The sequence below is a fragment of the Phaseolus vulgaris genome, chromosome 7, assembly GCF_051622355.1.
Source record: "Phaseolus vulgaris cultivar YP4 chromosome 7, ASM5162235v1, whole genome shotgun sequence".
Taxonomy (NCBI): domain Eukaryota; kingdom Viridiplantae; phylum Streptophyta; class Magnoliopsida; order Fabales; family Fabaceae; genus Phaseolus; species Phaseolus vulgaris.
The window spans coordinates 57411387-57481579 of NC_143504.1; the positions used below are offsets into that span (position 1 = coordinate 57411387).

The 70193-nt window shown below is 30.1% G+C and overlaps 8 protein-coding genes across 15 annotated transcripts; all 8 read right to left on the reverse strand.

Moving 5' to 3' along the window:
* Positions 1-731: 731 nt before the first annotated feature.
* LOC137830595 (chaperone protein dnaJ 6) lies at positions 732-3807 on the reverse strand. Its single transcript, XM_068638034.2, has 8 exons — positions 3515-3807; positions 2375-2473; positions 2190-2291; positions 1911-1970; positions 1729-1835; positions 1568-1650; positions 1233-1323; positions 732-1151 (listed from the first exon to the last, which is right to left on the reverse strand). The coding sequence occupies exons 1-8, from the start codon at positions 3734-3736 to the stop codon at positions 944-946; spliced, it is 972 nt and encodes a 323-aa protein (XP_068494135.1). The 5' UTR covers positions 3737-3807; the 3' UTR covers positions 732-943.
* A 2815-nt stretch (positions 3808-6622) lies between these two features.
* LOC137830597 (Tetratricopeptide repeat (TPR)-like superfamily protein) lies at positions 6623-10209 on the reverse strand. Of its 3 annotated transcripts, XM_068638036.1 has the most exons (3): positions 9625-10188; positions 7209-8482; positions 6623-7109 (listed from the first exon to the last, which is right to left on the reverse strand). In XM_068638036.1, the coding sequence occupies exons 1-3, from the start codon at positions 10098-10100 to the stop codon at positions 6814-6816; spliced, it is 2046 nt and encodes a 681-aa protein (XP_068494137.1). In that variant the 5' UTR covers positions 10101-10188; the 3' UTR covers positions 6623-6813. The 3 variants fall into 3 exon arrangements, with proteins under 3 accessions (XP_068494137.1, XP_090161563.1, XP_068494136.1); XM_090305437.1 differs by having other exon boundaries at positions 6623-8482; positions 9647-10209; XM_068638035.1 differs by having other exon boundaries at positions 6623-8482; positions 9625-10209.
* A 4099-nt stretch (positions 10210-14308) lies between these two features.
* On the reverse strand, positions 14309-17669 carry LOC150026018 (uncharacterized). The gene is made up of 8 exons (XM_090304858.1): positions 17432-17669; positions 17102-17218; positions 16922-16992; positions 16808-16816; positions 15893-15981; positions 15703-15776; positions 15088-15132; positions 14309-14854 (listed from the first exon to the last, which is right to left on the reverse strand). The coding sequence occupies exons 1-8, from the start codon at positions 17632-17634 to the stop codon at positions 14344-14346; spliced, it is 1119 nt and encodes a 372-aa protein (XP_090160984.1). The 5' UTR covers positions 17635-17669; the 3' UTR covers positions 14309-14343.
* Positions 17670-25039: 7370 nt separating this feature from the next.
* LOC137830599 (zinc finger A20 and AN1 domain-containing stress-associated protein 8) lies at positions 25040-26869 on the reverse strand. Of its 2 annotated transcripts, none has more exons than XM_068638040.2 (3): positions 26789-26869; positions 26558-26603; positions 25040-25858 (listed from the first exon to the last, which is right to left on the reverse strand). In XM_068638040.2, the coding sequence occupies exon 3, from the start codon at positions 25840-25842 to the stop codon at positions 25324-25326; it is 519 nt and encodes a 172-aa protein (XP_068494141.1). In that variant the 5' UTR covers positions 25843-25858; positions 26558-26603; positions 26789-26869; the 3' UTR covers positions 25040-25323. The 2 variants fall into 2 exon arrangements, with proteins under 2 accessions (XP_068494141.1, XP_068494142.1); XM_068638041.2 differs by having other exon boundaries at positions 26492-26603; positions 26789-26856.
* Positions 26870-28375: 1506 nt separating this feature from the next.
* Positions 28376-34933, reverse strand: LOC137830598 (amino acid transporter AVT1A). Its single transcript, XM_090304231.1, has 12 exons — positions 34426-34933; positions 33223-33473; positions 32613-32827; positions 32462-32485; positions 32189-32369; positions 31882-32101; positions 31657-31792; positions 31521-31544; positions 31274-31415; positions 30702-30745; positions 29787-29849; positions 28376-28603 (listed from the first exon to the last, which is right to left on the reverse strand). The coding sequence occupies exons 1-12, from the start codon at positions 34593-34595 to the stop codon at positions 28511-28513; spliced, it is 1563 nt and encodes a 520-aa protein (XP_090160357.1). The 5' UTR covers positions 34596-34933; the 3' UTR covers positions 28376-28510.
* A 5395-nt stretch (positions 34934-40328) lies between these two features.
* Positions 40329-41105, reverse strand: LOC137830600 (uncharacterized). Its single transcript, XM_068638042.2, has one exon. The coding sequence runs from the start codon at positions 40919-40921 to the stop codon at positions 40565-40567; it is 357 nt and encodes a 118-aa protein (XP_068494143.1). The 5' UTR covers positions 40922-41105; the 3' UTR covers positions 40329-40564.
* Positions 41106-43409: 2304 nt separating this feature from the next.
* Positions 43410-47044, reverse strand: LOC137830601 (Pentatricopeptide repeat (PPR) superfamily protein). 4 transcript variants are annotated; one of them, XM_090304229.1, is made up of 5 exons: positions 46527-46980; positions 44360-46180; positions 44218-44268; positions 44006-44132; positions 43410-43859 (listed from the first exon to the last, which is right to left on the reverse strand). In XM_090304229.1, exon 2 carries the CDS (start codon positions 46032-46034, stop codon positions 44736-44738), a length of 1299 nt encoding a protein of 432 aa, XP_090160355.1. In that variant the 5' UTR covers positions 46035-46180; positions 46527-46980; the 3' UTR covers positions 43410-43859; positions 44006-44132; positions 44218-44268; positions 44360-44735. The 4 variants fall into 4 exon arrangements, with proteins under 4 accessions (XP_090160355.1, XP_090160353.1, XP_090160354.1 ...); XM_090304227.1 differs by having other exon boundaries at positions 43466-43859; positions 44218-46180; positions 46527-47009; XM_090304228.1 differs by lacking the exon at positions 43410-43859 and having other exon boundaries at positions 43871-44132; positions 44218-46180; positions 46527-47044.
* A 4982-nt stretch (positions 47045-52026) lies between these two features.
* Positions 52027-59859, reverse strand: LOC137830602 (transcription factor bHLH48). Of its 2 annotated transcripts, XM_068638048.1 has the most exons (8): positions 58861-59859; positions 58642-58773; positions 58414-58479; positions 56349-56417; positions 55643-55714; positions 54597-54807; positions 52975-53060; positions 52027-52469 (listed from the first exon to the last, which is right to left on the reverse strand). In XM_068638048.1, the coding sequence occupies exons 1-7, from the start codon at positions 59305-59307 to the stop codon at positions 53023-53025; spliced, it is 1035 nt and encodes a 344-aa protein (XP_068494149.1). In that variant the 5' UTR covers positions 59308-59859; the 3' UTR covers positions 52027-52469; positions 52975-53022. The 2 variants fall into 2 exon arrangements, with proteins under 2 accessions (XP_068494149.1, XP_068494148.1); XM_068638047.1 differs by lacking the exon at positions 52975-53060.
* Positions 59860-70193: the final 10334 nt, after the last annotated feature.

Sequence of the window (70193 nt, forward strand, 5' to 3'; positions counted from 1 at the left end):
GCATGCATAAAAGGGTTTCATATTTATGATTTGGAATGAATCTATAACGGTCACTAAATAATTAATGCACACACGATATCAAACACATCACATGCAGGTTTCAAATAATAGCTTCCATCTTTTTTATCTACAAAGGAATTTGTTCATCCTGCACTTCAACTCTCTGTTTGTGCATGTGCTTCCACATTGAATCCGTGAATGAGTTAATCATAATGTATTCAGAGCAATGATCAAATAACACAAATTTGTGTCATTGGAATTTAAGTCTTCATAATTATTTTGAATATTTGAAGAATGTTTCACTACTCAATTATATTATCCTATTTGAACAAGATTATCTCCTGAAAAACATATTCATGAAAAGAAAAAACTGCATCACTGAATGGCAAAGTCATGTAAGCCCATAATCATTCCAAATTCCAACTTTGGCAGCATAAAAGAAACTTATGGAAGCAATTATTCTACTGATATTTTTTTGCATTTTCAAATATATGAAAGTAAAAATATCTATTAGAAGGTTATAAAAAAATTCTAGCATTTTTCTCTTTCCAACAAAACACAATTTATTTTAGATATGTCTAAGAGTATCATTCCAGTTATAATATTCCAGAAAATGCAATGTCATATCATGAAACAGTCACCATGTCATACCTCACCACATTATCCCGGGGTACCAAGTCAGAAACTAGCTTTTACACCCTCTTGTTTTAATGCATAAAATTTACTGAGAATGTTGAAGATGGCAATGGATTTAAGGCAAACTGTAATCAAAATAGGTATTGAAGCTTCAAAACAATAAAAAGGAACTGAGAAAATTGATAGACGATAAGCATAAAAGCCTGACACTTTTAGGAAGTCCCTGCTGTTTCAACATTGACAGTACCAGTCACAAAAATAACTATCCTTCAGCAGAAAAGAAGAATTTTCACTAACAATGAGTTGGTTATCTTTGCTTTGACTTTTTTGAGGATCTACGCTTTTCCAATTTTCTCTGTGCAGCTTCAAATTCCTCTTCAGAGGGTTCTGGCATTTGACCCCCACCATACTTTGAAACTAGAGATGAGAACATGGAATCAAAGCGGTCTTTCCTCTCATGTCTACGCTGTGATATGATAGCACACAGATCTGTTTCTGATTGTTTCTTTGATGATCTGTACAAGATTTAAACATCAGTATGCCTAAGTTACAGCGCAACAGAATAAGTTAAATCAAACCCTGCTGATAAAACTTACTTTGCCTGCCTTCTTAAGGGACTAGTAGGTGGCTTGGTTTCTGATATTTTCTTTGCCCATTTCTTGTAGGCTTTTGTTTCCTTTAGTTCTCCTACATAAACAAAGAGAGGAGAACACGCATCAAGGAAATTGAACAACCTAAGCAAAATATTTGTCTGTATTAATATGCTAAATCTCCCAGCTTTAAAGGTAACTGCATGGTCTCCCACTATCTCATCAACTTCAAGATCCATCCCAAATATTCAAATTCAATACAATTCTTTTTTCAGTGAAACCCACGTCTATATCAGACGTCTAGTATAAATTTTGGCAAAAATAAGTAATGATATTCTTACCAGCAGCTATAGTCTCATCAAGAATATCCTTGAATCGGTGTGAATCAAGTTTAGGATCAGAACAAAGCATTGAACAGAATAACCTGCAAAGGGAAGTTACCAGATATCAAGCTGAAATCCTTTACTCAACAAAACATTATTGCTTATCAAAATGTTTTTACCTGTTCATTTTTCCCTTGTACTTCGTGTAGAGGTCAATCAAATCCTTTTTCTCAGAGTCAGATCCCCTATAGTTTGCTTCAAAGTCCTCAATATCAGCTTCAGTGACCTATTGGCAAGTATTACAAAACTACAGATGAAAACATACATAAGGAAGAAAGGGATCATATAATAAAACATGTACCTTCTTGTACATTGCTCTGAAATATTCTTTGAGATTCTGAACAACATCCCCTGCAAGCTCCTGTTTTTCAGAAATAAGTAAGAAACTGAGTTGTAAATATCCAGAGCAATGCTTAAGTATCCTGAATTCCAGTCTTACATTTTGTTGTAGTGTTTTACAGTGGTATTGTTATAATGAGAACAATTTCCTCCAATGAGTTAGAAGTCATACATATCAACAACGTATCCAGACGTTGTAAATTACAAATCAATTATATTATAACTTTACTGAAACACTTACAGCATCATCAATACAACCAGTCTGATCATAAACAGCCCGCTTTTCTTCATCCCCAAGAATTGAGATAACATGTTGCAATTGCTGAAACTTAGATTTAGCTTCCTGCAAAAGATGAGCAATTACAGCAAAAATATCTATCATTTTAATAAATCAGTTAGGGCAGCAGGAAAGGCTAGACAAAACACCTCATCACCAGGGTTCTTATCAGGATGCAGCTTCAATGCCAACTTGTGATATGCCTTCTTTATTTCCTGTTGAGATGCTGTTCTCTCCACATTGAGAACCTAACAGAAAAATCAAGCAAAAGGTCACTAACCAAAACATCTTTGTTCATTGGCACCAAGAATATAACACTAATTAGAAGAATGCCCATACGCTTAAGTAGGTCAAATGCTTATTTCTCCTTTTGTAAAAATGATTAGATAGGAAACATCATTCACTCATCCCAAAGACATCAAACCAATTGTCTATACTAAAGGGAATGACAAAAAAGGAAGAGAAAAATGAACATGATTGTGTGGCTGTGATCCCTGAATTCCTATATCAAGGGACAGTCAGGTAATTATTTTTCAAAGATTGCTAGTAACATACTTTCTAAATCCTCTTACAATTGTATAAAAGTTATCAAAAAGTGCAGAATTCATGAGTGAACTTCATTCACACTCACCATTACTCTTTAAAATGTACTGATACTATGTAAATAGTGAGACTCTTTAAATACAAAATGAGACCCACAGAATTGTGATTTTCAATAAACTTCAGCCAATACCAGAGAGAATTTAAGAGTGTGTTGCTAGCATCTTTCCATGATTCCTGGTATATCCTCACAAAAAATGTAAGAGACTATTATCTGAAACTTAGTTCAGGACCACAACTACATGCCTAATAATCCCATGTTCTTCCACTCAGACCAACACAGACCAGTAAAATCAATATTGTTGTGTGGAAGTGGAACTCCATGGATAAATGAGTATGAAACTATTGAGAAAGAAATATGTTACAATGGTTTTTCAACTAACAACATTAAATTCAATCTTTATTCACTTCTAATACAAACAAGATTCACACCAGGACAATCTCTCATCAAAGATTCAATCCAAATACTCACAAAAAAATGTAAAATTTATAACACAAACCGCCATCAAACACTACCCAGACGGTTAAGAACTGCATCCAAACAAGACTATGCGACTAACTTTAAAAAAAAAAAAACTTATTGCTACTCATGTAAGATGAAAAAAAATAAGAAAAAATGGGTGTAATAATGCAAATTACTAAGGTACAAATTGAAATTGAAATTAAAATATTAAGATAATGTAAAGTACCTGATAGAGGGTGTTTTCGTTGTGATCAGAAGAGTGGGTTTCGAATTCATCATCATCTGAAACCCTACTTCTCTTCTTCTTTCCCATCTTCTTTTCTAATTTTATGATATTGATTCGGCTGTGATTTGAGTTTAAATGAATTTTATAGGTATTAATAAAGAAAAAAAAATAACTAAAAATTAAAGAAAATAATAAATATGGGGATTTAGTTGTTCCCGCCATTCTCTTATGGGTTCAGTGTTTTCCCGCCGTCAGATTCTTCTGGAAACCTATTTTATGTAATGTTCTATCCTATCTAAATAAACCCAATTGCAATTAATACATTTGTTTTAATAATTAAAAAAAATATGTATTATAATATTATAATGCAAAAGATTAAAAAATATATATAAATTATAAGATTTAATTTTTGAAATACATGTAAAAGTTTAAGTAAAATATATGTATAGTATTTAAACTAAAATTTTAATAATATACATCAGTGTTTAGTAATAATAATAAGTTTTAATTTTTTTTTAAGTTCAAATTATAATTTATTAACTTTTTAAAACTGATTTGAACCACGTTTATAATGGTTTTAATATTTTTTTACCCCAATCTCACCATTTTATTTAGTCAACAGGTTACTTTTTTTAAATTGTTAATAAATAACTGAAAAAGGAAAATTAGACTATGCACCTGCATGCACATAGGAGTAAGAGAAAAGAAGAAAACTATTACCACTTCCTAGTTTATTTAGTTGACTTTATTCTGAGTCTCTTTTACTAAATAGTTTCTAAAAGTATTTTACCTGTTTGGATAAGAGAGCATACCATATATTAATTTCTTTAAATTCACAACAAGAAAAATCCATTATCATCACACAAAAGTTTAAATTACAACATGTTTTTATTACATCCAACTTTAGCATAATCAACCCTGACGGAAACTAATTTGGTTGAAACTATATCATCAACCATTTAATGTTGATCTATGCCTATTTCAAAAATATTAATCTTAATGTCAATCAAAACAATGTTAACTTTGGGTTCATGAAATTAGCATCAGTTTAACTGTTGCTTACTATAATTTTGAAAAGTTTATTGTTCTTATATAACATGGACATATAAATTAAATTATACAAAATAACAATAAGAATGATATAGAGATCAATGAAAGTTTATTGTCACAATAATTCACTCATCCTCATCCAATTATTAATCTTCATGCAGACTAGATTACAAGTGTCAAATACACAAGAAACCAATATAAAAGGAGAGAGAAAAAAAGGACTTGGTCAAGCTTCATCATCTAAGGATTGATTGTCCATATGATCGTTGATAGTGTTGATGTCCACGCTTCCTGCTTTTAGTGCAGGAGCCTAACTAGTGCTCCAAAACTACCATGCCTTCCATCATAGTGCACATGTACTGCTTCAAGAAAGCAACTACATCCTTAGCAACCATAGTTATATTCTTGGCATCCTTAATCCTCTCCTCAACAGTCACAGCCTCAAGCTCGAGACTCTTGAGAGAGTGACATTGCATCATAACTGAGATTCACAAGTGTCTTAAACCTGACCTCGACTCTTTGCCACTCAGCAGCTGAAAGTTCTCCTGTTTAAAAGAAAACAAGCTGTATAAAAATGATGTATATGTCAAAATCTTACATACTATGAATGAACCCATTGTCAGACTTTCATTGTGACTGACTAAAAAAGCAGGGTCCATACCCAATTTGTCGGAGCTTCTGGATTGTCTCTGACCCTGATGGACAGAGTCATGGTACTCTTGCTTCTCCTACTGCCTCTCCTCTTTTTGTGTAGATAATTTAAACATTTGATGGACAGGGTCGTGGACATAGTCATGTTTCCAATTGCATATTCGATTATCTCTTTGAAAATTTAAACATTTAGTATTCCTAAATTAGGTGTAACTAAACCTTCAGATAAACTTACCCGTCTTCTTGAGGGACTAATTGGTGGCTTGGTTTCTGATATGTTCTGTGTGCCCATTTACTGTAGGCTCTTGTTTCATTTAGTTCTCCCACAAGCATTTAGAAAAAAAGAAAAATAGGTATCAAGATAACTCTTGAGCAATACAAGAAAAAAAATTGCCTATATTAATATGCAGAATCTTTATTCATAGATATAACTGAATGATCTCCAAATTATAACCTGGACTTAAACTCACACATTCAAAATTTTATTTCTCTTTTCTAACAGTGAAACCTACATCTAGATCAAGGATTGATTGATTGATTTGGAGTTACAAGAATATCCTTGTTTTGGTGCGAGTCAAGTTTAGGATCTAAACAAAGAATTGAACAGAATACTCTGCAAAGGGAAGTTACTCCGGACATCAAGCTGAAACCCTTTACCCTACAAAAGGTTCTTGTTCATCACAATGTTTTTACCAGATCGCATTACCCTTGTACAGATCAATCGGAACATTTTCCTAAGTTTGATCCCTTGTGGGTTTGCTTCCAACTCCTCAATATCACCCATTGACCTATTATTGTATATTACAAAACACAAATGAATACCACCAGACAGTCTATTAAAAATCACAATAACAATAGAATGAATGATTGTTGAAAATAACTTGTAATTGAGAAAAAGAAGTAGGCATATTTCCATCACAGTATGGTATTTTGTACAGTAATCACAATAATTCCATCTTTAGTGTTCATGTCTATTTCCCAATAAAGATATACCAAAAAGAAGACCAAAGAACACAGAAGAATAAATTCATAATCAATGACATGTACCTTTATTGTTGCCTGGAAGACATAGACAAACTCATCTTGCTTTCAGCTCCTCTAAGAACTGTCTTTAGGTAGAAAATACCCAAACTTTGGCCATTTTTTACCTTCATTTGGAGAATATAATTATTGGAAACTACATATAGTAAATTTTCTGCTAGAATAGAATTCCACTTATCTTGCATATCACATCATACTCTATGGCCAAGTTTATTAAAATATTGAAATCTGTGTAGGATCTCCATCTGATAGAGGAACACCGAGAACAGAGAGGGAGAAATCCAGTAAGAAAACAAAGATCGCAGAGAAAAAGAGTCGTGACAGAAATGGAGAAGAAGAAGGAGCCTAGGTGCATCACACGAAGACTTACAGAAAATGGGAACCCCACAAGCTAGGTTCCACAGGTATGCAATTAGAAGAGAGATTTACAATTTTACATGTGTCTAGTGTTTTTACAAAGAAGCAGTTCCTATTTATAGGGACTGGCAGTTAGATTTATAACACCATCACATTAAGTTCGTTCTTATACATTTACAAGTACATATAACCAGTAAGTCTTAGGTTCTGATCCAACTGCAGCCAGGCTGCTTTGTTGTTCCGAACTCTCTCATCATATCTCTAAGAATAGCTGCTTCTTCCCACTGACCTGCTGCTGCACAGATATTTGATAAAAGCACATGAACTGATGGGTTGTCATTGTCTCTTTCCAGAAGAAGTCTGGCAACTTTTCTTCCTAGCTTTAAATTACCATGAGCTGCACAAGCACTAAACATTGACCAGCACATATTAGAATGTGCTCCCAAGTATCCATTTTTAATAACTGTCTCTGCCTCATCAAGGTATCCACTGCGACCTAGCAGATCAACCAAGCAAGAAAAGTGATCCACACTTGGCAAAATTCCATAAACTTTCACCATTGTATAAAAAATAGAGGCTCCATCATCGACCAAACCTGCATGGCTGCAAGCAGAAAGAACTGAAGTAAAAGTAGCCTGGTCTGGTTTGATTCCAGGTGTGGTCTGCATTGCCTCAAAACAGGACACAGCTTCTTTCCCTCGTCCATGTTGTGCATATGCAGATATTATAGCATTCCAAGAGATTGTATCTCTTTCCACCATTGCATCAAATACCCTCAAAGCCCAATCTAAAGATCCACATTTGGCATACATTGTGACCAAGGCATTACCCAAAGAAACTTCTGAAGAAAATTCATGTCTTAGTATGTAACCATGAAGCTGTTTCCCACGACTCATGGCTGACATACTAGAATAAATGCTCAAAACAAGACTGAGGGAATAGGCATTTGGTTTGATTTGTGAACGAAGTAATGCAGAGAATTGTTCTAACCCTTGTAACGGATGTCCATTCATAAAAAACCCAGATATGATACTGTTCCAAGATATCAAATTTTTATAGGGAACACCAGAGAAGATTTGAAATGCACACTTTATTTTCCCATGTCTGCAGTATGCAGAAACTAACACATTCAAAACTTCAATTTTCACAAGCCCACTTTTGCATAGAAGGGAGTGGATCATCTCCACAACTTGCAAAGAATCTGTAGCAACCAGCAAACTTCCATAAGTAAACTCGTCTGGCTCAATTCCTTCCCTCCTCATTTTCAAATAGCTCAAAATTGCTTCTTCCTCGAGATTCTCTTGTAAAAGCATTGAAACCATTATGTTCCACGAAACAACATCCCTTTCTTCCATTCGCTCAAAAATATCTCGAACCTCATAAACCTCCCCAGACCCAGAATACATTGTCATCATTGCATTGTTCACAGCAACACAATCAACAAGGCCCATCTTGGTAGCTTGAGCCTGCGCTTGACAACCAGCTCTTAAACACGAACATGAACTCATGACACTCACAAAGGTAACCTCCGTTGGACCATAACAACCCTTTTGCATGTCTTTAAACATCAAAAATGCATCCTCACTTCTCTCCTCACTTGCAAAACCATCTATCATTGCATTATAAGTAACATAATCACACTTGCCACCTTCTTCTGCTTCCTCAAACACCTCACAAGCATCCACAACACACCCACACTTAAAATACATAGTGATCAAAGAATTAACCACAGAAGTCCAATCCAAAATCCCACTTTTGATAACCACCGAATGCACGTGCCTTCCATAATCCAAAAGCTCCAAAGAGCACAAACTCAACATGGTGGCAAAAGTGTACTTATCAGCCTTAATTCCCATCTTTTGCATGTCCCTGAAACAAAATATTTCCAGTCAAATAATATCACGGAATGCCACATACATTCACTTTTTCCAATTTAAACCTTTTTAAATAAAAATGAGAAAAAAACATTATTAAGGAGGAATATTTTTCTTTATATAAGGCAATAGAGATGTTCTATGAGCGAGGCCATCCTACCAAGTCAGTAGGACTGTTATGCGCAACTAAACTCTCCCTCCAAGTATTTAATATAGTTGCATACTTAGGGTTAAATTCAACTGACTACGCTGGAACAATTATGTGCAAGTTGATCCACACGTTTGGTGATAATTAAGAGGATAATGGTTGACAGAAAAAGCTAAACTGCAATGACACCTAAAGTGGGTAAGAAAAAAAGTAAATAATTGTAGCTGTTAATGAGAAAATGAATTGTTTATATTTCAACACATTCATGGTTTATTATGTATGTGCACGTAATATCTACTGGCAATTTTCTCATCAATAATTAATATTATTTACATTTTTGTTATTTGGAGGAGTTCAATCTAGCAAATAATGAATGTGATGAAATATCACTTGTTAATTTCATAGGAAGTTTAACTTGTATGCATTTTAAGTATAAAAAATTATAATTCAACCAATAAAAAAATAATTATAGCATGACTCTAATATTTGTTACAGTAAAAAAAGCTTATCAAACATGACAAGTAGAATGAGTGTAAAAATGTTATACTATCAAACTAAGTATATCATTGAGAAAAGGTGAGTAATACACTCTCCAACACACCTTTTTTAATACACCATCTACTATTTGCTGATTTATTTTTAAATAAAAAAATTGGTGGTTTGGCATCTTACTTAATGACTCTGTGTTCTAATTTCACTGTTTACAATACTTTCCAACAAGTCAAGTCTTAACAATAAAATAGATATCAATAATTACATTAAAATTTAAAATTGTAAAAGAATGAAATGTAAATAAATAAATAAAGTATAGAAGAGTAGCTTCATATGAAATCTTACAATTAGAGTAAAATCTGTAATTTTTTTAAAAAAATATGATCCAAGTAGAATAATAACCTCTGTTTTTATAAGCCCTCTAGCATATTATGATATTACTTATATATTTTCCAGCTAAAAGTATTGATATTACTTATTTTCCCGACTTTGATCACCTGAACAAGTTAAAAGCAAGACCTTCATGGCCCTTGTCCGCACACCCGGTAATGACAGCGTTCCAGACCGCCACGTGTCGCTTGGGAATTTCATCGAACAGTTGAAGGGCGTGCGTAACAGGGGCCAGTTTGGCGCAGGCGGAGAGCAGCGTGGTCCACGAATACACGTCGGGGCAACGGATTTCTGTGAACGCGCGTTCGACGGAGGCGAGGTCCTGGGCCTTGGCGTAGAGCGAGAGGAGGGAGTTGGCGACATGGGAGTGCGCCCAGAGCCCAGTTCGGACGGCGTGGGCGTGGAGCTGGGCGCCGAAGGTGACGTAGCGCGCGTTGGCGGCGGCGGTGAGAGCGGCGGAGAGGGTGTAGTGGTCGGGTGTGAAGGAGGAGTGGGCGAGGACGAAGAGGGTGAGGGATTGGGTGTGGTGGTTGGAGCGAGTGAGGTCTGTTAGCATCTGGTTCAGCTTCAGCAGACCTTTCATTTGTCATTTGTTTTGGAGAAGAAACACTGAAGAAGATCAAAACAAAGTGTAACAAAAACCAAACACTTTCTACATGCAAACTCTTCAGATTAATGTTTTTCAAAAATATGAAATTTTATATAATTTTTTTTGGATTAAATAATGTATTGGTGCAACCTGACAAAAGTCGGCGGATGCTCGGAACAACTAATTACCTAAACAACTAATTACCTAATCATTGTAGGAAGCAAAGTGATAATCCGACTCACTAATAAAAATTATTAAGGTAATATAAATAACACGTATTTTAAAGAAAAATATAAATTATTATCTACTGTACTCTAACATCTGAGTGTTAACTCTCAGACTGATTTGAGAGTTGGAGTGTCTTCTGCAAGTACCACCCCGACCGTGAAGTCAGACAGACGACCGAGAGGAGGAAAACGTGGTAGAGTTTTGAGTATCAATGATCGATCGAAAGTGGAAGCAGGAGCCATCGTTCTCTAGATTTCAAACCCGTTGAACAAATAATATTTAAGTGTCACAACATTATTTTTGCATTTAAAATAAAAAATTTAGGTGGATAATATAAATTTTTTCTTTAAGCTAATATTGTATGTATACACCTGCATTTAAAATTTTAAATAGTATTAATAATTTTAAAATATTTTAACAAAAGATTAAAGTGTTTTCTTTTCTAAATAGTAACTATCTCCATGGGTTCATTTTAAGCATTGATTTTTTTAACCACTTCATATGTCTTTTCTTAAATCGTGCATAAACTAGCTTATACCATATTAACTACATAAGCTCATATATGATAGATAAATCTTCGTAAAGAATGACATCTTTTCACATGCAAAAATAGTGTAATTCCTAATTGAAATGATTTGCCAAAGAAAAACAACTCAAATTGTATTCTTTTATATACAATCTCCCTTTATATTTTTCTATGGTCTCATTCACCTTATGTATCATTGGAAATATGCACCTATAACAATTTTGTCTATTGATCTACTAACAATCTCTCATATTGAACTTCTTTTTAATGCATTCATCCATTTTCTTATGACTTGAGTGTAATGTTTCATGAGTTCATGGACTAAGTTAGGAGCTTTTGTGACATTAATTTTTTTTATCACAAAAAAAAAAAAAAAAAAATTGAATTTTTCAGAAATTTCTTAATCTTTATACAAAAATCAAAAACCTCACCTCCTAACTTAAAATTCAGAAAAGCATTTTATGCTAAGTAAAACTAACATAAAGCTCATGAATGACAACAATATAGATTCAATGTTTATAAAAGAGATTGTCAATAAACATATTGAAAAATATGATTTTTTACACTCAATTTTTTGTTTCTCAATGCAATGAGTAAATTCTCAATAAGATTTATTTCTTTATTGGTATCTTTAGGAATTCTCATCTCCAAGTCAAACAAACACTAGCGCATAAATGCTAAATAAGTGCGGTTATTTTACATTTACAAATGCGGCTATAGAGTCACATTTGATCAATACACATTCGTAAATCAGAGAGATACACATACAACTATATAGTCACATTTGTAAATACTATTTATAAGTATATATAGTCACATTTGTAAATACTATTTATATGTGCGGCTATTTCACATAGCCGCATTTGTATATTCTTCTGAATGAGGGGTGAAGGTTTAGAGGTTTAGGAAATGCGGCTATTACCAAAGCCGCATTTATAAATAACATTTACGAATGTGGCTATATCGTAAATCCTAACGCCAAACATCGTCAACAATAATTCATTGAGAGGACCAACCTCATCCTAGTGTGATATGATATATTGAAAACAATGAATCTATGTTATACACATGAGTATCAATCGATTCCTTCAAAACTCACCAATATAACAATCCACAATCAATTTTTCCTGAAACTGGTATAGTTTGTGTCAGAAAAATGAGTGTAAAGGTTACCATGTATTTGATATATATCAGTGTGAGATGAAAGAGAACGTTAAAGGAACATTATGTGAATCTTGAAAATCCATGAGTATATATGGTTTGAAGCTTATCATTCAGTCTTTTCTTATCCATGTCTATCATTGAAAAGGAAGGAGAATAAGGCGCAGAAGAAAAGAGAAAACAAGTGGTGTGACCTTCCAAAATATGTCTAATGACACTTTGAGAAACAAATGTTTGATTTTGGATCACATCAAAAATGTCTTTTGTGAAAATATCTTTGGTGTGTATATATTTCATTAAAAATTTAGATGAAAAGATACTTTTTTTTAACATCATTATTATGTTGTATAAGAGTTGGATCATCTGAAGTAGACCCATTTAATTTCATTTGCTATTTGCTAAGTTGATCAAATTCATTTAATTTTTCTTACGATAAAGAAAAAAAAAGGCACACAATTGTGGAGAAGTAACAGAATAGGTGTTGATCTCCTTAATTGAAAATCAAGAACACAGAGAACACAAAAGCTTGAGAAGAGAAACCCTAGCAAGATTGATGCAGCAGTGAAAAGAAAAGAAGCGTAAGAGAACAAATGGAAAATATTATTGTGTATTATGTGTTACATGAGAAAAGGAAGGGTATAAAAAGAAGAAAAAAAAAAGAGGACGTGTAGGTCAGCCCAAAACATAGAAGGCCCAAAAGAGTCCAAATAAAATAAAAAGTGTATATATTTTATCGTGCTTCTATGTGATCTAAACTTAAATCCCACAAAAAAAAAGTTGCTATGGATCTTCCAACATGCAGTTGAAGCTTGGTCTCAAAAACTTGTTCCATTGAAAATTGATAAACTTTGGAACCCTAGCCACACACAAGCCCTAAGCCCTGATATGGTGTTTTGGATTATCTTTTCCATTTGTAAGCTGCTGTTTTTTTCATGTAGGAAAATCTTTTGGTTATATATATACTATTTATTATAGTGTTGTTCTAATTAGGATATAATATAAACCACCTTTTCTAGATTTATAGATCTTCCCCATGATCTTTTCTATATAGATTAGTAATCATATTTGTATATTGTTGTTTGTTGTTAAATAAAAATGAAGATATTATACTAGATTTTAATCTAAATATAAAAGACATTGTAACAAAGAACATATCTATTAGAGGTGCACTAGAAAAAGAATATTTTTTTATCAAGAAAAACATATTTAATAAAACCAAATATTAAGAGATGTATGCTTCAATCACTATACAATTTTTTTATAGAGTTAATCAACTCTCTCCTCCATGCATTTTTTTTTATCAACAAAAATAAATAAAAAATAAAAATATTTAAGAAATACCTCAAACTTTATTATACAAAAAGTGTAAACATTTCATATCCACACATTCATATAACACACTTAATACAATTCTAAAATACAACTCTATAAGCCTTCAAAAAACCATTCAAACAAGCTTTCCATATTACAATGTACTGTAATAACCCACCCTTTGAATTTTGCACTGTATAAATGTGGTTTGATTAACACAAATATTATCAGTAAAAGAAAATATATATATAACATTTTAGAAATATTTCAACTCTAATAAAATATAATTGATAAAAAATAATTGGTTAAAAATTGATAATTTGTTATAGAGCTTTTCTCATCTATTTGTTTTGCAGAAATATGTGTGAGAAGCATATTCCTCAGTCATGTTCAGAAAATTGAAAAGAAAACATGTGCATGCACTGGCGAAGTGTAAGAATTCTTGCAAGGGCACTGTTTATCCAATACAAGTTAAATTTTTTTTGGCAAAAAATAAATTAAATTAAAAAACACTTTAGAAATGCTTTAATTCTTTACAAAATAAAGTTGCTATTAAGATCCAAACAACATTGAAATATCTATAAAATCCAATACAAGTATGCATACACTATAGAAGGTCAACATAAACATAGTTTTTTACTAAAAGTTTAAGTACCTTAATTATATTTAGGTTCTTTACTTGTTCTATAACTGATACAAAACCTTTCAAAGTTTCTGAAATCCATAAATGGAATGTTAATAAAAGTAGCATTAATCATTGGATCTGTTTAAAATTTTAGTGTATTGATATGGCAATAGTAACCAAATCCATGCAACCTTCAACCAATTTGGCATAATTTAAAATGATAATATATGCTTTCCACAGGTTCTTAAGAGATAAATATGATAAATTATATAAGTATAAGGAAAAAGAAGAAGATTCAGATATTGAGTTTAGGGTTTTAAAGTACAATGTGACAGAACATGTTCAAAACAAAATACTAAAGGGTTTTAATCATCATGAGTAATTTCCTAATCATCCATGTCAGAGAAATCGAGATTCAGATATTGGGTTATATCCCAATCGTTGTCAGCAACTATATTCTCATTTGGGGTGTTTGTTGCAGATCCACATTGGAGAGGCTCATACCTATGAACAGATGCAACATCTAGGTTTTGTTCTTGAATATTATTACTCTCCATTGCAGGGAACTCCACAGAACTTGACCCAAATGAACCAACACTGCCATTTCCTGCTCCTGCTGGGTTTCGATTGCCTAAAGCATTTGCAGGCTCCTCAACCTGTGTGCTGCCAAAATCACATGGCCAAAGAGGGGAAGTTAGGTCAAAATCTAACCATGCATACTCATCATCATACAGATACTTGTTCTCCTGAACATTCTCATCTTGCTTTTGCAAAGTTGTTGGTGCTAGAGATTGTTCACCAATGTCATCACACATTGATTGCACTGTGCTGGATTCAGTCTTTATCAATGCATCACCACTGTTTTCTTGCACTTCAGGTGAAGTTCCAGCATTAGCACTGAAATGTATAAAATACATGCATGCAACATAAATACTTTAAAAATTGAACTCATCAAAGTAATTCATTAACAAAAATTTAAATGCTAAGAACACAGAACATATTTGACCAAATTCAAGATTTTAAGTTAAGAAGATAGCAAATGAAGAAACTATTTTTTTATCAGCAAAAATACACAGACATCAACACATCTCTTAGCTTAAGAAAGAATGAAGACATTGTTATGTACAAACCTGGAGGTGTTAGAGCCATCAGTAGCAGTAGTTGAAGTTTGTCCCCTGAAATAGTCAAATTTTGATGCAATCATGAAAAGTTTGTCCCCTTACAATAGTTAATACCAATTTTTCAAAAAGTTTATTATGTTTTTTTTTTTGTAACTTTTTCTTCTTCAAACGCATACAATAAGCAAGCATTGAACTATTTTTTTTTGTAAGCATGAAGTATGAATAATTTATTATACCATATTTAGATAAAAAAATATATATAAATATTTATAGCAAAATTAGAATTAAAAAATGATTTAAACTTATTGTATAAACTAAAATAAAATCAATTTAGGCACTTTTGCAAGAATGTTTCCTTTAACTTAATTTAAAGGCGAAAATATGAGAAGTTTAATATATTCTATCAACTTAATATTTTCATATATATATATATATATATATATATATATATAAACATAACAATGATATGTGTGTGTTTGTTTTTTTGAAAAAAAAACTATTTTTACATAGTTTCTCAGGAGGACATTTGAATTAAAAAAAATCCAAAATTTATCTCAAGCAAACACATTTGGCCATGTATATTAAGGAATTGTGAATTAGATAATTAGATAATTGCAAGTGTACCTTCTGACTGTAAGAATATATTCTCTTAGATTCATTTGTTGCATTTCTGAGATCTCCTTCAAATAGAAATTCGCCTACGATTCGTAGTATGATTATGAGATGAAGTTAATTGAAGTACTATAACTGAATAATCAATAATCCAAACTAAATATTCTTGTATTAATTAAACAAGCATAAATTTAACACATACTGGAAAATTTGTGTATGCAAACTTGCCCCATATCTTAATGGCAATCAAATCGTGAGCTCTTGCTGCTTCAAGTTCATCCTTAAATCCACCTACCAAAATCATTTGCATATATAATTAAGCAAGATTAATTGCCAAATTTCCATATTATCCAAATCAAAATGAGAAAAAATGTTTGAATTTATTACCTTACAAAAAATATATAATTAACTTTTGATAAATTAAAGAGATCCAAGTTATATATGTAGTGGAAAATAATTTGCTCAATACAAGGGGAAAAGTTGGCAAATCACCATAAAACTTGAATCATTTGACTATGTAGAAACTGGTTTGCTAAAAAATGATATCAACCATGTCACACTAACATGCACAATCAACTATGAAACATTGTTAATTGTGGATTATAGAACCAAATATTATCTTAAAGGAAACTTTTAAGCATAAGTTTTAGTAAGACAACTATTTTTGGGGTGTCTAAGTGGAATTAACAAATTTTGATTTTCAATGTATACTCTTCTCATCAACACTCCTTCTTTTACCTCATAAACCCTAAACAACTATGAAACTCTAACTTCCATCATCCAACAACAAAAATACTCAATTGAAGTCTAAATTTCTCCAACCCTTCACTTATTTTCAGATTCTTTTTACATATATATATCTTGTATTAATCTCATCCCCTTTCACTCTAAAAACTCTTCACTCCTACACTTTTTTAAAAGGATAAGATATAAGATTTTAGACATGTTTTTTAAATGTTATTTTGACATTACAATCTCATGATATATAAGATTGAATTATTCCTAAAATACTTTACATTTATTATTTTTTTCCATAAAAAAACACTCTCTCGGAAAATTAAATTAATCATGTAAATAATCAAAAACCAAATACAAAAGGATAATTGTTTTTACTCACCAATATAAACTGCCGAAGTTGATAAAGATCCAGATATACAACATGGCAAAAACATTAGTAAGAATTGAGAACAAAACACAAATTATTAGAAGTGAAAAGCTACCAAATTTCAACCTGTCTTTCCTCTTTTTCCAGTTGTTTTGAGATCCTTATCCCATACAAAGGATTCAAAACGTCCCTTACACCTATGTCAAAATGAAAATTATGTGGTCATCAAAACAAAAATTCTAATTAACAAGAACATAAAATAGCTTATATATTTGAAAAAAAAAACACAATTCATATAGAAGAAACATGTACCTTGTGACTCCTCGATAAATAGAGGTTGTTTTCTTGAAATTTCGTTTACGATATCGTTTTCGCTTAATCTGATCTTTAAATCCAAAGTCAATTTCTTCTAAGGCAACCATCCTGCTCAAAGTTAAAGAGGAAAAAAAAATTAACCGATTAGAAACTTTAAGAGTGTTTCGATCCTTATATATAAAAAAAAAAACTCAAATCAAACTTCTTAACCTTCAATCAATTGGGGATTCAACATGCTCTATAAAACATCAATCAATCAGACAATAAAAAAGGTGGCATTGAAAAAATAAAAGACATTTAAATTGAAGAGTGTTAAGTTGCCAAGACACCAACCTGGTTTGTTGTGGTGCTTTTTCCATTTCTATTAAGCTTGAAGGAAATTGGGTTCCTTGATCATGTTTGGAGACTGGAATGAGGACTTCATTTTTTGTGAAATTTAGGGTTAGAGAAGAACTATTCCACATGCCTCGAGAACTTGTTGAACGTTTAGGGTAACGTGGCTCTGGATTTTGGGTTCTCTCCATAGTTGTTCTTGAAGCTAAACACTCTTTAATGGAATTCAAAAATTGTGTTTTGGATCTGTTTTTGAGCACACAAGTTGATCAGCTAAAATAGATATAAAGGCTCATTACGGTTTCATTCATCTTCTCTCTATACATGGAATGCTACACTTCACATTTTTTTGTCCTTTTTATCAACTCTCAACTCTCACTCAGATAACAGTTACTGTTAAATTTTAATCATTATGTTTATACACAAATTTTAATGAAACTTTACTTCTTAATTAATTAATGTTTAAGAGGAGAGAGAAATAAAAGAATTATTCTCTAATGAAACTTCACTTCTTAATTAATTAATGTTTAAGAAGAGAGGGAGAGAGAAATAAAAGTATTATTTTCTGTATTTTAACTCTCCTGTGTGTCATAGAAGTTAAAGTTTTACACTGAACACATGTGAGGTTTTCTGAAATTAAATTGAATACTTTTTTTTTCTTCTTTAAATCAATTTTTACCTTCTTTAATGGTTTAGAAAACACTATTTTAAATTACACTAACGTATTTCGATTGTTTGGAAAATATTATTGTGTATAATCCTAAGTTAAAGAAAAGGTTACAAAACAGATATTTATGTAATTTCACTAAATTCAAGGAGTAATTTGTGCAATTTAATAAAAAAGTTTCACCTATTTTACAAAATTGAACACGAGAGGAGTATTTTCTCTTTTTTAACTTCTTTTAATCAGTTTTAAAAAAAAATCGTTATTTTCTATGACTAGTTTCAAAATTTATAAAATAACGAGTATTTTGAATTAAAATATTACATTAACCTTTTGCTTAATTAGTCATGCACTCTATATATTTTTAGATGTCTTTGTTACATGTTAGAAAAAAATAGTGATTATTTCTATATAAAACAAAGAAAGAAAGGAGTGATTTAGGAACTAATTTTGTTATAAATTCTCCTAAAGAATAACTTTTTTTTAAAATATTCTATTTTTTCATGCGTTTGTTAATTAGTCTAAAGTTAAAATGAATTTAAAATATAATTCAAAATAAACAGTTTTTTTTATAAAATTTAACTGCTTTAAAAAATTGCAATTGTGAAATATAAATTAGCTTATACTTTTTTATTAAAAAAACTATAAAATAAAATTACTAGATTGTTCTACACTAGAATCACTATTTTTAATATGTACTTAATTTTTAGACACGAAAAGAGCATAAATTATCTACATATTTATTAATCATAAAAAAAACAGACGATTTTATTATAAGCTATTCAAAATTACTTATGGTTTTAATAATATTTATTTTAATATTTTGCTTCTTATTATTTTTAAATTTAATATAAAACTGAAAAAAATAAAAAGAGGAAATTGTTTGGAATAAGAAACTGTAACAAGCCCTTAATTTCTTAATAAACTAGTGGTACGTTTAATTACCATTATTAAATATTTAAATTAGTTATCATTTTAAATATATAAATTTATTATCATTATTAAATATATGGATAAAAAAATTTAGTATAATTAAATATTTATTTTGTTTTAGTAAAAAACAGTACATACATATACACTTAGGACAAATGTTCCTTGTATGTTTCGTAATAGATGAAATGTTTGTCTTAATTATTGTGAGAAAATTAGATTTAAGGTTACTCATACTTTTCGTGAAGGAAATGCATGTGATGATAAATTGACTAATTTAGGATTTTTTTCATAGATAATTTTTTCATAGATAATTTTTTCATTGGTATGATAGGCTTTCATCTTGTCTATTCTTAAAATTCTTTATGAATATGTAGAGTCTGTCTATGTATAGTTTTTGTTAACATATGGGTTTGGTCTAGTACCCGTATTTTTATATCTTTTTTTTTTCTTTTAATAATACTTTTTTCATGTTGTTGTTACTTGAAGTGTTAACCTAGCTGAGATCTTAAGTTGCATAGTAATATCTAACATAAAAGCTTTTGTTTACAAAATACATATACACTAGATATTTGAGATCTTGTATTGAAAGAGATATTTGTAAAGTTTAAAAGTTGAAATACATGTTAAACCATGGTTTCTTAATATTTTATATAAAAAAATTTACAATATTTTTTTATATATTAGTTGATTTATTATAATATTATTGATATGTATTTACTTTATTAGATATTAAATTTTGTTTAATATATTAAAGTTTGATTTAATTTTATTGTTATTCTTTCATTTTAAATATATAAATTTATTGTCATTATTAAATATATTGATAAAAGAATTATTATAATTAAATATTTATTTTGTTTTAGTAAAAAACAGTACAAATTAAATACATATACACTTAAGACAAATGTTTCTTATAGAATGCTTGTTTTAATTACTGTGGGTAAATTAAGTTTAGGATTACTCATATTTTTCTTGAAGGGAATATGTGTGCTAATAAGTTGACTAATTTAAAATTTGTTTCATAGAGAATTTTTTCATTGATATAATAAACTTTCATCTTTTTTGTTCTTATAAATCTTTATAAATAGATATAGTCTACCTATCTATCCTTTTTGTTAACATATGAGTTCGATCTAGTCTCCCATATTTTTGTATTTTTTTTTAATAATACTTTTTTTATGCGATAACAGATGATTGTTGTTACTTGAGATGTCCGTCTAGTTGATATCTTGAATTACATAATGAAGTTTAACATGAAAGCTTTTATCTACAATTTACATATACACTAGATATTTGAGACCTGAAAGAGATATTTGTAATGTTAAAAAGTTGGAATACATGTATATATTATTAAACCATGGTTTCTCAATATTTTATATAAAAAATTTACAATAATTTTTTATATATCATTTGATTTATTATAGAATTATATTTATTTACTATATTAGATATTAAATTTTATTTAATATATTAAAGTTTGATTTAATTTTATTGTTATTTTTACATTTTTATTTTAAGAGATGATATGAATAACCACAATTAAATAAATAGGTCTAAAATAAATAAATAAACTAAACAAAATTAAAAACTTTGAAAAGAAAACCGTAAACTTATCAATTTATTTTATACATGAATAACCCTAGATGAATCAGTCCAATCTATCCCGTTTTTGATAAATCAAAATTAGAAGTCTTAATAAAATCAGATCTTCCAAACCATCGTCTCAATTTGTTTTCCTATTTCAGAAATTCAATCTCAATTTATTCTCATTCTTGATAATATTGTTCATAAATCAAAGTATTTTTAAAGATGGTGAAAAAAAAAGTCATTTACTTTTGTGCTATGTTTATACTATTTTGAGACGAGCTTTTATATGTGGATCTTAGTGGTTATTAATGTGATAATCTTGGTTAATATCATTTTGTGTGAGTGTGTTCTTATTATGTTTTAGAGGTAATGTGTTCATGCACTACCCTATTGGCTTCCAAAGATCGAATAAGTAAAAAATCATGCGAATAATTTTAAAAAATTATTGAAAAACATGCATAATCAATGTTTTAATTAAAAATTACAATTAATAATAAGAATACAACTCTTGTAATAACCTATTTGTGAAAATATGAATTAAGTTCAAGAAAAAAGATAGACCGTTCAAAGAAATTAAATATTTTGAAAATTAATAAAAAATTAACTTTAAATTAATGAATATTTTAGAAATAATCAATTTTAAGGAAAAAAATATTATTTTTAATAATATTTCATAAATATGCATGACATTACAAAAAAATCGTTATTTTGTAACGTCAAACCTTTAATGACAAACAGGAGAAAAGGTTAAAAGTCTGATAAATGCAAAAGAGTAAATATTTATGACAAATTCTGTCACAAAAATATATGGTTCCCATAAACATTATCACATTTCACAAAACTGAAATAAATCATAATCAAATGTTAAAATTGTTTTAGAAATTAGGTGTTTCTTTATGTACTCCAACAATTTTTTTCCCTGAACCCATCATTTTTAAAATAATTATTTTACCTTTTTAAAAAATGACATGAATTATTCTTTTTAAAACGTTTTCAAAATATATTTTATGAATTTTGAATTTATCATTTCAGAAATAAAGAAATATGTTTTAAAAAATAATTTTTTAAAATAATTTTTTTGTCTTCTAAATTTTCAATTCCAGAAACATCTTTTATTTACAGAACATGGTTTAAAATCATCAAAACTATACTGTCAAAAATTATTTGAGTTTTTGAAAAATGTAGGGGTACAGAAAAAAGATGTGGGTTGTAAAAAGAAATACTCCTAAAAATTTATCTATATGTTTTGGACTAAGCTTTGCCCTACATGAGAATGTAATTTCTTTTCACTCTCCACACATTCTTCTACACTGTTTCTTCCTACACCTCATATGTTCTTCTATTACCTCCATAAATTTTTATATTTTTAAAATTATAATACAAAATTTATTTTTTAAATTTGAAATTAGCTTTTAAATTACATAATCATTTATTTTTCATATATATGATTAGTTTATAAATTAATTTAAAAATTTTTTTAGCTTCCAGATTATATAATTTAAAAGTCAAAAAAAGTGTCTGGATTTAAATATATGTCTGAATTACATAATTTGAAAACTATTATCAGAATTCATACTTCCAAAAATATATAATTCAAAATACTATTTTAATTATGTAATCTATACGAGAAAGATAAAAAAATATTATAAAAATTCTCTAATAACATCTCCATATAGGAAAATTCTCAATTGTGTATAGGTTATAAAAATTATAAATTATACGACCTAAAAATCTATCAATTCAAAAACGCATTTCAAATCCAAATTTTATTTTAAATTACCAAATCCAATATTTTAGAATTATATTTTCAAGTTATATACAGTCCAAAATATATTTTTAGATTATATAATTTAAAAATTTAGAATATATGTTTTCAAATTATATACAATCCAAAATATATTTTTGGATTACATAATTTAAAAATTTAGAATATATTTTTAGATTAAAATAATATTCACTATAATTTAGAATATATTTTTAGATTAAAAAAATTATTCACTATAATTTAGAAACATATTTTTAAATTTAAATATATATTCCAAATTATATAATTCATAATTTATTTTTAATTACATAATCAATAAATCTAAAACATAAAACATTTTCAACACTCCATGCATGTGCAGGAAGAAACTATAGAAGTGAAAAAAACAATTGTCATTTGAGATTCAAGGCTCCTTTAAAAACCCAACCCAGTCACAGTCTATCAGTGAATGACTAAATAATGACAAGAAATCAAACACTCGAAACTGTTTCAAAAAATGATAAAAATTTGAAAACAAACTTAAGTATAAGTACTTTTAGAAGAAGAAAAAAGAAAATAAAAATCTCTTATTAATTAAATTAACTTATATATAGTAAAAATACTTCATGTTCTAAATAAATAATTTTTAATTTATATATAAACTAATCTCAGTATAATTTGATAAAATATAAGGGGTTGTTTAAAGGAGTGAAGAGTTGAACTAAGTATCAGAATCAGTACTATTGAACTTAAAATGATTGAAGTACATGGTTTATCCTCACATCTAGGATCAAATTTGAAGTGAATGGTAACAGAAAAAGGATGAAAATGGTAGTGGCAAAGGAAGTGATAAGAAACACAAGATATGGAATAGTATCTCCCTATTATTGATTCAGAAATGGGAGACAGTGAAGGTATGTAGTGCACACAGGAAACACAAGAAAATGATGGATGCTAAAGGCATCTTCTTCAATACAAACCCCAAAATGAAATCAGAATGGTAAATATTACCAAGGCCATGCAGATTCCAGTCCCCACCAATACTGCTAAAACATTACACTGTCCAGAAATAGCACCAGAGTAGTTTCTGACAGTATACTAGAAACAAAATTAGACATCAGAAACCTATATTGCAAAACAGAAAAGCCACAGGCAAAATGTTTGAGTACTAAATTTTGATGTTATAGAGCAAAGACTCCACTCATATGGTATTATCATATTAAAAGTTTTTCATATCATACCTAAATCAGAATCACATTTATAAAAGCTAATTCCCATTACATGAACAAGGACAGTGAACCCCTGGCCTAAAACACCTTATGTCCCTCCTGGTGTTCTGGGTTTAAACCAAATTAAAAGTCAGAAATTGTGTTTGACAAATTGTCAACCAGTAGTTAACATAAAAGAACTCAGGAAACAACCAAAATGATGAGAATGCAATGAACTTCACTACTGAAATGGGGCAGACTTCAACAATGGTTTTTGCCAATTCTCTACTAACAGAAAACCTTTGTAGTAAGCCATGATTGTGTATGCAATCATACTGACAAGATGGAATTTTTTTATTGAACCTTGTTATATATCAGAGTGGAAAAAAACTATTTCCCATTGATATAGATCAACTATAGCTAAAAAAAATTTACACAAGATTTTACTGAGTGTAACAATGTAGAGGCAATGCAGCATCCTATGCAATGAATATTCAAATTACGTGAAAATGTGTCAGAAGAGAATTGTTTTCAAACACATACCGTGAAAGGGATTTCTGCACCATCACATGGCTATTTTTTTACTTTCAAGCATCACTTTAGTTTTAAGTATCAGCAACCCCCATTCCCTTGCCCCCTACCCCCTGAGGATCGGAATCTCAAGCTTCTAGATGTTTGCTTCTCTCTAATATATGAAATGGATACTACTTTGCCTAGAGGAGCTAGTTCTCCTGGTTAATTTTGTTTTCATGTTTTGCTTTCTGTTCTTTGGCACTTATGGTCTCCAATGTACAAAAAAAAAAAAACTAAAATCACTTTCTGAATGAATCATAACTATATTTTACATGTAGGAGATACCATAACAATACTGAATTATATGAATAACAAAGTCCAGAAAACAGCTACACTTAAAGATTGAGATATCAGATATTTTTAGCATATAAAAAAGTTAAATAAACATTTGGTTGGTAGGCCTTTGAGACATGTACAAGAGAAGAGAAAGGAACGTAAGATGGAAAATGTTTGACCAAGGAAACTTATATGTATTTATGAGAAGAGAGATGTGAATGCATGAAGGAGCAAGAAGGAAACAGTGGTGAGAAATGTGATAGTCAGGAATTAAAGTTACATATGTGCAACGATGAAAGACAGGAAAAGATATGAGAAGTGGAGAGGAAACAGAACTTTGGAGAAATCAAAGAGGGCAGAGCCTAGGCAGAAAAGTAAGGTTGCTTTCTTGTGACTGAGAAACTAGGGGTTCAAATAATTTCATGGGTAAGAGGCTGCACAATCACCTTCCCTAAAAGACCTCATCACTTGGAGGGAAACTTCCTGCTTCAATTCTATCTGTTTTCAGTATTATCAGTTCCCATCAACGTCATTAATTTATTATAAATAAATAATGTTTAAGAAAAAGCACATACAAGAGTAAACACCATTAATGCAATAAGAAAAAAAAATGCAGACCAAGCAGGAAATCAAATTACAAATGAGCCAAAGATGTCCATCAAACCAGCATAAATACTCATACTGTAGCTAACAAGTGAATGCTCACCAATCAATCAACAAGGAATGCGGGTTTTCCCCAAACATGTGCTAGCTATCATGACATGAACCAGTATCATGAGACATGGATCAGTATAGACACTAAAAGAACACTCAAAAGCCAGACAGCAAAAATATGTGAATTTGCTGAGGAAAGGTGAGACATCCAACTCCATATTTCAACCAGTCTAGTGCATCCCTAGATTTTATCAAGCTTGTCAGCCTTAATTGCAGGGTTGGCTTTGGCTATAGCCTCACGACCAACAGTCTGATAATCAAAGGGGCAATCGTGTTTGTCAGAATAGCGGTGCATTGCACAAAAGAGGTTCCCACATTTGCAGCTGAAACCGGTTAATCCAACACGCTTCCGGCAAGTAGCACATCTGCTGGGACCTGTCTTAGCTTTCATCTCCAAATTCTGACCAGAGGATGAATCTCCAGAAATCTCAGCAGAGACTGTCTTCATCTCCACATTTCCAACTTGTACATCCACGGAACCTGCAGTCACGGCCTGTTTCCCGCTGCAGCCCGAACCGCCATTCACAATGTTTTCAACCGAGGCTGCTGCAAGTTTGTCTTGTTCCTGCTTTAACAGCGTGTCTTTGTAACATTTGGAGCACATATTCATGGTGGCAGCCCTTCCAAAGAAGCCACAATTGTTAGTGCAAAGAATTGGCCTTTCTGGAGCCTGGCATCCTGTTTCATCGTGAGACTCCATTTGTTTTTATGACAACCTGCAAACATACGGACTCAGCCTCTCTTGAAAATATTTACACACTAACAAAAAGACTATTTCTTCAAGAAAGATACAAAAATTCGCACCTGAACAACAAAATCTAATATAGAACATCAATAGAGATGAAAGATACCAAATAAACACAAGGATTACAACAAGAACAATATGCAATACCAAAATCGTAACAACACAAGTATCACCATGACAGTAATCCATGCCAATCTCAACTATGAAGAAAAGGGACCAACAGTATTGTTCTCATTCGGTCACAACTCCCAACTTTCTCCAAATTCGATGTGCCCTTATAACAAAAAAAAAAAAAACTACTCTCCTCTCTTTTCTTCAAAACCATTATTATTTCAAATCAATTAAAAACAAGACAGAAACAACAAGAACCCTCTAAATCTACATGAACATTGAACCCTGAGTTCCAAATCCCAACCAACTCATCAACTAAAACCACTACACTACCAAGTCAATCATGCAAAAAAAAAAAAACCCAACAACCCCACAAGCAAACTCACACCAATAATTTCAGAAACAAAACAACCCCACAAGCCACAGTCAGAAAAATTCAAACTTTAAACACCCCATCATCCACAATCAACCACCCCACCGAGAAAATACATACCCAGAAGGTAATCCAAACCGAAAAGGCGATGAAGCAGAAAGAAAAACGCACTAAAAAACTTCTGACCTGCTTGCTCGGTTTCAGGGGTGCTGACAGCGTGATCAGGCAACCGCTGAGAGAAAAGAAATTGGAGAAATATGAGAAGAAAAGGAGACGAAGTGAGAGAAAACAAGAACAGAAATAATTGCGAGCTTTATAAGAGACGAAAGAAGAGTGAAAGAAAATGATGATATTTTAAATTTATAATTAATTAATTAAATAATGGGAATGGAAGAAGAGGAAGTAACAGGAAAGTACAATGTTAAACGCCGCTAAAGAAAGAGAGAAGAGAAGAGAGAATGGGTTAGGTTGGGTCGAATGTCGCGTCAAATACAAAACGTTACCTTTTTATCGGCTAACTTCTCATTATCTCTTCTAAGTCGGTGATAGTAACAAAATCACCCCTCCATTAGCTCCTAAATTACACTTTTGCCATCCACTTCTTCCTTTGCTTAGCATGCAATATGCGTTCCAAACAAATTAATTATTATATGTTTTCATATAATAACTTGTTTCAGTTAGAATATATTAAAATTTTATCTTTTTTTGTAAACTACAGAATAAAAGTATGGAATTATTTACAATACCTAACTTTATATTTGCAATATTTAGGGTTAATTGTAATTTTGGTTTTTTTCCATAACTTTAGTCTATTAGTTTTTAGTTATTCATAATTTTAGTTTCTAAATTTAGTTTTACACAATTTTGGTATTATAAATTTAATTGCTTATAATTTTTTAAAATTTTCAATTCAATTATTTATAATATATTTTTACAATTAAAATTAAGAAAGTTGAGGATATTTAAAAGTTAGTAGACTATAAACAAATTACAAATTACAAACTTTGTCAAATACATTATCAAAATTACGATTAAGAAAATTATTTAATTGTTGAAACAGAAGAGAAAAAGATAATTTAATTAAAATATAACCTATTATTTTTAAATATAATCTTATTTATTATCCTAGATTTATAGATTGCAATTTAAAAGTTCGTTTATATTATTTAGAAGGGTTATGTTTTACTATAAAATTAGAAAATTGAAAATAAATTTATAACTAGTATTTTTAATAAAAAAAATCATTAAATAGAAACTAATTTAAAAATCAATAATTTTTTAAATTTTTTAAAATAATATTAAAATAATATTTAATTAGATATCAATTTAGAAATTATTTATTAATAATATAAATAAATTTATTTATTTATTAATTTTTAAAGTAGTGTCTAATTTAATTATTATAATAATTAATTATTTTTTTAGAAACATATATAATGGTTACTTGTTTAGATATTTTGTGGGAAAACTGAATAAATCAAGTCATAATTTAGCAAACATTGGATCCAACAATATTTTTTCGATACTTGTACGAACTTTTAAATCCATGTTCACATTATATATATTATATTTAGCACTGTTATTTAAAAATCTGCATTTAAATTATTTTTTGACATTTATAGTTATTTTAATGTTTTTCTTTTTCTATTAGGTGAGTTTTTAGTTGGGTGAAATAAACATAAAGTGATTGAGACATTTGACTTATTTTCATTATTTGGTTACAATCTTATAAGACTAAAACCCAAGAAAAAGCTGAATCTGAATAGAGTTTGATTTTTGAAAATTTCAAAACATTAAATTGAATAAAATGATGTCTATCAAAGATGAATTTACCCATCAAAGTGTCCCTTACCAATTTTTATGTACAAAATTTTGTGTCATCCTAATTATGATGTGTTGAATTAAACATATAAGTAATTAGATACAAGTAAATATTTTAAAAACTAATCATTTTAATTATGTGTATTTGTTTTCAATAATATTAGCTATAAATCATATATAAAATTAAAAGAAAGCACGGATTTAACATATATTTTATAGCTAAAATACATAGATAAATTAAGCTGTCACCACAATAATCCAAATAGATGTATAGTTTGGTTGCAGAAACATTTGTGAGTGGGTAAACACTCCAATGTGTCAGTAACTGTCTGCAATACTCATCAGAGAGGAATATGTTCCAAGAACAGCACAAATGATTCCTAGTACAGTAATTGCAACACTCAGTACAACCTGTTAATAGGAAAAACAGACAACTTAGTACAAGGATTTGGAAAACTAATTGCATTTATTCTATAATAACTGTCATTCTCTTATTTCTGTGGTGATTGCTACAAAATATGCTGTAGCAGTTTCTGGAAAAAAGAGAAAACAAAGCTTCAAAATTAACAGGTTAGGGTGGTTTCCTCCTGTAATAGAGGTCACAGGAAAACATTTGAGGCTTCTGACCATCACTGTCTTCAATGTGATTCAGCTGCTCATAGTAGAAATTATTGGAAGTAAAATGGAATAATGCAAATTTATCTATAAATATAATGAATGAAATGGTGAACTATTACTATAAGAAAATTACTAAATAAAAATAATTTTAAAAATAAAAAATAATTAATGATTATAATGACTAAATTAGAATTTTTGAATTAGTTTATATTATTGATAAATAATTTTTAAATTGATATCTAATTAGTTACTAAGGTTTTAACTACCAATTATTTAAATTATAAATTTGATAACAAAAATCTTGATAACTAGTTAGATGCTAATTTAGAAACTACTTATCAATAATAGAAACTAATTTACAAATCAATTTTTTTTTAGTTTATAAAATAGTCTCTACTTATTGATTTCTAAATAGTTTTTATTATTGATAAATAGTTTAAAAAAAATAGTGTATAAAATGGTTTCTAAATTAATCAATAGAATAATTAATTATTATTTTGTTTCTAAAATTGAATTCTATTTAATAATTTTCTTTATAGTGTGTAATTTAGTCGTTGATTTAAGGTTTAGGGTAATTACAAGAAATTATTGCACATAAAATGGAATTATGAAAATTTATCATCTAATATCTAATATCATGCATGAAGTGTCAACTATCATTGTAATTCAACTACAGATCATAGAATTTATTGCACCAAAAATGGAATAAAGCAAATTTTATCTGCTAAAACTATCATTGTGTTGAATGTAATTCAGCTTCTGATCATAGAAGTTATTTGCACGCAAAATCGAAGGCAAATTTTATCTGCTAAATAACATGCATGAAGTGTTAACTATCATTGTGTTGAATGTAATTCAACTACTAAACATGGAATTATGCAAATTTTATTTGCTAAACATGGTCCAGTACTGTTGAATATAGTAACTATGGTATGTTTTTTTATAGGAAAAGAAAAATATAAGATGAGACTGTTACCTGTGTCTTTGTAGCTTTTTTCCCAATAATTTTGAGGAAACATAAAGTTGGCATTATGGATGACTGAAAGAAATGTCAATTTTCATATTAGATAGCAGTTTCATTCAAATTTCTTGCATGAACTGAGTGAATAAAAGTGATTTTAATAAATTGATAAATAAGAGTTGAGAATATAATCATTATGATTGTAACAATAATCCATTTTCTATGTTTTTCAATTCATAGATTAAAATGAATAAAGAATTATTCATTCCAGTTGAAAATAGTGATAATATACTCATATTACAGAACTTCATTTAGTGGACATATTAAGAACTTCCTCATGACAGATTCTAAAATCTTGTAGTTAATTAGTTAGAAATGATTGATATTCATTTACTAATTTGATGAAGTATTGTAAATAGGAGATTATCAGGATAAAAATATCTTAATATCTTTATTAGTAATTAGAAAAAAATATATACTTATAATCTACATATTTATTTCAGTATATTTTATTTTCTTAAGAAAATGTGATTATGTTGAGAATGTAATTATCATCATTTTGCAACTAATAAAATATTTATTTTCTATGTTATTATTATTATTATTATTATTATTATTATTATATATATATATAAATAAATAAAAAAGATTGACACACGATCAAATAATGATAAGGTGCATATCATTAACTAAAACTGAGAATTTACAATCAAGAATTATTGTTCTTAACAGAATTATACATGATTTCCTAATTTCTTTGTAATATAAACAAGATATATGTCTACGAAAAGGGAAAAAAAAATCGCCACCAACTTTTTTTAATGATAAAATATTATATTTAAATAATAATAGTTAATATAAATAAAATGTTGAAATAAAATAACAATATAGACAGTTATAATATATATAGAGAGAGAATGCATTTCTTACCACAAGTAAACTAAAGAGAGAACCAATTAAAGCCATCACAAGTCCTGAAATTATAATGAAGTTATAATTAGTTTTGAAATTAAATATAGTATGATATATTAGTGTTGAATCTAATCCAAACACACTTGTATATGAAGAATTACTTTCCACAGAATACAATACTGTCGTTTGATCCATGTACCACTTGACCCAGTAATCAAAATAAAAGCTTCTGATTGTTCTTTAACAAAGTTTACTTCTTTGGTTTCAAATGTATGAAAATCAAATTTCATGTGAGCTTTTTTTTTTTTTTTAATTGTGGTTGAAAAAAAAATATAACATATGGGTGAAAAATAACGAATATATTGGAGATCTCAACTAGATATAAAAACATATGGTAGTATATAAATAAGTGTAAATCTCATTAAAATAAATTGGTTTTATCTAGTAAACCGGTTTTATCTGATAAACCGATTTTATAAAGTTGATTTAAACTTAAAATCTATTAAAAAGTGAACAGAAAGTATAGGTGCCCACAACTAATTATTGGGAATGACAAAATTGATGCTAAAAAAATAAAATGTAAAGCTTACCAAAAAAGGGAACCAGAAAGGCAACACAAACTGTAGATGCAACAAGGGCTGTTCTAAGAAGAATGAAACACCAATATGTAGTTGAAATTCTCTCTGGCAGCAACTCCTCTAAACTCCTTGCAAGTGGGTTCATCAACAAAGCATATGTGTTTACTGTTAAGGAAAGGCTAAACTAAAAAAATTACAAATGAGTTTCACAAACCATAGCCAATAAACTTTCATAAATTATGTAGTTTTGGCATAAAGGATATTTGGTGAATGGGTTAATAACCTGAAAGAAGAGCACAGAACATTAAATTAGGGGGCCAAAAGTTGTTGGTAGCAAGAATAAAACCATAAAAATAAAAGTAGTGCTAAGAGACCCAAAAAATCTCAAAACTCACCGTTGTCCACAGTGCAACTTTGGAAGAAATAGCACCTGGTGGCATATTCAATGTTATCTGAGACAAAGTGCCATCACCAAACGTGAGAAATCCCATGACTGCAACGCTTCCGTATATCAAAACACACAAAACAAAACTGTAGGCAAAGAAATGACTCCAAGAATCAGAAAAACAATCAAACATGTTGTGTTTTGCCCTTGAAAGAGAAGCTATTAGGTATGATACCATGTCATTAGGGCTTTGGTAAATTGTGTCTTGTCAGCCATAGACTGATAAATATTTGGGAAAACTGAATGTCCTGCAAAGCAAAATCCATATACACCAATAGCAAATGGAATGCCATTCCATTTTACCAATTGACCAGTTTCATGGTATCCAACACCTTCTGTGGTCCCAACACAAAACACACAGATTATAATCACAAGTGTTGCAACAACCCCTCCAGCTGCAGATCATAACACAAGTTCCAGTAAGTACATTTTAAGTAGCAAAATTTGAAGACAGAAGGAACATATTTTGGACTTTTGAGCACCTGATAGATAAGAGATTAGGCGAAGATCCTTCAACCAAACAGTTGGGAGAATAATAAGGGCTGTCAAAACTCCAAACAGGTGCATAGGGTCTAACTGGAAACTACCCAGATTTAAGGAAGCACCAGGAAACAGACTAGTGAGGTTATCTCCTTCCAAGGTGATGAATTCCACACAATATGACTGCAGCCATTAATAGAGAGATTGTACATGTGGTGCCGAGCACAAAATGCAGGTATTTCGAAGGAAACAGAAGAAGTAGGAAGTGTACTTACATATAATTCAATGTACAAAATGATCTGCAACAAATATCATAATAAGTAAGCAACAACAGAAAGAAGTCGTGCTCTGGTACATTTTGTGAGAACCCTTATACATATTAAGATCAAAGGTAATTAATTTAAGTAGAGAAGTAAATTAACTCACAGATACAATAATACGGCCATATCTTCCAAACGCAGCTTCTCCTATATCTGGGTAGGTAATGATTCCTTCTCTGCTTTCAAAGCACTGTTTCATGAGAGTGGCTGTATAACAACAAATAACTGCAAAAAATATCATCACTGCAATGCTCATCCACCCAGCTTGATTCACTGTGTATGGTGTAGATAGAAGGCCAACTCCAGCCATCACATTAATGCCTACCAAATTACAACATGTCTCATAAAATGAGCAAGAAGAAATAGAACTTTTTGCAGACAAAAGAAAAAAAAAAACACATAATCCATAACAATAATAAACAGCAGGAAAGAATGCATTGAAGTACATATAATAGCAATCCCCCTGTTTTATACTAGAGACACTCTGTAGCCATATATGTTACACTGATCTTCATTATTTACATCGTTTATAAGTTCTACTAAATGCTACAGCTGTGACTTGTGACATGCAAAAACCTTGGAAGGGGTCAATCTTCCCTTCATAATCTTTCAGTTTGACCCCTCTACCTACTCCCCCCGTAAAAAAGAAATATATTGATTAATTGAAGAATTTTTTGCATGCATGGTAACAAGATTGCAATGAAATAACATAGTACTGTTGAAAACTGTCTGAGTGAAGCTGCATCCATATCCAATGGGCAATTCTCCAGAAAAATGGCGTTGTACCGAGGCTTTCTCCCACCAAGTTGATTGATTAAGACCTTCAGAAGATAGAAAAGGTATCTTTCCATCAAAGTCTAAGCTACTCTTTGAACGATTGTCAAAACTAGAATATATAAAACTCGGCCCTCGCAGAACTGACTCGAGATTTGGAGCAGCAGCTATAGTGTAAGAATCCGTAGTCTCTCTGTCATAAGAAAAGGAATGGAATATCTCAGCTCATTAAGGTTACTATATGAACAAATAAGCACAGAAATAAACCAGATAAAAGAATACTACCAAAGCAATTTAAAACAAATTTGATGTTATAAAAATCAGCAGCTCTCACTCGGGAAATTGTAATTCAAATCACTAACTATTACAAATTTGATGTAAGAATTTGCCACGAGAAACTCTTTCATGATCTAGATCATAGAAATGGGCCATGATCATGGACACATGTGGTTTCACTCACACCGTATAATCATTTATCGTTTTGCCTGCAAAAAATATAAAAACTGAACCTCGAAGAAGCCAGAAAATGACACCCTTAACACTGAAGTGTTAAAAATCAGAACAAAGACCTGTGCTGTAAATTAGCCCTTTAAAATTAACGGACACGACAAAAGGAGCCAAAACAGAGGTTACGAGGAACGAACGCATGTGACATCCAAATTTCAAATTAAAATTACAAAAACCACATTCGCTCCTCGATCAAGTTCGATTCCAAAATACGAGCGATGTTAAATACTCACAAAAATCATTTTTGTCGTTTTCAGTGGTCTTTGTGGAAGATTTCACATCATTAAAAATATGACTAAATTAAAGTACACACATAAAAGCAATCTCATCAGATCAAAACTCTATTGTATATAGCTCCATCACTTATCTTAACTACCATGGTTGGATCTATCGATCACGAACTATTTTCAGATCATTCAAACATCATATGAAAACTTCATGTTTAAAAAAAAATACTGAATCCTACACTAAAAATCTCCCCAGACAAGAACATGAAGAAACCAAAGCATGCAAGCGAGACAACCAGAACTCCAAAAGTCATAACAGTTGACCAGGATGGACTGCAACCATGGAAGATACAACGAACCAAAAACAGAAAAACCGTGCAGAGAGAAAAGTGAACAGTGATAAGTATATACTTGTAACTCTGAGGCCATTGTTGAGAAGCGAAAGAGTGAGGTTCAGCATCACTGTCTCCTTCACTGCCACTCTGGTACTTGTCAGCTTCAATGTCCTGGTGCTGTTCGGCATCGTCGTCGAGCAAAAACTCAAGGTCTCTGTCCTTGTTGATGCAATCGTTCTGAACCATGGGTGTGTGGTGGTGGTGATCCGAGGGAAGAAGATGTCTGGTGCAGATTGGGAGAGATATGGAAGCGAAAGGGACAAAGCGTGAGAGAGGAATCGAGAGAAAACGTGATGAATGGCGGCAAGTGAGCGAAAAGAGTTAAAAAAGTTTGTGAGGTTTCACTGAGAACCACAACGTGGCGCGGCAACTGGCACCATTTGTATGGATCTTCAAAATTAGAACACAAACCTTGCTCAAAATAAATGGTTATTCAATGGGAAAACGACATCAAACACACAAACAGACACACATCCTCATTAATACCAAATTTCACAGATCAAACTCACCTTAAATTATTGCGCGGTTACGCATGTTATGTGATATGACAGCTTTTAAATCAGCAAAGTTGCATCCTAATAAATTCCTATTTTAATTATTTTTTCAATTTAAAATATTATTATATTATTATGACTCTTTTTTTACTGTTGTCATGTCAGAGAAACTTATCCTTCTATTAATTCATTCTGTTGTGTGAAATCGGAAATAATCAGAAATAGTTAATGAATAACACCATCACTTTAATTTAATTAATATTTTCTACATCTACTTATTTTTTTTTATTTCAGTTCAATTTAATATATTTAAAACTTTTATTTTTACTTTTACATTTCTTCTTTGTTTAAATAATGAATTGTATGGATTATAGGTTTTTATTATATATATATAAAAACTCTCACGTTAGATATTATTATGAAACTTGACTTCAGTTAGACTAACACTTCAAGTAACAATAATCATTTGTCACACCATATAAAAAAATAATATTAAAAGAAAGAAAATATAAAAAAAAATATGGAGAGATTAAATCAAAACTTATGTATTAACAAAAACGGTACATATATAATTTATACTTAATAATAAAATACTTTATAGGAATAAAGTCTAAGTTAGCAAGTTTATCAACACTGCATTTCCTTCAAGAAAAATGTAAGAAACCCAAAACTTGGTTTTCCCATAATAGTTAAGACAAGTGTTTCACCTATTATAAAACATTCAATGAACATTAGTTCTAAGAATAAATTCAACACAAACCAAAGTAAAATCACATTCAAGTCATAAACTAGTAAGATCCATCTTTTGAACTTGTTTAATAGCATGTATTACTCGATAAAAGTCAACAACCAAAGTAGTCTGAACATATACATATTTTTTTTAATTTCAATTTATCTACATTAATTTATTAATTAATAATATTTTTTCTTACAAAATATTTCTATTTTGTTATTATTACGAAGGTAATGACATTTTTTTACTTAAATAATCTATTTAGTTCTTCTAGTTTATGTTAAAAAATAATCATATTCATTTCTCGTAGAAAAAATATTTGAATAGCACTTAATTTTAAAAAAATTCTAATTATGTAAGAACTTGGATGGGTTTGGAGTTGAACTTTTATCTTGAATTGAATGGAAAAGAAATAGTGAAAATAGAGAGAGTGAGTTTACTTGGTTAAATGTTTTGTTCTTGCAATTAGATTAGACTTTTTTAAATAGGTTTAGTTTTTCAAATTTTTAAATTTGGTTGATTTGTTATTTAAGAGTGTTAGTTGTGTTTTTATGGGTTTATTTTGGTTATCTTATATGTATTTGTATTTTTCTTGGTGCATTATTGATGACCTTGAAATATCAAATATGTTGATAATGTTGTACCATATTGTACATTCAAGAGAAAAATATTTTTTTATTAAAATGAAACAATTTTAAAACTACTTTAAATGATATCACAGATAAAAATTATTGACTCTCCATTGTACACATCGATGATGCTTCTTTGGGAGTTTGGTTCAAGTTACGTGTGCTCAATCTTTTCCCATTTATAGAAAACTTTATAAATTTTAAGAATTTTAAACATATTGAATTTAAATTAATTTTAGTTTAAATCGTTTTACTTTTTAAATATTTTATTTAAATAATTTTTTTTTAAGTTTTAATTTTTTGTTTAAATAAAACATTTTAATTATTTCTAATATTTTTATAAGTGGGACTAAAAAATTCACTGTACAGAACTATCATAATTAATGTTGATTTAAAGTTTTTCAATTAATATTAGAACAAATTCTAATAAATTATTGATAAAAAATAATTGATGATAAAAAAAATTGAATAAAATATTTTAATTATGACTAACTTTGGTTTTTCAATTTCGACTAAATTGACATTTATACAAAACAATTGGTTGAAAGTTTTTCTAATTAACATTAGAAAAATTCTAATAAATTATTCATAAAAAATAACATGGGTTAATCATTACAAACATTGAAAAAAATAATAATAATCATAACTGAAAATTTAAAATTTGTAATTTATATTTGTGGAAAAATAGTTTCTCAAACATCGGCTAAGAAAATCCTATCTGCACTAATAAACAAAAATTATAGCAATTGAAGTCACAAAATAACTCATATAAACAGAGTAATCATATCAGGTATCTTAGTTAAGTTGGTGACGCCTTAAATAAAATTGAGCCAAAAAGAAAAATAATTAAATTTAACAAAATTTTAAATTCCTAGTAAGATTTGAAGTTATCAAAAAATTAATTTATGAGTCTCAGACACTTCTCTTAAAATGACATATCCGGACACAAATATTGGTGTCACACTCGTACGACACTTTTAGGACACTTATCGGTTAAGTATTCAATTCAAAAAATATTTATTGGATTTTTAAAAATTCGAGCAGATTTTAACACAATTTTAAAAGGTATAAATACAATAATTTTCTAAAAACTCAATTTTTTTATATAAATTTTTATTATGATTATAAAAATAAGGAACAAATTTTTTTGAACCAGTCATGAAAAATATCTTACCTGGTCTCAAAAGAATCTGAAAGATATATTTACACATAAATATTTTTTTTCAATTTATATAATTCAAAATTATACAATATATAGATCCGTGTCTTACATTTTAGAAATTATACTATCTCCGTGTTAGTATCCATATCTATGCTACATATCTAATCTAAATTACTCTAATGAAATTCTAAAATTTCAATTTCTTTCAAAATTTATTATCCAAATAACATATTTTTTCATAAAGCATTTTAATTGTTCTATAAGAGTAACCGTCCTAAAATTTTATATCAAAATACACTCAAAACTCTTTAAACAATTTTTTTTATTTGATGTCATTCTATACTTTCCAAAAAAAAGAGTTTTGTTATTTCTTGAAAAAAAATATTTTAAGAATGTTATACATTTATATTTTGATTGAGAAAAAAGTACTCAAGATTCGTTAAAAAGGATGATCACATTATAAATATATTACATTTGAGATGATATTTTTTGGGTAATTGAATTATTTCTTTAACTAGTGTAGAACTTTTTGAAGAATATTTTAAAAAGTGTTTTTGATTTTTTTTTTTTTATAATTGCATATATACTATTGCAATTTTAATCAAATTTTGAGTGAAAAAATCAAAATGGATGTATATTCGGGAAGAAAAGTCCTCATATAATTTTTTTGTTGTTCTTGTGTTTAGTATTTCTCTTATCATCTTGAATCCTTGTTGTTTTTTTGTAATTATTGTCTAATGTACTTAATTTATCTTATTATCAACAATTTAATAAAATTGACAAAATCAACAACCCCCACCCCACCCCTACCCTACTTATCCTCTTCTTTGACAAATTCTTTGTTTTACACAGCCAACATATATTTGTTATAATAATGTTTTATATTTTTTATCTTAATTGCATTATTACTAAAGTAATATTATAGTATTATAAAACTAAACAGAGTTCAACTTAACCGTAGTGTTTTAACTTTAACCTTTTTATTGATGCTATATTTTTTATTTTACTAACAAACTATATTTATTTTATATAATTTCAAATCAACCTTCTTCTAATATATTTATATTTTATCGAAGCATATTATTACATACTAAATTGTATTTATATTATTTATTTATATATGAATATCACGGGTTTTCTTGAATTCATTGAATCGGATACTATTATATTTTGCTGTAATGTGAGTGTCTGATAAGTTTTCACATGCCAGAAATCAGCAAGCTCAAATATGAATACTTGCTCAATGCATACACCACATTTATATTCATTATTTTTCTCTCTCTCTTATCTCATTGTTTCACCAATAAGCAGTTCTGCGTGAAAATTTGCTCAAATGCCTTACATGAAACAACTGATCACTTTTCAGAAAGAAAGCACAGATAAAAAAATTGAATATCACAGATAGTAGAAAAAACAGATAGTAAAATTTGATATGAAAATAGGCCACCTAAGGAAAAAAACAAGCTTTTTGTAAAGGTACACTCAGTGATCAGATGCATCTAAATAAACAAAGCAATATTGATCAAAGTGGGAACTAGTTTACATCAGAGAAGTAGGATGAGGTGATAAAGTAAGATAAAAACTGGACCTAATTGAAAGACTGACAAAGATTTTGATATATGTACTATTCTACCTCTCAATAATACCCTCACTCATTGATCACACTCAGAGGAACTGCCACAATCCCAGTACCAAACTTACCCTATGTAAGTTTTGAAGATCAAGTGCCATAGGACTAAGCATAGGAGAATAATTTGCTCCCTACATCTAAAGAATTGATCATCATAAAGTGCTGAGTAAATTAGACAACATTCCAACTATAGTATTATAGTTTACTATGGGCTCAGTGACAGTGATATGAAATGAAACACAACAATATAAAATTAACTTGTGCAAATCTACAAACTGCTTGATACTATAAAGGTAGAAAACATACAAACTGAAACTTCAGCATAGAATTCAAAATTAGGATTGACCCACTCCTTTAAAGTGAATAAATGTGTCCAAGGATGGATCCACTGACAATAAACAGGTAATATTAACAAACAACTTTAGATCAAATGAACAGTAAACATACTCTACTTTCTCATTTTATACATTTGCTCACTTAATCCAAGAGAGTAACATAAAATACGGGTAGACAATGGAGACAAACCCAAACCTGATAAAGAATAATGAAAGCCTTGTGCACAAAAGCATAAACTACTCCTAATTAGAACCACTGCCAACCTTTGAAGTTCTTGTAGAACCAATTCAAGAATATGCATCTATATCCAAAACCAATAATTAGGCATTTCCACTATTTCATGATTATTTGAACTAAGATAAATCAGTACGTTTTCAGTTACTTCATTTGCTTTCCCACAGACATTTTTCCCAAAGGCAAAACTGCTGTTTGAAATAATGTCAGACACTAAATGTGAATCTCCTAGTAGGATTTCAAACTTTATGTTGGTCACAGGATGAAAGAGATCAATCCCTTCTGCAAAAAAGTGTTCGAACCCTATTTGTCAGTGTGGAGAGACGAATCCCTCCTGCTAGACCCAACCCGTTAGTTCTCTCTGTTGTATGCAACACTAGAATGAATCTAAATTTCAATTTCACACATGCTACAACTACTTTCCAAACAATTTTTGAACCAGGACAAAATCAATCAACAATTTCAAATTCAAGCAAACATTAAAAAAATCCAATCCAAGGTTAACTTACAATACCCGAATCTACAGTCAAACGGATGCAATTCAATTTCCCAAATCCACAAAATTGAGACAAATTCTAGGTTCAATTCAAATAGCTCCTCCTCACGGATGACAACCAAATCCAGATAACAAAAACACGCATCATTCAGCTAAAAGAATATTCTATAATTAAACAGAAAAAGGAAACATTGAAACCACAATGTAACGCAAGAACCACGTTTTATCCACATTCGATAATAACAGGAAGCGAGTCAACAATCTCATGACAATGCAAAACTGAAAAACGCAGAAGAAAATTAAAAATTAAGAGCAATCAAGGAATTGAAAAATTCCGAGATTTGTTATACCCTTATTACAGCGAAAACCCTATTTATGGCTTTAAACAAAAGCTAGCAACAGCGAGTGTAGGATGCATGGATGGAAGGAACAGATGCAGATTCATTCGGAGGAGTCGTTATTGGCGGCAAGGGCGTTCTCGATCTTGAGGCGCTCAAGGGCCTTCTCGTGGGCCCACGTTTCGATGGTCAAATCGGGCTTGGCGTTGAGCCCAACACCCAGGATCACGATGGTGAGGAAGCTGGTGATGTAGCATGGCAGTTCCCAGTCTTCCCACTTGCGGGACTGGCCCGGGGGCAGGGGAGTCCGGTTGAAGAGGTACCCCTTGGGATGCTCCTCGTGGCCCGGGCTCGTCCACCTGCTGGGCCCAGATTCCGCGCCGCCGCGGGTTCGAAGGGACTGGAGGATCCGCCGGCGGAGCGTGGCGGAGGCGGTGGCGAATGGCGTCGGAAGCGGCATCGGGTTGGGTGGTTTTGATCTCTCGCAAGGGAGAGTGAGTGAGACCTCAACTGCAATTGGTCACACAAAGAGAAAGAGAGAGAGAGAGACTAAGAATTTTCAGGCTTTTGTTTTTTGTTTCCTTTATTTGGATTTCGATTTTTGAACCCAACTACTTTCAATTGGGCCTTCAGTTTTCAGCCCTTTACACAGCATTCATCATACTCTCTCTATCTATTTATAGTGTGAAAATAAGATAAAAATTATATGTTGAATTTTAAGATAACAGTATTTTCAAATATACAAGTTAGAATAAAATAAGATAATAAATCTGTCTGTTTAAATTAAAACAAATATTTTATTTTAAATAATAACTTATTTGAGTAAGTTTTGATTTGTTCCTTATGTTTTTTTTTTGTCTCCTTAAAATTCAAAATTATCATTTTTAATCTTTAGTATTGTATGACATTAGTTAATACTTATATATTGAATAAAATATTAAAAAAATATTATGTATTAGTTCCGTAATATAATATAAACTTGTTTTACCTAAAAAAAAATTATAAAATAAATATTATTCATCTATCTTTAAATAAATATTAGGAACAAGGATTTAAAATTTTCAAAAAAGGAAAGTTAAGTTATTTTAAATTTTGTGGGATGAAAAATCAAGAAAATATTTATATGAACAGAATTAATATTTATAGTGAAAACACAGACCGAGAGCGTGCGCATGTATTTTTTATTTTTATTATTATCATATATTAGATAATAAATACATACAAATTTATTATATAAATATCTATAATATTTAAATAATAGTCAGTACTCATATTTTTTATTTCTATTATTATTATATATTAAATAATAGATACATATAAATTTATTATATCTATAAATTTATAATTGAATTGACTCAAATGAAATTTTGTACCTTATAATATTCTTAAAGAAAAAAAAGAATTATTTCATTTGACCTATGATTATGGAACATGTTATTTGTTATATATTTTAATTATATGCACATAATGCTAAAAAATACTAGTAGAATTATATTGGATATATTTAAACAGTTCTGAAATTTTGGTAGGAGTAAGATGAATAAAAAAAGAAATATAATTTTATCAAGTAATTAATGATAAGTTATTTTTTGAATGTGCTAATGCTTTGCGTATTTGGAATTGGGTTCAACACATTTTTCCTACTTATCATTTCTCTAATAAGGATGATCTTTCTTTCTTTTATTAAGAGTGATAGTAGTCCGTTGCTTAAATTAATTAAGCTAGCTGTGATAACTTTTTCTATTTGGATGATATGGCGTATGAGGAATTATGTTCGTTTTCAGGATAAGATTGAGGTTTCTAGGGCTATTTTGGTTATTAAAGACTTAACTTGTCTAGTGGGTAATTCGTCTAAAGCTTCAATGAAGAATGATATGTTTGATTTCAATATGCTAAAGTTTTTTTGTATTAACACTCGTACTGGTAAAGTTCTACGTCCTCTTCCTGTTAGATGGGAGTTTCCTTCACCAGGCTGGGTAAAAATTAACACTGATGGGGCTGCTAGGGGATATCCTGGTCTTGCTACTTGCGGAGGTATTTTTCGTGGGAGTATGGGGGAATTTATTGGAGCTTTTTCTAGGTTTCTTGAAGTTCAGACTGCTCTGGTTGCTGAGTTTTATGGGGTTATACATGCTATGGAGGAAACTCAAAAGATGGGGCTTACTAATATCTAGCTGGAATGTGATTCTGCTTTGGTTTGTGCTGCGTTTATTGTTAGGACAAATGTTCTTTGGATGCTTCGTAATCAATGAAATGCTTGTCTTAATTACTGTAGGAAAATTAGGTTTACAGTTACTCATATTTTTCGTGAAGGAAATGCGTGTGCTGATAAGTTGGCTAATTTAAGATTTTTTCATAGAGAACCTTTTCTTTGGTATAATAGGTTTCCACCTTGTCTGTTCTTAGAATTCTTTATGAATAGGTATAGTCTACCTATGTATCGTTTTTGTTAACATATGAGTTTTGGTCTAGTCCTCCCGTATTTTTGTATTTTTTTTTTCTTTTGTTTAATAATATTTTTTTTTCATGTGATGATAAATGATTGTTGTTACTTAAGGTGTCAGCCTAGCTGAGATCTTAAGTGGCACAGTGATACCTAACATGAAAGCTTTTATTTTTTTTAAAAAAAAAGTCATTAATGATAAGTTAATTTATTAAAGATTGACATTTATATTATACTCTAGAGTTAGTAGTAAATGATGAGAAGAACATATTGTATTATATTTCTAATATTTTTTAGAGTAGAATAATACTTCATGGTACTTCATGCTATTTGGATGTTGAGAAGCATTGTTAATACCTACCTTGATTTATATATTAAAAACTTAATTTTGATTCTTCAAAAATAAATTAATATTTTATTATTAAATTAGAGAATTTAATGTCTAGTTACAAGTGAAATATGATTATATTATTTGCTAGCACTCAAAATATAAAGGATATAAAAGTGAAAATCCAAAAAAATATTTTGGTTAAGAAACTTGTTTGAAACTGACAAATGATAGCAACAGAACATAAGAAATGAAGTTATATTCAAAATAGTTCACAAAAACATATTGTGGCTTCTGATTGAAGGAAGTTGATTTCTTCTTTGTGTTATAAAAGTAAACCAGGTATTGACATGGGTAGAACCTTCACATCATTGAAGAATCTTAATACTATTTAAATATGTTATTCTTTATTTTTTTTTATGTATATAATTTAGATATAAAGTAAATCTTCAATATTTTCTGTTGTGTTTTACTGTTAAACTTATTATCAAGAGATTCTGGTTCTGTGGAAGGGTATAGATCAAACTTGATTCTGAGGCTCCACATTTTCTATGGCTGAAGAGTCTAAACTGAACTGGTACCGATCCCTTTCACCTTTGGAGAGGACAGGGTCTAGAGCATGAAAATCTGACACCATATGCGACAAAGAAGAAAGACTTTTATTACTCTGATTCAAATTGAATCATAGAAGTACTAATTTAAAGGTGTAGTTTGGTCATAAAAAGGACATCAATGTGCTGCAAATAAGGAGCATAATCAATAAAAGCAAATACCCAGAAGGCTCTATAAATCTTAATGAATTTTCGAATTTGATTAAAATCTGATTCTGATGCAGATTAGAAAATCATATGAAGTAAAAGCTCGTGACAACAGCAGTTTCAGCCGCTTTTGAACAAAAACCTACAAGAAAATAACCAAAAAAAGAAAATATAAGATTTAAAAATTGAAAACAGAAACCAAGGAAATCAAGAACAGATAAGAATACCTGGAGTAAATTTTAAATGAGTAATTGGCCAAGAGAATAACGAGTAAGGCCCTGCATAGATGAAAGAGGTATCAGCTATAAAGGTGAAGCCATGAGCATTGTGGAGAAAGGAACATGCAAGGTCGAGGATATTGGTGCTAACAGGGAGAGAAGAAAAGCAAGGAATTTCCAAAATTCCTCCTTCGTAGATGCAATTTTAGTTTCCCTGATTTTTGGGGAGAGAAGCACCAAAAAAAATGTTGAACATTTTAGTTCCTCTGTACTAAAGTATCCAAAGGAAGCATTTTAACGTATACCGTGTTGATTCCTCTTAAAATTACATTCCACTCATAAGTTACTAAATCCAAACAATATCAATCCTTGTCAGTCAAAACCAATCTTATTTTGTTCTCCCTCTTCTTGATGGAATTGCATTTAAATTGTGAGCCAATTTCAGTATCAAGATAGATTGAAGACTGAAGTCCAAGACCCTTTTTTGAGCACCTTAGAGGTTCATCGGTTACTCTATCAATATCTTCTCACCAGTAATCTCCACAGGAACATTTTCCTCCAACAATTCGATGAAACCGGTTTTTATCCCTCAAAGATACTTCTCTTCCATAAATCTTTGAGATATACTTAGCAAAGTTATGACAATCAACGCAAATACGAAGGTTTTTTATTACACGGATTGGCACACTTTCAGGAGAGGCAATTAGACCAAAACATAAAGCCAACTTTTCACTGTGACTTAGAAGTATCTTCTCCTTCTGCTCCTCATCCACATCATGTAAAACACAACTCAAATCAGGAACATAGCCAGCTTCTTTAAACCTGACTGATAACTCCTGCACTTTTGCAGATACTTCTTTTCTTCTGGGATGGGAACAATCACCAGCATGGAACGTGTGAAGTATTTGATCAAGCTCAATCCAGCTTCTTCCAGGTTCTTTTCTTACAGTCTTCTTCAACATCAGGTCCCTTAGTGATCTTACTTCTTCCCATCTTCCTGCTGAAGCATACAGATTAGATAGAATAACATAATTGCCAGCATTTTCAGGCTCAATTTCTAGAAGCCGATGACCCACAAATTCACCAATGTCAACATTTAAGTGAACATTGCAAGCACCTAAAAGGCAACCCCATATAGCAGCCGATGGTTCGAAAGGCAACTTCCTGATGAACTCAAAAGCTTCTTCTACTCGACCAGCACGACCAAGCAAATCAACAACACACCCGTAGTGCTTGGTGTCTGGCTCAACACCAATTTTCCCACCGGTCATATCATAAAAAATATCCATTCCCTTATCTTCCAGTCCCGCATGACTGCAACCAGATAACACAGCCAAAACTGTGACACTGTCAGGTTTGACTTTGTTTTCATCTCTCATTAAATTGAAAAGTTGGAGTACTTCTCTTCCCTCTCCATGTTTGCTATACCCAACTAGCATCGCATTCCAAGAGATAACTGTTCTCTCATGCATGGTATCAAATATCCTTCTTGCGTAAGTGAGGTTTCCACATTTTGAGTACATGTCAATCAAAGAGTTTTGAAGAACCACAAACGATGGAACTTCAGACCGAAGAAGATGATTGTGCACTTGTTTTCCATGATCTAGAGCAGCAAGCCCAGAAAGTGCAGTTAAAACACTAGTATAAGTAACATAATTTGATTGCATTCCTTCCTCTTGAAACTGGCAAAATAGTTCCAACGCCTCTTGATCCAGGCCCAGTTGAGCATATCCAGAGATTATGGCAGTACAAGAAACTACATCTCTTTCAGGCAAGCATTCAAATATGCCTCGAGCTTCATGAATTTTACCATCTTTGGCGTACATATCAAGGAGTGAGCTTCCAACATAAACATGTGCTTCGTAATTTAATTTTACGATAAGAGAGTGGATTTGCCTCCCTAAGACAAAACCCGAAGAACTTATACATGAAGTAAGCACGGTAGCAAAAGTGAACTCATTAGGTTCTGTACCTGCAAAAAGGCATAGCTACCGTCAACATAGAAAAACCATTGACACAAAGGTAACCCGCAACAAAAGTCTCAACCCAATTCACTAACTAAAACAACATCCCATCTTCTAATTTCTCCTTAACTCAATAAATTCCTCGTTTTATGAATCTTAGTTTACAACTTGGGCCTAACAAGTGACAACACATCTTCTCCTACATAAAACCAAAACATAATGAAGCATTCAGAAATCTATATTAGTTCCTTCCATTACACCACTCTCATATATGAACTTGTACAAAGTACAAGCAAGCCAAGAGTACCTGATCTTAGCATCTGCACAAAAAGGCTCAAGGCTTGAGAAGCATACCCTCTCTGAGAATAAGCCGAGATCATAGCCGTCCACGACACCACGTTCCGCTCCGGCATTTCATCAAACAGGTTGCGAGCATTTGTTAAAGATTCGCACTTGACATAGAATACGATCAGCCTTGTCCAGAGGAACACACAGGGAAGATAGTTAGTTTTGATCATGTGGGCATGCACTCTCTGCCCTTCTCTGAAAGCCCTTTTGTTCACACACTCGTTTAAGAGCGTGTTGTAGTATTGGAAGTTCATGTCATGGCCACGAAGGGCCATTTGTAGAAGGGCCTCTCGTAGTTGGGTGTCACAGTTATGAGTGCTGAGAACGTGGTGGGAGTTTGAAGGCAAAGAAAAAAAACGCAAGTGTTGGAATAAAGCTTTGTGTGTGGAAGACAAGGCATGTTTCGAGCGAAGCATGCTTCGGAAACAACTAGGAGAGAATGAAAAGGTTGAAGGTTTTCAAAGGTGGCAATGGAAACCAAAGTACAACAATATCAATCAAAGGGAAGAAATTCATGTAATCATGAATCTCTTAGGAAAAAAAACACTACCTAGCAAATATACGGATACAGACACTCAAATATACGGATACAGACATTGATACGAACAAAAAGATACGTATAATTTTTAAAATGTAGGATACGGGAACACGAATCTATATATTATATAATTTTGAATTATATAAATTGAAAATAAATATTCATATTCATGTACAAAAGTATGTTTCAGATTTTTTTGGGAGCAGAAAAATATTTTTCATGACTGGTTTAAAAGAATTTGTTTCTTATTTTTATAATCATAATAAAAATTTATACAATAAATTTGAGTTTTTAGAAAATTATTATATTTATACCTTTTAAAATTGTGTTAGAATCGTGCAAAAATTTTAAAAAATCCAACAAATATTTTTTAAATTGAACATTTTTTCACCGATAAGTGTCATACGAGTGTCGACACCGATACGTGTGTTCGACACGCCATTTAAGAGAAGAGAAGTGTCTGAGCCTCATAGACTTGCACCAAAACAATTGAGTTTAAAACAGAAAAAAAATTGTTTTAATTAACTATTTGGTTAAATTATTCTTTTCACAAAAATATACTTTAACACTCCAAAAAATTCCCCCCTTATTTTAATGATATAATAATATATATTACTACTTTAAGTTAAACATAAATAAACAAATGATATTTTTTTCAATATTTATTACAAAGTTTAAATGCAAATTCACAACTTTTCGATCATAGTTTAGGTTAAAGAAATAAATAATTTTGAATTATTATAATATATATCAAATTTAACATAATAGAAATGCACATAAGATTAATAAAACACTAATTCTAATTCAAAACTTTAATACATTATGAACGTGGATTTTCTTTGTTTATCTTTATCATTTTTGTTCAATGGGAAACTCTACCATACTTAAATTATTGGTCCATACTTATCTTTAAATACAATATATTGCTAGTAACTACTGAATAAAGAAAATATAATTAATTCTTATGAATGGATGGTAAACTTATTTATACAATGCCACAGTTAGTTTGTTGCATATCCATTTCCCTTCCTCATGTGATTCTTTTTTGTCCCTTTCCCAAGTGTTCTGCCAATTGACAGATAATTTTTTTTCCACTGAGACTTAGCTTTGCTTTGTCTGGGAATAGTTTGAATGTAGCTTCTATGAGCCAAAAAGTTCGTTTAAACACCCTTTTCAACTGTTTTAACATCTCACCCTAAATCCTGTGTCACTATACTCAATCTACCCAATGCCTCATAAATCTCCTCTGCTTCAGGGTGTGAAGGGTGTGATTTATCACCAGAAACAAATCCGTGGATGAATCAGTTACCTCAATGCAGCTCCACCTTGGTTTCTGTTGAATATGAAGTCAAGACTAATTGTATTGGGCTGACTAGACACCATGTTTAGTTAGTGAGGTTAATCATTGTACACAGTTGAAGCGCAGGTGAACATTGTTCTGTGGCTTCAAATGAGAGATTGTTAGATATAAAGTCATGACCAATTGAGTTGGACTGACTAGATACCATGTTTAGTGAATGAGCTTAATCATTGTGTCCCTTTTATAATTTCTATTTAAAGAAATTATTGTACTTGTAATTGGTGTGCAACAAGACAGAAATGAAAACCTAATAGTTGCCCGTGTGGATGTAGATTGTAGTTGGCAACCGAACCACGTTAAATCTTGTGTTGTTTATTTTCTGCAGTTGATTCGTGATTGTGTGTTACTTCCACTCCGTCAATTTCTTCTTGAGATCTCTTACACTCATGACTCTCCTCAGTTTTTCAACCTCGTCCCATCTTCCAACACTTGCTTTTATATTACTCAACAGAGTATAATATCCAGCATTGTCTGGTTCTAGTTCCAAAAGTCTTTGTGCTGCATATTCTCCGAATTTTTTATTTCCATAAACTCTGGAAGCTGCCAGAAGAGCCCTCCAGATCCTGCTATCAGGTAGAATTACCATTTTCACTATTATGGCTAAGGCCTCTTCAGCTTGCATTTGTTGGAATAAAACTATGGCCCCCATAAAAGAGCCATTCTGAATGAAACCTGACATCATAGCACCCCAAGTGATCTTACTTTTAGAATGGATTTCACTAAACAGTTGAACTGAAAGTTTCCAATCTCCCACATTTGGCATAAAAGTCAAGCAGAGATGTCAGCAAAACATCATCAGAAAACCCAGTTTTTATGACTAAGCAGTGCACACCTTCACCCTCAGAAAAACTACCGGACTTTGCAAATGACATATGCTTAATTTAACTATGTATAACATTGATGTTGAAACCAACTCTTAACATTAAACATATTTTTTTTTCCATTACACCTTTGAATATGACATATGTTTGATCTTTGTTAACTTTCAATAAGATATTTATCTCTGGAAGGTACTAATGTGTTCATGCATTTGATGAGATTAATTATCATATCCTCGTACCTCTTACTTCCATCATACATTTTGAATTCATTTTTGTAATATTATTAGCACTTATGTTAATAAATTGTTTCTTCATTTCAGATCTTTTGAAATTTTTAAAATTAGATGCAGTGTGCTTTCATCCAATTTTTTTAGATTGTAATGCTAATAATATAATTGTTTCTCTATGGATTATCTTGTGGGGCTCAACAATTGCAATAATCACATCAATGTTTCTTTTGCCTCATTTTCAACAATTTCAAATGCTAAAAAAAAAGTTTCAATTACCATAATGACTAATTACAATCAACTGTTTTTCACAAATTGAACCATTCAATGCAAGCATGGAATGAAAAAAAAAAACACACACACACTAGGTGTTTTTTAACACATCCACAAAATAAGGAAAAAAATATATTACAATTGTTGGTGCAAACATTTTGTCATACAAGTTGCAACCATTAGAAGACTATTATATCAAATCACATGTGATATGTTGTATGCATGCAATGTCTTCTTCTATTCATTTTCAATGATTAGAGAAATTATTCATGTAAACAAAAAAAAATGCTATATAACAATATTTATTTCCTTATTAATTTGGGTTTGTTTTATTTGAACAAAGATCCATTAGAAGCTAGTCATTGTTACAGGATGGAGTGGGAAATGGCAATTTGTCCTTCTGCTGTTTGGTGTGGCAACTAACATCTCACACTAGCTGCTGCTAGTTCAATGTTATGGTGCTGTGGCAACTAACATCTCAAGCATTTTTAGTTTGTAGCCAAACACGTCCTTAATAAATTTGGTATTGCTTATATGGAATTGGAATGTTCCAGAGAAGGCCATGTTATAGTTTGGTTAGAGCTGCTGTTGCAAGTTGGACGTTGAGGTCATCAAAATGCTTTAGATTTCATCAGCATTTATCAAGCAATGCTCATGCTATTTGTCTTAGGTGTGGTAACCAACCAAAATGCCTTTTACATTGTGTCTATGATGTAATCTTTGCTTGCATCTTCATTTGTGAATCTTCTTTTTCATTATTTTGGTTTGAATATATTCTATGGATGATGAATACCGGTGTAGAGACATGAAAAATTGTAAAAATTTGAAAGAGCATTCACCAAAGACTTTACAATCTCTTCAATAAGTCTCAATCTTCGTCTATCTTCTTAGTAAGAAATTTCAAGACTGAATAGTTTTGGTAGGTACATAAGTCTGAGCTACTCTTTTGGGCTTTACGATAAAAAGAGGCTTCAGGGTATAATATAAGCTTTTGCTGCGAACGATATGGTGGCTATGTTAAACATAATCCTTCCTCTGTTTTGGCACTGTATGGAAAAAATGTGTATATAGCTTTAAGTGTGGAACCTAATTCTGCTATGACATATGCAGGCATGCAAGGTTGTCAAACTCCAGAGGCTTCAGAGTCTGCACCTTAAAAGATTAAATGTCTAAAATGAGCTGCCAAAATCATTCATGAATCCATCCACTCATCATCTTCCCTGCCACCATAATGAGGGTGACCATATACTCCAGACTGCAACAAGTTTCCTTTGGTTACTATAACACCTATTCCCAGGGAAAAAATAATCAAAACCATACACATTTTTAATTATTTCTGGAAATATCTCAACGATTGCCAACAGGTTTAGTTATTATCTAAACATTCTTAAAATGCCTAGGAATGTCATTTCTATCTGTATATTTCTAAGAATAGAGTATCATAGTTGAAACAGAGTCATCTTTAATAAAACTGTGCACCACTCTAAAATGGTCATAGGAAGCTGGAAGAATCTTTCAAGGATCCATCTCCCCGCATGATAGTTTAGATCACAAGACAGCGTAACACCACACAATTCTGGCACTGAACCTAGAAGAAGAAGGCTAATGCTCAAGAACGAGGAAAGGAGACGGAATCATGGGAGAAACATGATTTAGTTCCTCTTATCTCATGTCTCACTTTTAGAGTAGGATAGCATCATAGAAGAACATGGAAAACCAGAAAATTAAAAATAGATCAGTTTATGCTACATCCTCCTTAATTTTAATTTATCATCTCTAATTGGATGCAGAAGTAAATATTAACATTGAGAAAGGCCAATAAAAATAAATTGTAATTACTTGCACCTGAAAAGCTTGCGGCTGAAATAGAAATAATCCATAAGTTAATACAGAGCACATCACCATGATCTATTTATTTTAACCTACGGGAACCAATTTGAACAGCAGAAATTCACATCAGTCCATTGTTAGCCAAGTCAATCTGGTAAAACGCATAAAAGTGTGTTTGGATTTTAGTTGAAATCTCAAACTAACCTTCATCTTCTATGTCAACATCTTCAGAAATTTTCTTCACATCCACGTAGAAGCAAAATTTATCTCAAATTCCAGTTAAATTAAAAGTTACAGTACGTCTATTTAATCAACTTCAATTAAACTCAACTCAATTTTCTAATTGAAATCTAAAAAAAAAAGACCGATAGGTATTGCTAGTGTGGTACTGCACGCCAAGATAACAATATTTATTTCTTGGTGGTAGAAATGAAAAAAAATATAAAAAAAAGCAAAATAAATAAAATACTGATTGGCATTAAAAATTAGAGTAGTTTTTGTTCAGAAAAATGATGAAAAAGAAGCAAACCATCTAGGTAGCATTCAATGAACAGAGCAACAAACTTCTATGATAGCTCACTAATAGTCCAGTCAATGATTTTACAATCTGAATCAATCAATCACTTCATGGATTGAATGACCCCTGTAGTTAGTATACATAGTTATACTAATATATTATAAAAATAGCTTAATTCTTCTTCCTTGCTGGCTGAATAAATTCCAGGTTTCCAACTGACTCTGACAAAATAGAAGACAAGGAAAACCTGCTGAATGTTGAGGCTGCTCAAATCACGGCTAATTTGCTAATACTATATTTGTTATATACACTAGTTGCTACTGGTGCCACCACCTCTGTACCCCTTCAGAGCTCCATCTTCAACTGATTTGAATGCAGAGATACTGTATCACAAATTTTAAGTTGTTAAATTCAGATTCAAATGTAACTTGCCAGGATAAAATTGCCGATTGCCATCAAAATTCAATAACAACTTTGTTGTTATATATGCAAACTAATTCCTTTAGAGCAATTTATAACATTTTTATGAGAATTTAACGTGGTTTGAGTTATTTATGATTCATTTATTCTTTACACCATCAATATGTTCCCTAGAAAATATAGACAGCTCCCATCTATCATTTATCTATTTATAATATGTAAAATCTGAGTTACAATGATAATATGTCGTCATGAGTATTATTCCAACGTCTGTTCTATTACTTTAGAATTTTAATTTTCTAAAACATTTCTTATTTTATAATTAACTAAAATTATTAATTAATCAACAACCTATTGTTTTTAATAGCACATTCATTATAATTTTAAGCCTGTTGTGCATTCTGTTAGAAAATTGTTACCCTTAAATTACTCATTGAATGAAGAAATAAAATTTCTTATTTATTTTACCTGACACTAGAGTGCTCAATCAAGGCCTCGTACCATGAAATAGAGTTCTTAATTGTTCCTTGTGTGGTTTCCCAACTCATTTGCCCCTATTAAAAGCAATTCAAGATCCAAATGCAAGTTGTGAAATCATAATTGAGAGGATTCTCTCTCTACAGAGACAAACACACACCACACAAGGGCATCATTGAGACTCGTTTGATGGTTTTTAGTTGTGAGTTTAAAGATTTTTAAAACCTACAACCAGTTTTCAGCTTTTAAAAAGATTTTTGGCGTTGGATGGTTTTTAGTTGAGTTTAATTTTTTTTAAAACCTACAACCAGTCTTCAGCTTTTAAATTTTTTTTTAGCGTTGGATGGTTTTTAGTTTTTAAACTTTCAATTTTTAGTTTATAGATTCATATTAAATCAGTTTAAAAAAATCTTATTTGGTTAAAAATATGTTTGTATGGTGTTGATGTCGAAAACTACAATAGTATAGGTATGTAGTGACAACAACCATTGTGGTTAAATGATGAAAGTGTTAGTCTTGTTGTGGTGGTAATAACAAAATGATAATGACTACTGCAATAAGATTACTTGTAGGGGCTAGTAGCATATCAGTGGTAACACAATGACAATGGTGAAGGTGTCCATTATAGTAGTAGTAACGACAATGATAATTATAATAACAATAGTAACATCAATGGTTTAAAATGGTAATATGTCAATAATGATTAAAATGAAAAAGTGAAAAAGTGTGGATGATGATGAAACTAATGATAGTAGGTAAAGTTACAATAGCGATGACAGTGGTGCATATGGAGGTAGTAGTGAGAAAATCAGTGTTCGAAGTAGAAAAATATGTTTTCTATATACTAAAACAAAATTGATAAATCTTTTTTGTCATTAAAATAAAAGTGAAATTGTTTCAAAATAGAAAAAAAAAATATTTCACTTTTACTTTTGGAACACATCTTATTTGAAAATTAATTTGAAAATCAATAACTAAACTCGTGAGCATTCAAATGAGTTCGAAGTTATATCCTTTCCATTAACAAATATGTGAATATCTATTCTTATAATATTAGGATTTAAAAAAAAAAAATTTGAAATGTTATGTAAAAGATGTTATTTGAGGGTAATTGGCCGACTTACAAACAAAGAATTTTACTTTTTTGTCTTTCAAACTTATTTCAGTATCATCAATGGCTAGTTTTACTTATGTGAAGCACAATTTTCCTTTTTATGTCTCTTGAGATTATTTTCAATTAATTTTTTTTTCACTTATGTCAAAAATGTAGCTCAGATCTACTTTTCAATCAACGTTTAGTTAGAATTTTCTCAATTAATATTGAGAGAATTATTTTTTTAACCGATATCAACAGGAATTTCAATAACAGTAGTAAAATTATTTTTCAACCAAAAATTATTTTTCGCTAATATACCAATATTGTTTACATATTTCTTTAAATTTTTTAGTATAATGTACTAATTATTATAAAAGGGTTAACATCCTAGTTGTAGTTTATTTCTGAAGCCGAGTGCCAATTGAAGTAAGAACCATGATGCAATTAAATGCAAATTTCTGTTGAATGGGTCTTTTGGGAGAAAAGGGTGCGATATAGAAGCTTAAGTCTGATGTACCTGAATTTGCCGATGAGTCATAACTCAAGAGTGAGTTTTCTGGAGTCATGAAATTAGTGTTGTCTTCTTCCCTGCCCCAAATGGCCTGGTGGTGGAATGCATCGAACTGCCACGGTTGCTGATATTGTTGTCTGTTTGCATTCTGCGGGATTTCTGGCCAGACGGCGGGTGCAACTGTGGGAGGGAAGTTACAGTCCATTGGAGACACTCCCTACAAGTTACCGACAACATTTATAAGCAGAAGGAAATTAAGATAAAATCTGAAAATCAATTGAAAATGCTGAACTGACTCTTTGCTTCATGCAATAATAAAACACCCTATAGAGCATATACCAGATCCAACTGAACTCATCAAAACACTTATTTTCAAATCTATATAACCCCAGACCTTGATGGATGGAGATGTGACGACTTCAATTCCAACGAACCAGAGAATTTATAAATACTAGTTATGATAGGATAGACGATCAAGGGCTAGAATCTATGTGTGCACATCGTTAATTCATGTTAAGAGTCTACAGTTTTATGGTTGGTCTGCAAGAACATCCTACAGAATGAATGAATGACAGTAACTGACTACGAGGCCTCTCTTTCACTGTCCCCATTTTCAAGTTCACCACTCCAGTGTTTTGGGAAATATATAAACAAAGCAAAACACAACTGATAGGCCAGCAGTAAAATTTTGATCTATCCCTGATCGATGTGGAAATTTAAGTGTTTGAGAGAATAGTCTAAAATTACATCAGACTTCTTAATACTGCACAAATGCCCATTTTCCAATAAATCTATGACTGATATCTACTCCAGAAGGTGATGATAAATGTTTTAGAATCAAGCCAGAAAAAAATCATTTTCAAAGGGAGTGGATTCTCTCATGTGATATCTCCCCCTTGGCAGACAATAAGTAGGTGGGATCTATCTAATAATCATTAGGAGAAAGATGGTACAGGATTTATACATGATCTATCGTGTAAATGAGAGGACCCATAACCCATGTACTTCAGATGACTCCCAGCAAAGACAAAAGGAAAAAATATTATACTTACTTCGGTAGCCAATAAGCTGTCAAGGTTGAAATCAATTACTGGATTTACTGCTGCCAGTTTCATTGATAATATCTGGAAAGAGAACGTAAATCAATAAGAACAACATCATGTTGACGAAAATTCCTCATATTACAGCATTGTATTCCAATAGAAAGATTCTGTTAAATCTTCTCAATGTTTAGATATCTTCATAATTGCAGTTCCCTTTCAGCACAAACTTACTTCGATAAATTCTCATTACAGAAAAACAATTTTATCATTTTATAACTTCTGCGCATATATACATAAACCAAGCAATGCACAATTCTAAGGGTATCCATTTTCAAGTCTCTAGTCCACATTAGATAGGCAAAAGTTCCATAATTAGATGAATTCCAATTCCATGTTCTTAAAAGAAGGTCGAAGCTTATAATGACATATAGTACAAAATAATAGAACCATGATGCTTTAATGCTTATAGGCAAGCAATGTTTTATTTGTTCTGATGACTGCCATATTCCAAAAACTCACGGTAGCTTTTTATTGGGCTACATGTCAATTTTGAAGGATCAGATAAAGACTGGGGAGAAAGCAAAACCAGCCACTTTTTTAAAATGTTTGTACGCACTATCCACAGTAATATTAAGAATCAGATTACTTCTAATAACTTTATTTTTCTCATTGTTTGTCAAAACTTCCTAGAGTGTCAATGATATGAAAGTCTGACCTCCACTTCATGCTGTAGAGATTGTACATGGTTGATGATTTTATCCAGAACCAATGCTGTTCCTGATATCTGTAAAGCAAACATTATCATGTCAGCTTCAGCTATATCTGACTTACTAGATTAACTGTTTCTAGATAAATTAAACACAATCTAAATGCATTAAAAATTCAGAACAGTGGCCAACTATTAAGGCCTCTAAAATAAACATAAATAGGTCCATGGTGGTTTGAGAAAATATTTTACAATTTTTTATTTCTTCATAAATAATTACAAAGGTACCATTTTGTTTTAATTTTAAAAATATAAAATTAAAGATTTGTCCGAAACAAGACTTTTGTTGTTTTTGCTGTTCATTGTACAATTTTCTAATAGGAGGAAACAACGTACTTATAAGGTTATACTTGTGTTATTATGTTTTCATAAAAACAAAAATATTTTTTCCAAATCAATCAGGCATAATTTTTTCTTATTAGCTGAACACAGACGGGTGCAATTGAAAAGTGTAAGAGATAAATGTTGAGGTGTGTATCTAGATTAAGGTTAGGCGGCCATAATTTTGATAATGTACAAAGTTCAAAGCCAGTTAGGTTTATCCGTTTGGTAGATGCACTGCAAAAGGAATGCTTTCTTTTTTCACCCTATTTCAGCCATCCCATAAACGATTGATGGATACCAAACTCCTAGAGAAGATGGAACCGTCACCGTCTGAAGGATTAATATTGCAATGGCTGAGGGGACCCATGCACACTAGTTTCAATACACCCACCTATGTGTCTTCAAATCGTTAAAGGCAGAGTCCAGCTAAAATATGCCCCCCATTTTCGCCCCACACGCCCACCCTTCTGTCTCTTCACTAAGCCTTCTGGCTGGAGAAAGGGACGAGGGAGGATTTCCTTAATTGTCCTGAACAAACCGTGACGCATATTTTTGTTTGTCCTTTTCAAAAAAACAACGACTAATTTATGGCTAAATAAAACGAAGAATCGCTATATTACTTTTATGTAACATTCTTTTCTTGATGTCGCTTTTTGTACAGTTCATTCTTTCACTGACGTCCAAAAACCAGAGTCAAAAACTTGTTAGTGGAACAAAACCGGTTAAGGATGGAGAAAAGGCTTGAACCTGCCACAAACTCCTCGCAAATGTGTTTTAATTTCAGTGGATAATCTAAACTACTGCTTGCCAAAATCATGATTTGGGAGTTTCTTTAATGAGAAACCAAACACAGATTTCTCAATATGCACTTAAGAGGGTTAACAACGCAGTCAAATACAATCTTTCTAGAACATCATTTACTATTAATTAAAGTTTATTAAAAGAAACTACAAAAATCAAGAGTAACTCTCTTTGACGTAAAAAATAAGTCCCACTAAATTTTCCAATCTTAAGTAAATTTCAACAAAATTTGGAAACGAGAATGTGTTAAAAAATATTAAATTTTGTTATTAAGATTTTTCATAGCCTACCAACAAAACATTTTTCGTAAACATACACAATAAAAGAAAAGAAAATATTCTGTAAGTTATATACAAAGCTAATTGATAGAAACTATTTTTTTTCATTTAACAAAATTGATTTTAAATTTTGCATAAACTAATTTGAAATTATAAGAAAACCTTGCTGTAGAAAAAAGTTAGAAATATAGACCTTCTTCATTGTACTAGTGTATTATAAATACTTACTAAAAAATTATCCAAATAATTCTTAAACAGAGGAACAAGATTGGAATGACGGAGTTAACCTTGAAACAGTCTTGTTAAGTACGATACAACCCAATTCAAAAAGCAACAGCAGAGAGAGAAGGTTACGAAAATGCCGTGTTGACACACCCAGTGGGAGTGAGCACTTTTCTTGATACAAAAGCATACACTTTTTTTAGGTGAAAAGGTGACAATGACACAAACCAGTTTACAAAACCCCATAATCCCCGGACATAATTGCACTTTTAGGAGACAAATCAGACAGATAATCATGGCATAATCATGAAAGTTGAACAAATCGCGGTTAATGAACTCTATAATCAAGTGTTAAACTAAACCCTAAAAAAAGAAGAAAAAGGACCAACCTTGTTGCAACCCGGGACCAGCTCTTGCAAAAGCTTCATTCGAGCATTTATCTTCTCTCTCCTAGCCTACAACACAGTTAAACAAAAGAAAATGTAAAAAGTACTACTATTTAAAAATATATATATTCAACTTAACTTTTTTGACATAATAACATTATTCCACTCCCCTTTTTTCTTATAAATAACTGTGATTAAAATAATTAATCACTGGTTAATTAAATAGCTTACCCTTTCTGCTAAGCTATGGCTATCAGTGGCTTGACCTCGACGAACTCGAACGTGAACATACGGAAGCTTCTCGCCGTCGCCGGAACTCTCGTCAGCGACTACGCTCTTGCTCTTCTTCGACGACGCCTTAACCTGCGTTTCACAGAATCATTGAATTTCGCAAAAATACCAAAAACAGAAACCCTAACTCCGGTTACGATTGAAAATTACGAGGTATACCTTCTTCTCTCGCTCCTTCCTCTTCAGGCCCTTCTCATCCTTGTTCTCCAGGGTGGGATCGGAGGCGGAGCCGCCGCCCTGAGTCGAACTCGGGTTGGAATCGGTCTCCGGCAGCTCTCGCTTAACCTCCGGCGAGTTCGAGTTCGAGTTCGAGTTAGAATTCTCTCCGGCGAAGATGGAGAACCTGGCGGCGCGTTCGATCAGCGCGGCGTTTGACGGGAAGGTCAGGTTGGCGGCGGAGGCGGAGGCAAATGAGGTCAACGGGTAGGGTTTCGGATTATGGCGCGGTGGCTTCCCGGCTCGGTCCGGCGAGTGGAGGAGCTCGACGGCCTGCGTCGGCGGGAGCTCCAGCAGTGCGGTGAAGGAACTTGCGGTTTCCGGCGCCGGAGCTATGATGCCTTGGATTTCCTCGTTGAACTGAATGGCTTCAAGCGTGGTTTGCTCCATGATCCAATTGAACCGAACCGGACCGCACCGAACCGGACAGGAACTGCAGAGTTTTCTGGTTTTGAAGTTGTGCAGAGTTTTTTGTAGCGGAGAGAAAGAATAAAGCGAGAAAGAGAAAAAGAGAAGAGAAAATGAAGAGAATGTGTTTGGGAGTGATATATAAAGGGAAGTGGTTTTTAATGGCGGTCAATGCTCTTCTTTTTTTTCTCTCTTTTCTCTCTCAGTTCTTGTGTGTGTTTCTCTGATTGTGTCTGGGAGATTGCTTCTGCGCCATTTCAAGTATTACGAAAGCAACCTCGTTCCACTACGCACAGTTATACGGGTATTTTCCTACGGTTGTAACGGAACAGAAATCTTGAATACGGGGTTCTCAGAATCGCACTTCTTCGTCTATCGTATTATACAGACTCACAAATGTCTCACTCCACTTCCCAACCCGATCAACTTCAACCAAACTAACCATCCTTTTCTTCAAATTAAAATAAAGAAAGGATAATGTAAATGTATAAATTATATAAATAATGTAATAGAAAAAATATATTTTATTTAAAAGAATTAAGTTTAAGGCTTAATTAGTTTCAAGTGATTCATAAACTTAGGTAGTTTTAATTAATTTCTTATCAAAAAATTGTTGAATATTAAAAAAAAAAAGAATTGAATTCTTGATATTTAATTTTATTTGACATGTATGTTACTTTGTACCATCTTTCCTTACATGGAAAATTAAAAACTAAATTATATAATTTTTTAAAAAATTTAAGTATTTTAAATTGAGTTTATATTTAAAAATTGTTTTATTAGTATCTAAAATTTTTAAATTAAACTTTTTATGTCAATTGGAAGATTAATTTGTAATATCAAACAGAACAATGAACTTGTACAATAACAAAATAAAAATCTATAATTATAATTATCTTAATAAAAATACAGAATTTATTTTATAAATTAAAATTATGTGAAAATACGAAATAGTGATATTTGATAAAAATAATTATTTTTTCGTAATTTTAAATTTTGTAATTGTTCAAATTCATTATGTTTTACTTGAAATTGTAAAATTCAAAATTATATTAATTAATAACAAATACTTAATTAAAAATATAAATTTTTTTGCATACTTAATATAACAAAATTAGTTAATAAAAATTTAATTAAAAATATTTAAATTTATGAAAACTTCAAACTTAATTAGGTTTTTATTTTATTTTATATAGAAACACATAAATAATGACAATAATATACAATAATAACAGTTAAATTTGTGACAAAATCAAATGCCAGAACTCAACAGGATTAAGCCTAAGTTTAATTATTCAACTAAGCATATTCAAATTTATAAAAAAAAAATTAAGAATAAGTTCAATTACTCAATCTCAACATACTTACCTTTAAATATGTTTTTTTAAGTTTAATTACACAATAATATTAAATAGGTTTTTATTAAGAGAAAATTAAATTTAGTTACTTAATCTCATAGTTGCCTAGATGTACTTTTTAGTCTATATATACTTAAAAAAAATTAATATGTATACATATAATTTTTTAGTTAATTTTATTTCTCAATACATATACTCTTTTAATTTTTTATTTTTTTATTACAGTAAGTCAGGAACTAAAAGAGATTAAAAATAGTATATGAAAGGGTGAAGATTAAAAAGTAAAGTTGTACATTTATATATTGAAACGAAAAATTAATTATTATATTTATTGAATAAAACATACTATTAACACTATCATTAGTATTACAGGGATAATGTATTTATTGTATTAAACAATATTAATGTATGTACTAATTAATATATATATATATATATATAAAATTGACTTTCTTCCCACTCAAATATTTTTTTACATTAAATGTAATGTTATTAATGTTTCAAAAAGCAATAAATCCTTATTTAGGTTTATAATGTTAAAAGGGCTCTTATTTAATAAATATAGTGTTTGTATTTAATCATTAAATACTATCATTTATTATATTTAATTTTTATTATAATGGTTTTAAATATGGGTATTAGTGGTTTAGTTTGATTTGATTTTGGGTTAAAAAAATTGAACCAAATCACAACAAGTTTTATAGTTTGGTTTTAACAGATTATGTAATTTTATTATATATGTTTTGAATTAGAAAAGTATTTGATCTTATTATCATGAATAATTTTATTATTTATTTTACTATAATTAAATGCTTATTTTTTTATATTATAATATTATGTATTGTATTAAACAATTTGCTTACTAATACTAGTAACTTTCTTTCTATGTTATAACATATGTTAAACATATTCTGATATTTCTTGTCACAAATTTATATATATAAACTAACTTAGGTATCGTAGATTTTCTTCTCACACACACTTCTCGTGCATGTGACTGAAATAATAAGTAACAAATAGTATTTAAATAACTAATGTTAGGCCAATTCCACTAAAAAATATTATGAAATATAAATTAATTTTAAAAATAAAAAATAATTAGTTATTATAATAAATAAATTATAGATATTTTAGAGATTAAATAAAATTTTAGTTTCTAAACTACTTTTTATTACGGTTGGTATCTAATTAGCAATCAAAATTTTTGTTATCAGAATTAAAATCTAAATAATTGGTAGTTAAAAATTTATATAAAAATAATAGAAATTAATTTAGAAAAAAAAAATTAATTTTTAAAATACTCTCTAATTTAGTTACTAGTTATTTTTACTTTTTTTACTTAATTTCTCTTATATGTGGATGGATGGCGTTGTCAAAAATAGGTTGGAATTTAGTTTCTCTAAGCTAAATTCAAACCTAGATTTCTACTCTCTCTTTTGTGAAAAATGATTTTGAAAAATTTATTAAAATATATTAACAAATTTATTAGTATTTTAAAATAATATTTATAATTTAAATAAAATTTAATTGTGTTTACTATTAATAAATATATTATTAATTTAAAATTATGTTATATAAAATCAAAAATATTAATTTAAAAATTAGTCACAAATTTAATTTTATATAAAAATTTATTAAGTTAGTAAATTAATTGATATTAATTTAAAACATATTTTTATATTACATTTATTATTAACTTAAATTTCTTATTATTAATAAATTTAATATTCAGTTGAAATTTAATTTATGCTCCCTTACATAAATTTGAAATTTAATAATCTTAAATTTTATATTTAACTTATATAAATAAAATAATGTTTTTTGTGAAAGTAAATGAAAATTAAACTAATATGCTTACTAATTTAATAAATTATTAATCGGGAACGTTTTAAAGATAATAAAGTTAAATTACATTTATAAATATATTTAAACAACTGTAAAATACATAATTTTTTTACTTTCAAATAAACAACTTCAAAGGAATATTCTGATAGAGATAGATTATCAATAATTAATTGTCTTAGTGAATAACACTTAAGAGTAAGAGTGGTACCAAAATCATTAGGACTATAAAAATAAGATTTCTTCAATGAAATTTATTAGATTTTGTGACAATAACAGTTTACATGTAGAAGAATGCAAATGGTTTAATGTTCATAACAAAATGTCAATAAACATTTATTTATAAGAAGATTTTGAAACAATTTGGACCATTAAAATCATTATTACGATCATGATATTTTATTGGCAAATCAATAAAGGACAAAAACATGTAAGAATGTGAGAAAAAATTATTAGACATTGGGTTCGCACATAAAAATAGTTGTGAACGGGTGTAAGAATTCTAATCAATAAATAATAACATTTCTATTATAGTTTAATGTAATTTACTGTCGTCATTTTATTTGTTGTAATTTGTATAATACATGATGTTTTGCTATAAGATTACTAATTTGTGAAGAATAACATTTACAATCATTGTTTCAGTCGATGTAACTTGTACTTATGTTGCTTGTTTGGTGTGTTTAATCAATTGTTTTTTGTTGTTAGTGATGTGAAATTATCTTATATATGATATAATGATATGCTTTGTAACGATAACTTTAGTCTTAACATTATGTGGTTGTTATCGATTATAGATCAATATACTCAGTTGGTCATGTTGATTTGGATATCAATGTGGTTTTGTTGGACAAACTTCGGATTTTGGTTAGTTAAACCCAAAAGTTTTCTTCACTTTTATATTGCATAAAGTGTTTCTTGTATATTTTAAGGTTGCTCATATTGATTGATAAGGGATTCATCTCACCATTGATTTCTAATAAAAATCATAAATCTTAGCGACTTGAGAAAAGTTTAGCCTAAACTACACGATAGGTGTCAAATGTTTTTACCAAGATTTGAAAAGTTGTAAGATGAGTACTAAAAATAAAAATACATTATTTTTAAGTTATGAACTCTAGTAACAATTTTTGGATACTTGATAAAACTTTAGGTATAAAAAAATTTTCCGTATAAAAACTTTATTTAAATTTATTATTTTATTTTAAGATGTGAAGATACATTTAATAAAGTTTGTCACTAAACACGAATTTAATCTAATTGAATTATAAAAAAAAAAAAATTACAAAGAAGATTAAAAACAAATGAAGATGGACGAGATAACTTTATTTTCATTATAAATTCAAGAAATAATCATTACTTTACTTTTAGAAACTAAAATAAATCTCTATAGATAAATCTATATAGAAAGTTTATTAATCTCATTGTAAGAGAATACTCTCAAGAATTTATCCATTTTAAATTTTAAAATTCAAAAACCTATAATTAGATGAGGACCATAAGGTCCATGTTTCCCATACTCTCATCACATTTCTCATTTTACTTGTCATGTCTTATCTTCTTTATTGTTATTCATGAACTTCTAAATGCTCATTGTTTCCTTATTTTATAATATTCACATCCTCTAGTTTTATAGATCTAAATAAAAAAAATACAATTTACACACATTTTATAAAAGAAAGAAAATACAATGAAACTTCATTATAATTTTAAAAATTATAATCAAAGTATATTTTATTTTTAATTTTTATTTATTTATAACTAATAAAGATGTATGGAGTCATCAAATCTTAAAGTTTAGTTTGGTAATGTGTGCATGTGTAAAAAAAAAAAGGTTGTGCAAGTGCTGTCTTGCAAGAATTAATAAGATTAAACATGGCTTTAGTGAGAGGTTTTGTAATATTTTAATAGGTATGACATCAGGTCTAGACATTTTAGATTTATTTTTTATTAGAAAAATCATGTTTAGGATAGGATTTGAGTTTATTGGATTTTAATGTTGAAGTTAATTTAGTGTTTTATTATTAAAATTGTATGGTCTTTCCACTTAGATCAAAATTGCATATTAATAATTATTGTGAGCAAAAGTAGAATTAAACAAAAATTATATTTTACTATTATGATTTATTTTTTTATAACATTTATTTCTTTAAACAAAAATCCTTTTCTAAATGTTTAACTTTCAAATCAACAAATTCATTTCAACACTGCTCAACATAATAAATATATAATAAAAAGATGCTATGTGAATATTACTTATTAATATTGTTGTTACAGTATCACTAATAACATTAGAAATACTTATTTTCAGACATTAATAAATGAATTTTCTTAAAATTATTTAACCTGAAGACTAAATTTAACTCAATTCATTTATGACTGAGTTGGATTGCTAAAAAAAAGACAATAAATCAAATCAATTAAATTTGATAAGGTTGAAATTAGATTAAATTAAACTCAAATCAAACCACTTGCACACTTGCACTCCCATGTAAATTTAGTCAAATTCTTAATGTCACATGTGTTTTATTTTTATTTGAATTCTACACCTAACACATCCATTCAAAGTGTCACAAAAAAATATTAATTAGTTGAATGAAAGAAATAAATGTAGATAAATTAGAAGATTGAACTAAAACCACACATTTTCTAAAACAGCAAAACCAAATATCCCTCTATTAGATTAATCAAAATTATGAATTGAGTAAAATATAGCATCAAATTTGTATTTAAGCCTAAAATTTTAAAATAAAGTAAAAAATTAAATTGTATTATACTAAAAGATATATTTATTTAATAATTTATATACACAGTATTTCATACAATATTAAGAATAAAAATTAAATTACAACATATTATCACTGAAATGTTAAACAGTGTTATCCCACTGAAAACCAATCGATCGAGTTACCGACAAGATTAATTAAAGTAAAAAATAGATTAAGAATAATAAAGCATGATTAAAAGATTATTGGGTCTGTGCTAATTCACACATAACAAAAAATTCAATAAAAAAATATAAATAGAGGTAGATTTCATGACAAAAGGTGATGATTATTCTAGTTCTAAACCTAAATAGACACATCAACATCTGAGTTAACTTGAACGTTAGAGTGTCTTTGTATGTATATCCACCTTTCGAATTTTTTGAACTTAACGGACGGACAAAAAAAAGACTGCAAATAGAATATACTTGATAAAATATATTCGATCTCTTAATATTAAGAAGACTATTTATTAAAAAATATATAATAAAATTATTGTCACCATAAATTTCTTACTTATTTAGTAAAATATATGACTGAAATTCAAAGCCTTTAATTTTACGTTGAAAAAAAATGCAACACTAATTGATTCACGAGCTTTCTAATAAAAAAAAAATACATCTTTTTAATCTCAAAAGTTTGACGAGTCATTATATTTTTTCCCAAAAAATCTATTAGGTGAATTAATTTATTAAAATTAAAGATTATATTCATCGAAGCTATATTTCTTTAAAATTTATTAACTATTCAGTCTTTTATTATTACATTTTTTATAAAAAAAATATAGAATTTCAAGTCGTTGAAGACTAATTTGATAATACATTAAATTTGTAAAAATATTTAATAATAGAAATCTCGAATGGCGGTTGTTACAACTATTATTTAAATGTTTTAAAGTAAGATAATAGATATCTATAATGAAAAATAATCATGATCGAGCCATGCATTACTATAAATGATAAAGTTGTCCTTTCTTTCGAGTATTGAACACAACTGCAATAATTAAATTCGATAAATTTGAAAGTATAGACTAAGATGGAATAACGGATCTATACACTTTTATTAGTGAAATTAATTTTTTTTTATCATTTTAAGTAAAATTCAAATATGATACATTGTTTTTTTAAAATAACTTTTTATGAAAGGAACATGAAATAAAAAAAAAAAAAACAAAAGCATCGAACTAGATCAAATTCATGAAAAAAAAGACAAAAAGATAAATCAAGAGAACATTTTGTAACTCGCATAAAGACAATAAAAATAAATAATTAAATCCAAAAAATATAATAAAATTAATTCTCATTTGCATTTAACAGTAGTAATAGAATTATGATATTCTTGCATATGCATGTCATTACCATTATTTTTTCTCATGTTTTGGATGTTATCTTATTGACTTTTACTCCAGAATTAGGAGGACTTCTTGGTTTTTTTAAACAAGTTTACCGTCTTCATTTAATGATTTCTCTTTGTCTATATTTTTAGTCTAGAACTTAAAAATCAAATTAACTTTTTTTTATAAGAAAATATAGTTGAGGTGGATTCAACTATTTCACTTTGATCTTATAGTTAATTTTTTTTAAAAAACACTAAAAACAAAAAATATTAATTCATCAAACTCAAATTTATTTATTAAAATCCTAAATTCTAAATCATAAAAGAAAGAAAACTTATTTGATAGAATTTGTAATTCTTTTGTTGCCTTCAAAATTTGTGATTATCTCCCAACAAACCAACACAAAACTATTTAATGGGTTTAGAGTTTGGAAACTTCCTGAAAATGTCACCTTCCCTAAATTGGTGACATGTAACTCTAGAGTTGTGAAGTGAATGGGTAGCATAGTCTCTCCCATTGTGAATATTCTGTGTGTCCCTCTTATCCTTTTAGGACTTGCTCCTTCTCCAATCTTAGTGCCAACATTTTAAATGCCCTCCAACTTTCTCATGCTTCATCCTCAAACCACACCATACTAGGGAACATGCCCTACTTTAATACCACATCTAACACCTAATTGCCTTCAAGATCCATCACCACCACCACAAATCAACACAACTTTTCAATATGCTTTTCTCCTCACTCACATTTCTTATAAATTCTAAATCAAATATTAGTTAAAAAAAAAAGAATAATAAAGAATAGAATACATTAATCATCCTTTTAGTATTTTTCTAGTTGTTAGTTGGATGTTTGCTTATGTATTAATCGCTGATAGGAGTCTTTAGTTTTTTTCTAAAGATTAGAATTTTCATTCTATATAAGAATTGGATCATATTTATTTATTTATTTTTACTGATAAAAACATTATAGTAATATCTTTCATTTTTAACAGATACAATATTCTTCCATAGATTTGAGGTTGGTGCAATCCAAAAAATATATATTTGTGTAATGATTTTAAAAAAAAATTAAGGAAGGGAAGTAGAAGTAGAAGGATAAAAAAAATACAGGAGATGCTTGCATAATTTCACAAAATCTCAGGAATAATTAACAGTATAATTTACCCAAAAATACGATACTAACAGTTAAATTATTTTAGAACCGATGACACTAGTTAAAGATTGAATACTTCGATTCAGCATAGTTGAGTTGGGATCGAATCATTATCAATAAAATTATTACAATAATTAACTAATATATAAAATAATATTAAAGCATAATGTCACTATTTTACAATGTTAAAAACTAAAATAAAGCATCAATAAACAGTTTATTGATTCTTAACATTTAAAACATATATACAAGTTTAAATGAAATAATTTATCCTACTTAAAAATTTAAACTTTAATGACATTCCTTACTGTTTATTAATAATAACAGTTTTATATATAAAATAAAAAAATTGATTTTATTTTCTTGAGAAAAGGTTAAAATAATTTATTGTTAATTATTTACAAATTAACCCAATTTAGACTAGTTTTTATTGATTTTATGATTTTTTTTCAAGCCATTTTTGTAATTTATTTGAACTATAATTACTTGAGAAGTTCAGTTTTGAACCAATCAGTGTGATCTGATTTACAATTAAATATTAAGATGAGAAATTATATAGCTTTCAAAGTGCTGCATAATGCCTGGTTTGAAAGATTAGATTGATTGAGGAGTTTTTTAAATTTTATGAAAAGAAAATGTATTTTTTTTTCTATGTATGTAAAGGTCAACGAAATGGTATTTGAGGAATTTAATGTGGGTAATAATTTAATAATAAGGTACTTTTATTATGCAGCTGGCAAACAGGGAACATTATTAAGGCGTGTTAAGGTTGTTTGGACCAAATGGAAAACAGATAAGGTTAGGGTTTCTAATGCAATATAGCTGTCTCAAGGTAAGAGGAGTTTGTGCCATGATATATACATATATATATAAGAATTTAAAATTAATATTTCATCAACTTGTATGAACTTTTTGCAATGAAGTGTATTTTTTTTTTAAAAGTAAAAGCTTTCATGTTAGGTATCACCGTGCAACTTAAGATGTCAGCTAGGCTAACACTTAACAACAATTATTTTGCCATCACATGAAAAAAATATTATTTAAAAAAGAAAAAAAAACAAAAATATGAGGATTAAACCAAAACTCATATGTTATAAAAAAAATGATACATAGGTAGACTATACTTATTCATAAAGAATTCTAATAAAGACAAGATGAAAAGTCTATTATACTAATGAAAAAACTAAGTGTATTCGCATTCTTTATTTTTATTATTATTATATTTATATTTTGTTCCTGCTAGGGAGATGAGACCTAGAGAACTATTGAAGTCTTCTTCTCCTTCCTTCGGTCGGGCAGGTGACTGGGTGATGAACTGAGATTCTTCTCGTCCTCCTGCTTGTCCTTCGGCACTCGACACTCGGCACTCGGTCGTCGGGTGAACACCGGATGGTGGGGGTACCTGCGAAGGCACTCCGACGCTCAAGTCAGTAAAGCGGGTGGTCAGCTCTCAGGTAGGTGAACAGTAATAAATGACATACCTTACTCCTTGGGATGCGCAGTATTTATATTATTCTAATGGGTCTACCTTGTTGGGCCCGTTTATCGAGGTGGATACCGCTTAGGGTTGCATTACCTAATTCTTGATGATGGATTAGCTTCACTGATCTCGGTTTGAGCGTTAATTGTGATAGGGTTCGGCCATCGGCCAAGTTCCCTTGATGCGGGTCGGCCATCGGCCAAATCCTTGTGGTCTCGGTCGTCTTAGTTAAGTCTTCTAAGGTCTCGGCCTCTAGGCACAAGTCTCCCAAGGTCTCGGCCTCTTGGCCTCTCGGCCAAGTCTTCTAAGGTCTCAGCCTCTCGGCACAAGTCTCCCAAGGTCTCGGCCTCTCGGCCCCTCGGCCAAGTCTTCTAAGGTCTCAGCCTCTCGCCCTCTCGGCCAAGTCTTTTAAGGCCTCAGCCTCTCGGCCTCTCGGCCAAGTCTTCTGAGGTCTCAGCCTCTCGGCCTGTCGGCCAAGTCTTCTGAGGTCTCAGCCTCTCGGCCAAGTCTTCTAAGGCCTCAGTCTCTCGGCCTCTCGGCCAAGTCTTCTAAGGTCTCGGCCCCTCGGCCAAGTCTTCTAAGGTCTCGGCCAGGTTCTCCTGGTCTCGGTCAGGTTGACTGGGCATCGGGCAGTCAGGTGGGTCCCGATCTCGCCCCGTACCGGTACATATTTTAAAAAATAAAATAAAAAAATAAATGATAAAAAGGATAATAACCAAACCAAATGATAAGAAATATAACAATTAAATCAAATGATAAGAAGAGATAGAAACTATCATTTTTAGAAAAAGATGAAGATATGAAAAAAAAAACTATTTCACGTGTTAATAAACTGTTTTCTTCTATATTTGACAAACTACTCTCCATGAAATTTAAAATTTATAACTGTTCCATAAGATATTAATATTAAAAATAAAATAAATAAAAAATTT

Excerpts from the sequence above, each read along its gene's own strand:
- LOC137830595 (XM_068638034.2), bottom strand. The coding sequence starts at position 3,736 with ATGGCGGGAACAACTAAATCCCCATATTTATTATTTTCTTTAATTTTT. Across the intron at positions 1,971-2,189 it reads CTGGTTGTATTGATGATGCT|GAGCTTGCAGGGGATGTTGT; the intron begins GTAAGTGTTTCA and ends TCTGAAAAACAG. Across the intron at positions 1,651-1,728 it reads TACAAGGGAAAAATGAACAG|GTTATTCTGTTCAATGCTTT; the intron begins GTAAAAACATTT and ends TTCCCTTTGCAG.
- LOC137830597 (XM_068638035.1), bottom strand. The coding sequence starts at position 10,100 with ATGAAAGGTCTGCTGAAGCTGAACCAGATGCTAACAGACCTCACTCGC. Across the intron at positions 8,483-9,624 it reads CTTGCTTTTAACTTGTTCAG|GGACATGCAAAAGATGGGAA; the intron begins GTGATCAAAGTC and ends ATTTTGTTTCAG.
- LOC150026018 (XM_090304858.1), bottom strand. The coding sequence starts at position 17,634 with ATGGAGAGAACCCAAAATCCAGAGCCACGTTACCCTAAACGTTCAACA. Across the intron at positions 15,133-15,702 it reads TATATTCTTACAGTCAGAAG|GGGACAAACTTCAACTACTG; the intron begins GTACACTTGCAA and ends TGACTATTTCAG. Across the intron at positions 14,855-15,087 it reads GATGGCTCTAACACCTCCAG|TGCTAATGCTGGAACTTCAC; the intron begins GTTTGTACATAA and ends TATACATTTCAG.
- LOC137830599 (XM_068638040.2), bottom strand. The coding sequence starts at position 25,842 with ATGGAGTCTCACGATGAAACAGGATGCCAGGCTCCAGAAAGGCCAATT.
- LOC137830598 (XM_090304231.1), bottom strand. The coding sequence starts at position 34,595 with ATGGTTCAGAACGATTGCATCAACAAGGACAGAGACCTTGAGTTTTTG. Across the intron at positions 31,416-31,520 it reads TTAACCCATTCACCAAATAT|GCTTTGTTGATGAACCCACT; the intron begins CCTTTATGCCAA and ends GTAAACACATAT. Across the intron at positions 28,604-29,786 it reads AAAAAGCTACAAAGACACAG|GTTGTACTGAGTGTTGCAAT; the intron begins GTAACAGTCTCA and ends TCCTATTAACAG.
- LOC137830600 (XM_068638042.2), bottom strand. The coding sequence starts at position 40,921 with ATGCCGCTTCCGACGCCATTCGCCACCGCCTCCGCCACGCTCCGCCGG.
- LOC137830601 (XM_068638043.2), bottom strand. The coding sequence starts at position 46,936 with ATGCTTCGCTCGAAACATGCCTTGTCTTCCACACACAAAGCTTTATTC. Across the intron at positions 46,181-46,479 it reads TGTGCAGATGCTAAGATCAG|GTACAGAACCTAATGAGTTC; the intron begins GTACTCTTGGCT and ends GCCTTTTTGCAG.
- LOC137830602 (XM_068638047.1), bottom strand. The coding sequence starts at position 59,307 with ATGGAGCAAACCACGCTTGAAGCCATTCAGTTCAACGAGGAAATCCAA. Across the intron at positions 58,774-58,860 it reads GGAAGGAGCGAGAGAAGAAG|GTTAAGGCGTCGTCGAAGAA; the intron begins GTATACCTCGTA and ends TGTGAAACGCAG. Across the intron at positions 54,808-55,642 it reads ACAGCTTATTGGCTACCGAA|GGAGTGTCTCCAATGGACTG; the intron begins GTAAGTATAATA and ends GGTAACTTGTAG.